The sequence below is a fragment of the Globicephala melas genome, chromosome 19 (genome assembly GCF_963455315.2).
Source record: "Globicephala melas chromosome 19, mGloMel1.2, whole genome shotgun sequence".
Classification (NCBI taxonomy): Eukaryota; Metazoa; Chordata; class Mammalia; order Artiodactyla; family Delphinidae; genus Globicephala; species Globicephala melas.
In genome coordinates this window covers 3157209-3217189 of record NC_083332.1, presented here as the reverse complement: position 1 = coordinate 3217189, position 59981 = coordinate 3157209, and the positions used below count along the sequence as shown (strand labels likewise).

Here is a 59981-nt window from a genome sequence, read left to right as displayed (position 1 = left end):
GCTCCCTTTGGATATCCACTTGCTCTTCTGTCTCCTCCAATCACATTCCTGCTTCGCCTCCAGGGTCGGCTCCTGAGCAATCCATCTCGGCTTTTCTCTCCAACCCCGGCCAGGAGCTTTTTGTCCCGCTGCGATCTTTCTCGACGCCTTCCTCCTCTGTGCCTTGGGCTGACTTCAGTCCCACTTCTAGGCCTTTGCCCAGGCCGTGTCTTTACTGTTGCCAGCCGCTGCACCAAGTATCCTCTAACAACATCGACTGGAAGGGTTCTCCTAGACTTTGTGTCCATGTTCTTTAAGGTCCCATCTTGCTCTGATCCTCAGTTTCCTCAATTTTCATACCCCTCTCTTGCCATGTTACAGGCCTTCTGTAAGAATCAGCGCTGTAAGTGCGTGTAAGGAATCGGCATTTAAAAATTTTTTTAACTCGCAGATTTACCTTTTCCATTTCAGGGACATTTTCACTGAATCCTATTTTAGTTGTTTGTTCTCTATTTCAAGGATGTCAGTTATGCATTTGTGCTTAACATCTGTTAGCTTCTCTGTAATTGCTTTAATCTTTGTCATTTCTACCTGCATCTGCTGATTACCACATGTCAATAATTTCATTTTACAGCTGTGTCTCTTCTGCTCCTTGCTATTTCCAGTGTATTTGTTGCATGTGATGTTCTTAGCTACTGCTGAGTGACAGGCAACCACAACCTATCATGCTCACAGCTTAGAGCTGCAGGTGTGAAGGTTGGTGAGGCTGGTTCTGTTCCTCATGTCTCTCGTATTCTGGGCACCGATGGACATCCCAGGGCACCATCTCATAAGAAAAGACAGAGGCGCCTCAGATCAAGCCAAACGGTGTTAGCACATTTCAAGTCTCAGGTTGCCTCACATGTGCCACCATCCATTGGTCAAAGCAAGTCACGTGGTCAAGCCCAAAGTCATGGGGCGGGCACCTACGCCCCACCCACCATGGGTGAGGAAATGTACTTCTCTCATGGAGGTGCAATGAGAGGGAGCAGATATTTGTTGAATCATCTAATTTATTAATTACCACAGTCCTCGATTTGTTTCCTTAGGTTTGCCAAGCTTACCTTCTCATCTTTGAGGTCTTGTTTAAAAATGGACACAGGTTACTATTGTTATACAGCTTGAAGCATCTGTGAGGCATTTCCTTCTGTTCCTTGAATCATCTTCTACATCAGCTTCTTTTGTCGTTTGCACAGCATTTTGCTTGCTTTTTCCCCAATACGATTGCATAGTTGCCACACTGTTTTAACGCATAAGCTCAGGAACTGAGGCGCAGGGGGTTGGCCATATTAAATCACCAAATGGAACCTGAGAAGCTGACAAAGTCCATCTCCAAGAACCTGGGAAGCTGCAGGGGCTTAGGACTGAAGTTGGGTCTCCACCTTGTCAGAACTCACAGCTCGACAATGCTGTTCTTTGCATTAGAATTGGAAGGAGCTTCTTAAAGTGTTTGGGGGGGGGGCTTCCCTGGTGGTGCAGTGGCTAAGAATCTGCCTGCCAATGCAGGGGACACGGGTTCGAGCGCTGGTCCGGGAAGATCCCACATGCCACGGAGCAACTAAGCCCATGCGCCACAACTACTGAGCCCACGTGCCACAACTACTGAAGCCCGCGTGCCTAGAGCCCGTGCTCCGCAACAAGAGGAGCCACCGCGATGAGAAGCCCGTGCACTGCAACGAAGAGTAGCCCACACTCGCCTCAACCAGAGAAAGCCCGCGCGCAGCAATGAAGACCCAACACAGTCAAAAATAAATAAATTAAATAAATAAATTTATTTTTAAAAAAGTGTTTGGTGGGAACACTCATTCCCCATTGCTCACATTTCCACATGGAGAAACTTCTATTGCTGTCTCTTTCCTTGCCTCTTCACCCCTTCCAAAGGCTGAGGAATGATTTACTGGATTGGATAGGCATCACGGCTCAGCCCTCCAGCTTCCCTCCTCTTGGAGCCAGCTTGCCCAGTGTTCTGACCTGCTGCCCGCACCCAAGGGGAAGGACTACACTGCCTATGACCAGACAGACAACCACATCCAATGCTGGGTGAAGTGGCAGCAAGACCAATGCCGCTTTCTCGTATCTGCTCTAAAAGTGATACAGGTTATATGTTATCTCCAATTCTCGGATCCTGTAGCTACCTTTCGATTTATCCTGAATTTGGGAAGGGGAGTGAAAAAATAACCATTCCCTCCCGTACAAGTAAATTCCACAGGAGAGGAATTAGTCTGGCATTAAATGGGTCTAGGAAACCAGGATACAGGGAGGAGGGGCACAGCTTTGGAATTGGCCCAGGACTAAATTTTGGCTATGAACTTGGCCACGGAACAACCACCCTGGGCTCAGCTTCCTCGTCTGAAATATACCACCGGTCAGGACTCTTGGTTGTAAAGGAAAGCTCCTTTGACTAAACTGAAAAGCAATTTATTAAAGGAGGCGAGGCAGTTTCCCTCTGTCCCGGCTCACCCCCCAATCTCGGAGAAGGCTGGAGAAAAGGCTTAGCGCTTTCCTATCGGAACAAAGCCCACGCCCAACCACGGCCTGCCCCAGGTACCCAGAGTGACCACTAGCCCTGGCGCGGGCAGTACAGCGGGACCTCCGCAACGTGCTCCCCGTTCTCCGGCCGCGGCTCGCGAGCGGGTGCGCGGCGAGCTCTGATTGGCAGAGCTGAAGCGACGTGATTTCCATCCACCACCACCACCACCACCACCACCCCCCCCGCACGTCCTGCCGGGAAAGAACTTGGCTTCCGCCTTGGGGTCCGCAGCACGGGTGCATAACGTTGAGAGTCCTAAAACAGAGGAGTAGTTGCAGAGATGGTAGGGGCCAAAGAGGAGGACTATGCCACACATTCCTTCTCCAGAGAGGCCAGGAGGATGAAAGAAGACAATGGCTCTGGACTTTAGATAGCAACACTTTTATTATTCCCAGGTTCCACCCGCTGCTGTTCCCTCCATGGCTCCCCATGTCCCCTAAGATCGTGCCCCTCCTCCCCAACCAAGGCACTCTCCAGGGGAGGTGACAAAGGTGGCAGTGAAGGAGGTGGTGAAGGAGAAACACCTTTACTGGAAGACCAGTGTAGACACGAGAAGGGGGAATGGAGTGAGGGTGCACGAGAGGTGGGGTCCAAGGAGCCAGTGCCTTTTTCAGCGCCCCTTCTGAGGGCTGAGAAGAGACGGGCTGACACGCCCCGGCACCATCAAGGCCCTGCTCTCCTTTGGGAGAGGGCCTCGTGGGTGAGGGGGAGTCAGGAGGCCTGGGGTTCCCACAAAGAGAGGGAGAGAAGCCACCGGGTTTCACCGATCCATGCTGTCGTCCGTCGGGGTGGAGAAACAGGTCTGTAGCAACTTTTCGCAGAACTCCAGCTCCTCCTGGATTGGGGTGTGAAATTGGGAGCCCTGAGTGCAGAGGCCACCCCTTGCCTTCACCAGCTTTGCCTGCAGAAACGGCTCCTCTTCCCTCCCACCCACCACCCCAGAAGCTTCCTGTCTCACCCCACTGGTCTGTCCTCACATCAGCCCCCGCCAGCTTGTCCTAACTCCCAGAAATGACCAACCTCGATTAATCCCTACTTAAAATCCCTTCCATGGATACAAACTCCAGAGACCAAGAAAGAAGCACTGATAGATTGGACCACATAAACATAAAAGGTATCTGCATAGCAGAAAAATGCCAGAAACAAAAGTGAAAGAAAAACAACAATTTGAGGTGAAAAATATTTGCAACTCATCACAAACGTCTAACATACTTAATACTTCAAGAGCTTTAATGGGGGCTTCCCTGGTGACGCAGTGGTTAAGAATCTGCCTGCCAACGCAGGGGATACGGGTTCGAGCCCTGGTCCGGGAAGATCCCACATACCACGGAGCAACTAAGCCCGTGCGCCACAACTACTGAGACTGCGCTCTAGAGCCCGTGAGCCACAACTACTGAAGCCCGCGTGCCACAGCTACTGAAGCCTGCACGCCTAGAGCCGGTGCTCTGCAACAAGAGAAGCCACCGCAATGAGGAGCCCGCGCACTGCAACGAAGAGTAGCCCCCGCTCGCCACAACTAGAGAAAGCCCGCAGGCAGCAACGAAGACCCAATGCAGCAATCAATCAATCAATCAAATTTTTTTAAAAAAATAAAGCTTTAATAAATCAGTTGCAAAACCACCACCCATTAGATAAATGGGCAAAGGATATGAATGAGTAGTTCACAAAAAAAGGAAAAAGATGCCCAACTTCACTCACGGGAGAAATGCAAACATAAACTGGACTGGAATACTGCTTTTCACCAATAAGCTTGAAGAAAGGTCAAATGGCTTGAGGAAAAGCTTGAAGAAAGGTCAAATGTCTTGAGGCACCCTATCCTGGCCAGGATGTGGGAAAGTTGAGTACCCTCATGGCTGCAGTGTCGACTGGTTCAACTTCTATGGAGAACAACCTGGCAACAGCTAAGGACATGGCGCTTAAACCCTGTAACTTCATCTTTAACCTACCTTAACCCAGCCTTTCCCTTTCTAGAAATTGTTCTATAGACATACTCCTAAAGTTACATGTGTAAAAGGTTATTCTTTTAGCAGAGTTGATAGTAGTGAAAGAGTGGAAACAAACTCCAAGAGGATAGAGCCATAGGCACCGACAGGAAACACACTCGTGGATATGTTATGAAAGGGAATATGGCAAGAGCAGAACAGTGGTCAGAATAGGCTGAGTTTACACAAAATGAAGAGAGGAAGAGGAAAAGAACTGATAAGTACATTTCCTTGTACGTGCACAGACTATCTTAGGAAGGCCACAGGAAGAACTGGGTGGATAGGAATAGGGGTAGGAGGGAGACTTTTCACTGTTTATCCTCTCATGCATCTTGAATTTTGAACCACATGACTGTGGGGCCTATTCAAAAAGCACCAATGTAATTTAATTTAACCCTACACAGGGCCCACAAAAATACCTACAAAAGAGGACTGGCTAAATCATGATGTAATCACTTCAGAGAATACTATGCAATTATAATATTGAATTACACTGAAATTAAAGCACACCTCTATTTACATATCTGGAAAGAGTTCTAAGACAGACACATAGGGGAGAAAGAAGGCCATGTGAAAACAGAGGCAGAAATCGGAGTGACGGATGTATCCATAAGCCAAGGAACGTCAAGGACTGCCAGCAACTACTAGAAGCTGGAAGAGGCAAGGGAAGATTCTTCCCTAGAACCTTCAGAGGGAGCACGGTCTTGCTGACACCTTGACTTCAGACTTCTGTTCCCCAGAACTGTGAAACAATACATTTCTGTGTTAAGCCACCCAGTGTGTGGTACTCTGTTACAGCAGCTCTAGGAAACAAATGCACCACCTTACCTAAAATATCACAGCCCACCATTCTCTAACCCCTCACTGGTTTAATTTTTCCTCACTGTAGTTCTAACTTCCTCGTGTCATATTATACACGACAGTATATGTTAAATTATATAGATTACGTATTACACGTGTGTGTATAGATAGATATGTATCTGTAAATATGTATTTGTGTGTGCGTTTGTCTACATTTTTATCTGTTACCCCATGAGCCCCATGAGAACCAAGGCTGTATCCCTTTGCTCCAAATCTCCAGTGCTCAGGTTGGGACCTGGCACATGGGTGACCTGCCCCTGATGGAAAAATGAAGGTTTCCACAGCTGTATACGTATGTAAAACTTCTCACATTGCACACTTTCAATATAGGTAAATTATACCTCAATAAAGCTGTTAAAATTTGTTTTGAAAACAAAAAACAAGGCACGTTGGCCGGTTCACACGAGGCTTCCCTCACCGGGTTGGTCTCACGGTCTGGTACCAGGATCTGGCACACCAGAGGCTCAGGGGACAAACACATGGATGCATCAAGCAAGGACGGCTAAAACCACAGGCCGGACGAGGGCCGGGGCTGCCCCTGCCCCCCATGGGCACAAATCTCCACGGGTTCCCGTGACGAGGTCAGGGGGCGAGCCCCTGGGGGCGGGCACTGTGCCTCTCCCAGTCACCCCCGCTCCTCACACCCAGTGCCCAGCACCCTTCTGTAAACACCTGATGGTGTCCACAGAGGAATGATCTCAGCACAATGGAAGTCCCAAGAAGCTGGCACGTTTGCTGTGTCCAGCTTTGCTGAAGCACCAGCGTCTGGGCGGTACTATAACGGCTGGATAAATTACTTAAGTAAAGTTAACTAAATCACTTAATCCTTTAAATAATTAAATAACTACTGAATATGTAATTAGTTGTTCTTTATCACTTATTTGTTACTTATCTATTTAAATACCTGAGTTGTTACTTATCACTTGTTACTCAATATCTATATAATTAATATCTAATGAGTTATCACTTATTTGTTACTTATCTATTTAACTATTTAGTGAGTTATTTATTGCTTGTTATTTATCACTTGTTACCCTTTATGTAATTAAATAGCTAATGAGTTGTTATTTATCACATATTAGTTACTTACCTATTTAATCAAATATTTAATTTGTTGCTATTTATCATTTACTTATCTATCAATCTAAAAATACTTAAATATTTGAATGATATGATGTAAACAACAATATTAAATAATTTGGATAATAATTAGATGAGTTTGGGGGAATTCCCTGGCGGTCCAGTGGTTAGGACCCAATGCTTCCACTGCAGGGGTTACAGGTTCTATCCCCACTTGGGGAACTAAGATCCCGCAAGCTGTGAGTCATGGCCAAAAAAAAAAAAAAAAAATTAAATGAATTCGTTAACTCTTTAACTCTCAAAACCCCGAGCTTCTGGTTCTCCGTGCAATCCCCCTGGTGTTAACACAGCACGAGTCACATGGTGGGGGGGGGCAATAAATGTTTGCTGAATGATGACTAGAGAAACACATGAATTGCAAAGAGGATGTAAACAAAAGCGTGGGCGAAGAGACCACAGAGACCCAGAAGGCAGGCACCAGGCTGGCCCCTCCCACAAAACGGCCGGGTCCCCTGGGCCAGCGCCCCGCCCCCCCCCCATCAGCAGTACCTGGTACTCCTCGTGCTGCTGCAGCAGCTGGCACCGGTGCCGCAGAAGCTCCTCCAGGCCCAGCTCGGGCTCCCGGCACTCCCGCACACCCTGGGGGAAGTCCGTCACCAAGCTGCGGGGACAGGAGAGCAGCCCTTGGGACTCGCTCTGCACAGCACCCGGAACCACGGGAGCCTCGGCAAGCTGCTCCCCCACACTGGGCCTCGGTTTCCCCACCTGCAACGTGGACTTGACTCCTGTCCCCGCCCCAGCCCAGGGACTTCGATGAGACTTGTACAAAACAGGGCACACAGCACAGTGCCCGGCCTGGAGCTGACTCCACACGTGAGAGCTGCTGCCTGCTTGTCCAGCTGCTCCGTTCCATGTGTTTTAAGACTCTAATCTGCTTGTACTTTGTGCGGGGGATGGGGGAGTATGAGTGTGAGAAAGACCCTCCCCCTCCTCCCCAGGCTGCTGCGGCAGCCCCCAAAGGTGAGAAAACTGAGGCTCAGGGAGGGCCAGCGCCGTGGTTCCTGCTCCCCTCTGACCCTAAACCCTTCAGCCCCCACAGGGGGGCCGGTCCTTTTGGGCCCCAGCGCACCTGCACAGGGCTCCAAGCACGTGCTCATGGAAGGGGCTGTGTTCTGTCCGGACGAGGGCCACCAGCTGCTGGACCATGCCCATGGAGCACAGGGTCCCTGCAGAAGGGCAACGGGGTCAGAGGGGCAGTCCCTTCCCCTGTGCACTCCCCGCTAGGAACCATCCCAGCTCCCTGCCCTGGCCACCCCACCTTTGTGTTCAGGGTGGCCCACCAGCAGGTTCTGCAGCAGGAACGCCGACTTGACCTTGAGCTTTTGCACCTGCTGCTGCATGGCCCGCATCAACACAGAGAAGCCGTCCAGGCGGAGGAACTGCAGCAGCCCAGCCTCCTGCTCCCGGACCAGGCCTGGGGAGGGGGGAAGGCGGGGCCTTGAGGTGACAGTCACCACTGCCACCATTATCGTCCCCATTATCTCACCATCACCATCATCACCACCATCATTACTGTCATCACCCACCACCATCACCACCAATATCATCATTACCATCATCACCACTACCATCACCACCATCAACACCACACTCATCACCATCACCATCATCACCATGACCACCACCATCCCCAATAATCACCATCAGTATCATCACCATTATCACCACTACCATCATCACCCACCATCATCATTACCATCACCACCATCATCACCAGTATCATCATCATTACCATCATTACCACTACCATCACCACCATAAACACCACAATCATTACCATCAAGACCATCACCCTCATCACCATCACCAATATCACCATCAGTATCATCACCTCACCGTCACCACCATCATCACCCACCACCATCACCATGATCATCATCACCCACCATCATCATCACCATCATCACCAATATATCATCATTACCATCATTACCACTACCATCACCACCATAAACACCACAATCATCACCATCAAGACCATCACCTTTATCACTATCATCATCACCAATATCGTCATCAGTATCATCACCATCCTCATCATCGATTTCTACGGGTCCGTGCTTCGCAAGCATTACTTTAAGTATTTTTAATTTAGGGACTTCCCTGGTGGTACAGTGGTTAAGAATCCGTCTGCCAACGCAGGGGACACGGGTTTGAGCCCTGGTCCAGGAAGATCCCACATGCCACGGAGCAACTAAGCCCATGCACCACAACTACTGAGCCTGCGCTCTACAGCCCGCAACACAACTACTGAGCCCGTGTGCCACAACTACTGAAGCCCGCGCGCCTAGAGCCCGTGCTCCACAACAAGAGAAGCCCGCGCACCGCAACGAAGAGTAGCCCCCGCTCGCCACAACTAGAAAAAGCCCGCGTGCAGCAACGAAGACCCAAGGCAGCCAAAAATAAATAAATAAATTTATTTTTTTTAAAAAAGAGCAGAGTACTTTAAAAAATATATTTTTAATTGAGATATAATTCCACAGTCTGTACAATTTACCTTTCTAAAGTATACAATTCAGTGGTTTTTAGTATATTCACAAGGTTGGCTTACCATAACTATCTAACTCCAGAATATTTTCATCACTCCCAAGAGAAGCCCCATACCAGTTAGCAGTCCCTCCCCCCAACTGGCAACCACTAATCCGCTTTCCACATCTATGAATTTGCCTCTTCTGGACATTTCACATAAATGGAATCAAACACTATGTGGTCTTCTGTGGTTGGCTTCTTTCACTCAGCATGTTTTCTAGGCTCGTCCAGGTTACAGCATGAATCAATATTTCATTCCTTTTAATGGTTGAATAGTATCCCATTGTATGAATAAGCCACGTTTTTTTTTAATCCATCCATCCATTGGTGGGAACATTATCTCTTTTTAATCCTCAAAACCACCCTAGGAGGTGAGTGCTCTAGGAATCCCATTTTACTGATGAGGAAACTAAGACCCAGAGAGCCAGACTACTTCGTGAGGGTGACAGGCACCCTGGAAGGCCTCCGAGTATGACAGAACCAGCCTGAGGGGTGCACCTCCAAGGAGGCGCCGACTTGGGCAGGGTCTAGGCCAGGATAGATGGGAGCCCCCAGAAACCCGTGGCCAGTAAATCCCTGACACGTGGCAAGTGCCACTGAGGACCTGAGTTGTTAATCTCATTTGAGTTTAATTTATTTCAGTTTAGGGTAAAAAAGTGAAGCAGTGGTACAGCATGTTCCCATTAAGCACAACTTCGTCCCCTCACTAGAACTACACTCCATACTGACCGCTAAAAATACAGCCTGAGGTGAGATGTGCTTTATATGTAGGATGTACACCGGGTTTCAAAGACGTAGAGTGAAAAAAAAAGATGTAAAATATCTCATTAATACTCCACATAATGATGGGCCGAAATGATAATAATTTGGATATATGGGGTTAGATAAAACATTACTCAATTTAAAAAATAAAAAAAAGGACAGGCGGATGGTGAGGGGAAGACATGACAACCCTCCACGTCCGCTCTGCCTTCACGATGGATCCAGGAGCAACCACTTCCCTTCACTCCAGGGCCTCTCCACTGGGCACAGCTGACATGCGGGTACAGGCCATTCTGTGTCATGGGGGCCGCCCTGTGCACTGGAGGGTGTTGAGCGGCAGCCCTGGCCTGAGCCCACTAGCTGCCAGTGGCCTGGAGATGCATCTCCCTGGGGGCGCCCCCACCCACCTCCTCCGCAGCTCTCACACACTCCTCCACCTGACCTTCTCTTGGTCTGCGGCCAGAGGGTGAACCTCTGTGAGCCTCCACGCACCGGGCCGCAGGAGCAGTCAGGAGACCGACCAAGCAAAGGGCTCGTGGCACCAGGGCTGGCCTGTCCTAACCACTTTCCAAATGGTAGCCACCACACGATGGCATACCCTGCAGCCAAACCCACCCCCCAAAAAAGAAGACAGATGCCACGGAATTGTACACTTGGAAATAGTTATGTGCATTTTACATCAATTTTTAAAAATATAAAAGGCCTCGGGCTTCCCTGGTGGCACAGTGGTTAAGAATCCGCCTGCCAATACAGGAGACACGGGTTCGAGCTCTGGTCCGGGAAGATCCCACATGCTGCGGAGCAACTAAGTCCGTGCGCCACAGCTACTGAGCCTGCGCTCTAGAGCCTGCGAGCCACATCTACTGAAGCCTGAGCGCCTAGAGCCTGTGCTCTGCAACAAGAGAGGCCACCACAATGAGAAGTCTGCGCACCGCAAGGAAGAGTAGCCCCCACTCGCTGCAACTAGAGAAAGCCCGTGCACAGCAACAAAGACCCAACGCAGCCAAAAATAAAAATAAATAAAATAAATAAATAAAAATAAAAGGCCTCAGCCGTAAGAAAAAAATGAAATTTTGTCATTTGCAACAACATGGATGGACTTGGAGGTATTACGCTCAGTGAAATAAGTCAGAGAGAGAAAGACAAATATGGTATGTTATCACTTATATGTGGAATCTAAAAAATAAAACAAACTACTGAGGGACTTCCCTGGTGGTGCAGTGGTTAAGACTCCACGCTCCCCATTCAGGGGGCCCGGGTTCGATCCCTGGTCAGGGAACTAGATCCCACACGCATGCTGCAACTAAGAGTTCGCATGCCACAACTAAGAAGGCTGCCTGCCACAACTAAGACCCGGCACAACCAACCAAATAAATAAATAAAATATTTTTTAAAAAATAAAATAAAACAAAAATAAAAAATAAAAAAATAAAATAAAATAAAATAAAACAAACTATTGAATATAATAAAAAAGAAGCAGACTCACAGATGTAGAGAACAAACTAGTGGTTACCAGTGATGAGAGGGAAGCGGGGAGGGACAAGACAGGGGTGGGTTTTAAGAGGTACCAAAAAAGAGGAAAAAAAAAAGATAAAGGGCATTGAATTGATAGTTCCTGTAGCTCCTACCTGGCATCCTGGATTGCATTCTCTGGGAGAAGCTGACTGCCCAGCTTGAGCTGTGATGACACTCAAGCAGCCCCCGAGAGGACCCCGCCCAAGACAAGGAGTGATCGGGGCCCCAAATGTCAACAGTGCCAAGACTGAGAGCCCTGAGGGGCCTAAAAGCACTCAAGCTGGGCCTCGTCCCGTGTTGTGAGGCTCTGGCTCTCTGACCAGCGGCAGGTGTGGCAAGCTCACCGCTCTGTTCCCAGCACCCAGCAGAGCCCCGGCAGGTACTGGGGATAAACGAACACACAAGGCCCCTCTCTCTCTGCCCCAAAGCAGATCCGGAAGCTGGCACCAGCCCTAGGGACCCGAGCCCCTCCCCGGCAGCCCCCGGGACACTCACAGGAGATGGCGAAGAGGGCCTTGACGCGCACAGCATCGCAGGGGTCCCGATCCAGCAGGCGCAGCAGCTTGCGCAGTGCGCCAAGGCCCAGCACCTGCTCCTGGATGGCTGCCACGTTCTGGCTGCACGTGCCGATGAGCTGCGCCGCCCGCCACCGCAGCCCTGCAGGCCCCGCCTCCAGGTAGCGGCCCACCAGCAGGTGCATGCCGGACAGCTGGCAGAAGTCTGTGTGGAGAGAGGGGAGCAGACAGGCCAGGTGTGATGAGCTGAGCTGTGTCCCCACAGATTTACGTTGAAGCCCTAGCCCCCAAGGCCTCAAAATATGTCTCTATCTGGAGACAGGGCTTTAAAGAGATGATTAAAGTGAAACGGTGTCATGGGATGGGGCCCTAATCCAATATGACTGGGGCCCTTATAAAAAAGAGGAGATTAGGACACAGACATGCACAGTGGGATGACCACATGAGGACAGAGCAAGAAGGCCCCCATACACAAGCCAAGGACAGGGGCCTCAGAAGAAATCAACCCTCGGACTTCGAGCCTCCAGAACTGTGAGAGAAGAGCCTTCTTTTGTTTAAGTCCCCAGTCTGTGGTGCTTTGTTACGACAGCCCAACTGGACAAATACACCAGGTGAGGCTGAGGGGAGCCTGCCCCCAAGGGCAGGCTCTCCCCAAGCACCCAACTGGGGGTCTGTCCAAGGCCAGTGTGTCTCAACAATGTCAGCATTTGGAGGGTCAGGGTCCCAGGCTCCAGTCCACTAAATGCCAGTTCTGACCCCCAGTCTTTGTGACAATCAGAACATCCCCCGTGGGAGAACACACCACACCAGACGTCCGCAAACTATAGCCTACCACCTGTTTTCTGTATTGGTGAGCTTGGTGGTTCTTCAAAAAGTTAAATACAGAGTTACCCTGTGACAACTCTTACATATGTATCTAAAAGCATCGAAAGCAGAAACTTGAACACATGCTTGTACACCAGTGTTCACAGCAGCATTATTTACTATAACCAAAGGGGGAAGTGACCCAAATGCCCGTCAACTGATGAACGCATAAACATGTAGCCCATCCACACACTGGCGTCTCAGTCAGCCACAAAAAGTAATAAAGTTCTGATACAGCTACGACATGGAAGAACCTTGAAAACATCACCTTCAGTGAAGGAATCCAGTCACAAAAGGTGACATATTCTACAATTCCATGTACCTAAAATGTCCAGAACAGACAAATCCACACCACCAACGACCACACCACACCCCTCCAAGTGGAAGTGACCACTCATCCTTCTATTGGCTTCTCGGCATTTAGCATAAAACCCACAGCACCAGCCTTGGCCCGTGAGCCCCTGTATGCCCAGCGTCACTTCCTAGACCTCGCCCCTCACTCACTCTGCTCTGCTGGCTTCACTGCTGTTCCCACACAGGCCAGGCAGGTTCCCACCTCAGGGCCTTTGCACTGGTCATTCCCTCTACCTGGAATGCTTTTTCCAGAGCTAATCCCATGACTCACGCCCTCACTTCAGGTCTCTGATCAAATGCCACTCCTCGGGGAGGCCTTCTCTGACTACCCCATCCAGGACCACCTCCTGTCTCTTACTCTAGGGAGTGGCAATGGACTCCCAGCAGACTAGGGTGACATGGTCAGTCTCAGAGAGCATCAGGGAGGTGGTGGACTGAACCTGGCGCCATCTGCTCCTGATGGCAAGCAGACCAAGCAGGGAGGGACAGGGCAGTCTCACCTGGGGCCTGAGTCAGAGCCGGAATGGAGGGGTGAGGCTGGGAGGCTGGGAGGAGGCTGGTTGTGTGGTCCCTGAGACAAAGGACAAGGGCTGGGCTGCAGCAGGACCCAGGGCTTAGGAGGAGGAGGCAAGAGACAGAAGGGAGACCAGAAGGCAGAAGGGACAGGATCCTGGAGGCTGGAGGCAGGCTGGAGCGGGCCTGGCTGTACCTGCGGCGTTGTCCATGTTCTCGCACAGGTCGGCCAGCAGCTCCAGAGCCCCCTCGCGCTCTTGCTGGTCAGCAGCCAGTTCAGCCTCACCAGCTGAGGGGGTTGTGGGCTGGGACAGCACTCGGAGGCAGTTCTTCATCTGCTCCACCTCTTCCCGCTGGCCCCGGAAGGCAGCCGACATGGCCTCCTGCAGCCACTGGCGCCTCTGGGGGTTGAGGCGGAGCGGGAGGGTGGGGGAAAGAAGCAAACCTCATCAATAATCAACTCAGGAACAACAGTCATTAATAATAACAGCCAACATCTGAGAGCTGAGTGTCCTTCAGTCAGCACGTACCTACCAGGCACCTTCTCTACTCAAAGACTCGTCTCTAGACGCTAGATCTACGGAGAGACTGGCTGTGGGGCGTGAGAGGAAAAAGAGGGGTCAGGGACACCTAGGTTTTTGTCCTGAACAACTAGAAGGAGATGGGGAAGACTGCAAGAGAAGCAGCAGTGGAGTGAGAGGAGTAGAGATTAGAGCTCTTTTTTTTTTTTTTTTTTTTTTTGCGGTCTGCGGGCCTCTCACTGTTGTGGCCTCTCCCGTTGCGGAGCACAGGCTCCGGACACGCCGGCTCAGCGGCCATGGCTCACGGGTGCAGCCACTCCGCGGCATATGGGATCTTCCTGGACCGGGGCACAAACTTCTGTCCCCCGCATCAGCAGGCGGACTCTCAACCACTGCGCCACCAGGGAAGCCCTAGAGCTCATTTTTGAACTTGTTAAGTTTGAGGGATCCATGACACACCCAAGACCAGATATTGAGTACGCTGCCTGAAGTTCAGAGAGGAGGTCCAGCCTTGATCTCAACCTCGAGGATTTCTCAACCTCGACTCTGCTGACACTTTGAGCTGGATTGTTCTGCCGTGGGGGTCGTCCTGTGCACTGTAGGGTATTGAGCAGTATCCCTGGCCTCCACCCACCAGATGCTAACAGCACTGCCCCCACCTCCCACCCCCCCAACCCCACCATGGTTAAAACTGCCCCCCCAGGAGAGCACCACTGGCCTAGAGATATAAATTTAAGAATAATCAGGGCTTCCCTGGTGGCGCAGTGGTTGAGAGTCCGCCTGCCGATACAGGGGACATGGGTTCTTGTCCCGGTCTGGGAAGATCCCACATGCCGCGGAGTGGCTGGGCCCGTGAGCCATGGCCGCTGAGCCTGCGCGTCCAGAGCCTGTGCTCCGCAACGGGAGAGGCCACAGCAGTGAGAGGCCCGCGTACCACATAAAAAAAATAATAAAAAAAATTAAAAGAATCATCAGAGGAAAACGTCAACGTGAGATCACACAGGAAGTGAGGGTAGAAGAGAGAGTCCTGGTGTGCTCCATGGTTAAGAGGCTGGGGAATGAGGATGAACCAACAGAGGAGATGGGGAAGAAGAGCCAGTGAGTGGGATGAAAAGCAGAAAAGCATGTTGTTCCAGATGCCAAATGAAGAAAGAACTCAAGGGGAGGGGGTAGTAATCAAATGCTACTAGTAAGTCAAATAAGATAAGCGCTGAAAACTGGCCGCTGGTTTTTTGGTTTTTGGCCAGGCTCCGTGGTCACTGTCCTGGATAAATTTGGGCAAGATGTTAATCTTTCTGTGCCTGTTGCCTACCTCATGGTCCCAGAGGTTCAATGACATCATGGATGTAACCGAATTAGCACCATATTTTGTATACTGTAATTGTCATTGCCAACTAAACATCATGTATAACAAATATTGCTATTCATCTCCGAAACAACCTTCCATGGTTAAGGATTACTGTTATTCCCACTTCACAGATGAGAAAATGGAGGCACGGAAAAGTGCGACTTGCCCAAGGTCACATAGTCAGCCATCCACAAAGCCTTAAGTCAAATCTAAGCGGTCTGTCCACAGAGCCTGCGTTCTTAATGATAATATCCTGCTGCCTTCAGGAGCACGACCTATGTGCCAGGTTCTGTGTTGAGCCCTACTTCAACTGGAACCTCAGAACTACCCTGTGAAGTACCACTGTTATCCTTATCATCAACATCAACTTGCAACTAAAGAACTCGACGCTCAGAAACATGAAGTGATATACCCAAGGTCACACAGCTGTATGATGCTGAATCCACGACTGTCTGGCTCTGGAGAGCCCTTGCTTTTTCTTTTTAGCATAAGACTCTCTGTCTCCCAGCACAGTGCAGGGATCCAGGGATCTGACCTTCAGTCTACAATAACCCTATCGAGCACAAATACAGTCTACTATGCCTTCACAGCGGGACTCCCGCCCCTCCCCAGATATCTGTCCCCACGTCCCTCACCCCAGCTTCTCGGGTCCCCACCCTTTACCTCCTCACTCATGGGTTCTGGAGGGAGGTCTGGCTCTTCAGAGCCCGCCGTGATGGCCATCTGCAGCAGACCTTGGAGGTTTCGCGGTGGCGGGGGATTGTCGGAGCCGCCCGCGGAGGAGCCGCTCTCCCCTGACGAGCAACCCTGGGAGGCTGGGGGCAGCGCCAGGGGAAGGCGACTGCTCCCGGAGCCTTGGTTCGCCATGGGCTGTTTGCAAAGAAGGGAAGAATGTGTTGGGGTAGGGTATGGTCCCCGCTGAGGTAGCTCTGGCGTCCTGGCGGGTCGATTCCTGGGGGTCTGCTGACAAGGTGGCGTTTTAGGGAAGCTCCGCGGCCCCGCATGACCCCAAACCACTCTGCCCACACCCCCTTTAACCACAGCCCTCTTTTCTTCTCTCATACCAACAGGACGCTTCCCCGAAGTCACAAGTCCCTCCTTCCTCCCTAGCAACGGGCCCCACCTACTCTCCCTAGCAACCCCCTCCTCCATTTCCACTGCAGTCCTTCCCGTCTCTTAGCAACCCCACTGCCCAGCCTTCAGAGCAACAAGCCCACCCTGTGGTCTTCTTAGCAACAAGTCTCCTCCCTCCTCTCCGAAGAGGGGAGCCTGAGTGGGGCGGACCTCACCTTCCCGGGCCTCGTGTCGCCGCCGCTACTAAAGGCAAACCCGCCCGCACCTGACTCTGCTGGGCGCCGCCATATTGACCGGAAATACTCACGGTCTCGCCCGGAATTTCCCCGCGCAGCCACCCAACTAAGGGCCGTACCTGGGCGTGAGGCTACTTCTCCCGGTTCTTAAGTCCTTCCCACCTGGCGGGATACTTCGCTAGGCCTGGCCCCTCACCTAGGCCACGCCCCCCGCGCTCACGCTCTGGTGTAAGCCCCGCCCCCTGCCCGGATCCCGCCCCTAATGAGCCCCTCCTCCTCATTGCAAGCTCCACCCTGCCCTAGTGTAGGCCCCGCTCCCCGGTCTGGCTCCGCCTTGGTTAGACCCCTTCCACACCCACGCACCCTGTCCCAGTTCTAAACTCTGCCCCTCGCCGCCACTTAAGGCTCCGCCCCTGTTCTAGGCCTTTCGCCCTCTCCCAGCTAAACCCCGCCCCCGTGCCCGTGCACCCGCCGCTCCCCGTTAAGCCCCGCCCTCTTCCTGGCCCCGCCCCACCCCGTGGTTGCCTGTAGCGAGGGTCCCCTCACCCTCGGGGCGTTTTCCCCTGCACCTGGGCCCCGATTCCGTCTTTTACTAAAGCCCTGGGTTCTCAACACTAATACCTGACCCAGGCAGAGTTTGGCCTGTCCCACCGCCTTCTTGGCCTCAATTTCCCCTTTCGTCATAGGAGGCTGCCCGTTACCCCCACCTGCAGCACCTGTGCGGACCTCTCTTCTCCTCCAGCGTCTCCCTCGTGGAATCTTCCCTGAGTCCTGCCAGGTGCAAAGGAGGTGATTCTTGAAGCCTGGAAGTAAAATGCGCAGGCAAGGTGGTTTAGGCGGCTCGAGGCCTCCCTGCACCAGATTTGGGGCTCAGGTCCGGGAATGTGCCTGGTCTTTGGAGGTGTTTGCTTTGGGCTGGGCTTAGAGAAATCCTAGTTCTCTCTTCCATAAGAGGCCCTCCCACTCCAGGAAAAGGTTGTACTCAACTTTGGTGGAGCCCACAAGTCGCAGATATATTGAGCACACTGCTCGGTCTGGGATGTGCCGGGTGATCTTTTGGACAGAGATGGGAAGACCAAACATATAAGCCGTGTGTGTGTGTGTGTGTGTGTGTGTGTGTGTGTGTGTGTGTGTGTGTGTGTGTGTAGCACTGAGGAGGATAGCTATCAGACAGGCGTCTGGGCCCCTGGGTACCCTATTGTATCCATTTCCTGTCTCTGCTGTTAACAAATTACCAAAAACTTAAAACAACACAGATTTATAACCTTACAGTTCAGAAGCCCGGAATGGGTCTCACTGAGTTAAAATAGTTAAACTCAAGGTGTCAGCACGGTTGTGTTTCTTCTGGAGGCTCCAGGGGAGAATCTGTTTCCTGGCCTTTTCCAGCATCTAGAGGCTGCCCACTTTCTTTGGATTGTGGCTGCATCATTTTGGCTACTGTTTCTTTCCGTATCCCATCTCCTCCTCTGACTCTGATCCTCATGCCTCTCCCTCATAAGAACTCTTGTGATTACATTTAGGGCCCACCCAAATGACCAGGACAACCTCCCCACCTAAGATTTTCAGTTCAATCACATCTGCAAAGTCCATTTTGCCATGTAGGTGACATATTCACAGGTTCTGAGAATTAGGATGTGGACATCTTTGGGGGCCCGTTGTTCAGCCTAATATACCTATGTACACGTATGTACAAGTCCATCAATCTGTAATACTGTTTACATATATTATTATACATAATGCCATATAATATATACGTACATATAACACGTAACTGTATATAACATTACAAATATGAACATATGTTTAATATAATGGTAGCCTAGATGAAAATTCCTCAGGTACCCTCTAAAAGACATAGCTTTGGGCTTCCCTGGTGGCGCAGTGGTTGAGAGTCCGCCTGCCAATGCAGGGGACATGGGTTCGTGCCCCGGTCCGGGAAGATCCCACATGCCGCAGAGCGGCTGGGCCCGTGAGCCATGGCCACTGAGTCTGCGCGTCCGGAGCCTGTGCTCCGCAACGGGAGAGGCCACAACAGTGAGAGGCCCGCGTACCGCAAAAAAAAAAAAAAAAAAAAAAGACATAGCTTTTACAATGATCTGTAAGAAGGATGATCATATAATTTTCCATCCACAGCAAGACACTTGAGAGTGAAAACGGACCCTATTAATAATTACAGAATAACAGACATAAACCAGGACATGTGGTCACCCTCCTTTTTTTTTTTTTTGTGGCCACGCGGCTTACAGGATCTTAGTTCCCTGACCAGGGATCAAACCCAGTCCCCAGCAATGAAAGTGCCGAGTTCTAACCACTGAACCACCAGGGAATTCCCTGGTCACCCTGCATCTAAGGTTCTATTTGATCTGCTTCCTCACCTCATTTCCTCTCACTGTTCCCCTCCAGCTACACTGGCTCCTTCAATCTTCCCATAACACACCGGGCACACTCCTGCCACAGGGCCTTTGCACTGCTGTTTCCTCTGCCTGGAAGGCTCCTGGCACTTTATCTACATGGCTCTGACCCTCATTTTTCTTCAGTGTCCCTTCACTGAGGAGGCCTTTCTTGGCACGGTAGTGAAAACCATATAAAGGGACTTCCCTGGTGGTCTGGTGGGTAAGACTCCATGCTCCCAATGCAGGGGGCCCAGGTTCAATCCCTGGTTGGGAAACAAGATTCTGCATGCATGCTGCAACTGAGCCCACATGCATGCCAGAACTAAGAGTCCACATGCCGCAACAAAGATCCCGCGTGCCGCAACTAAGACCCAGCACAACCTAAATAAATAAATAAATATATTTTTTTAAAAATCATACAGAAAATTACTCAACAAACATTTCCTGTCCCCATTCCCTCCTTTAGTTTCCACTTCATCACTGATCACGACTCTGTAACATACCATATATTTTGTGCTTTTTTTGTTTTGTTTTCTTTGTTTTGTTTTTTGGCTGTGAGGCTTGTGGGATCCTACTTCCCCTAACAGGGATCGAACCTGTGCCCCCTGCAGTGGAAGCACGGAGTCCTAACCACTGGACCACCAGGGACTTCCCAATATACCATATATTTTGATTATCTTGTTTATCTCTGGTCTCATCCACTGCAGTGAGAGCTCCATAGGACATGGATCTTTGTTGATTTGGTTCCCTGCTGTACCCTCAACACTGGGAACAGTATCTGGCTTAGATTTGGCACTGAGTATAGATTCACGGAATGAAAGTGGTTGACTAGGAGACTTAAGGTTCATGGGTACACTCTATAGGTGATTTGGAAATTAAATGGGTGCCTAACACCTTTGGGTGTCTGATACAGGGGAATACCGGATCACGTGGCAATCTAGCTGTGCACAGGTCCATGGATGAGCTATAGTGGGACATATGATTATACTGGAGCCCACATGAAGATCTACGGGATCCAATGGTGGGCACAGAGAATAGACAGGGGCCTAAAAAAAACACAGGGACCTCAAGGGGTTCTGGAAGTTTCTCTGTAGGAGGATCGTGGATCCTAAATGGAGGTATGGATCCAAGATGATCCAAAACCCGGCACCCTGGGCTGTGGGTGGATACAGGGTCCTGATGCTAGTGGGGAACGGAGGCCTGGGTGGACAGCTTGGGGGTCTGGGGGAACAGAGATGAGCCTTGGATCAGCAATTCCCCAAATGCTTTCCCTCTCTCTGCTTCTGTCTCCCTTTTTCTCTGCCCGTCCAATCTGTCCCATATCCCCCCAGCATCTAGCCCTTCACCTGTATGTATCCTCCATCTTTTGTGGTCCCCAACTCTATCTCTCTTTGTCAGTCTCTCCTTCTACATCTCTCTGTCTCTCTCCAGTTCTCCCTCCACCTGTCTCTCTGTTTTGTTCCTCCCCCCGGTCCCTTTCCATCTCTCTCTCCCACTTTTCTCCTGACCCTCCATCCTTCCCCTGCCATCTTCCCCTGCGCCTTACCTTTACATCTTGCCCCTCTCTGCCCCCATCCCTCTATTTTTGTTAATTTCTCTCCCCCATCTCTCTGTGTCTCCACTGCTGTCTCTCTGTGGTCTCCCCTCCATTACTCTGGGTCTCTCCCCATCTCTGGCTCTGTTTTCTCTGTTCATCTCTCTTCCCATCTGTCTCTCCATATCTCTGTGCCTCTATCCCCCACCCCCTACTCCCTGTCTCTCCAACTCTCTTTCCCTTCATCTCGGTCTCTCTCCATTTCTATCTCTGGTTTCCTCCATCTCTGTCTCTCCCCATCACCTTCTCTCCTTTTCTCCATCTCCCTGTCTCTCTGACCACCCCCCATCTTTCCTGTCTCTGCCTGTCTCTGGCTGCCTGCGTGTTCCCCCATCTCCCTCTCTTGTCCCATCCCTGTTTCTGGTGGTCTCCATCTCTCTTGCCATCTGTCTCTTTCCCTGACTCCTGTCAGACTTCATCTCCCTTTGTGTGGCTCCATCTCAGCCCCTGCCTGTTTGCTCCGCATCTCCGTCCCTCCATCGTCTCTCCTGCATCCCTCCATCCCTCCCAGCATCCTCCCACTTCCTCTCCATCCCTCCAGCTCCCAGGCCCGCCCCCTGCCCCCGCTCCTCCCTCCCCCCTCCGAAAGGGTTAACTTTGGGGAAGGGCCCGGAGTCCCCGGATGGTGATGTCAGCGTGCGGGAGAGAAAGGACGAGGTGGCGGGGGGGAGGCGGAGAGGAGGAGGAGGCGGAGGAGAGAGGGCGCGTGGGGGGGCGGGGGGGACCTCGGCCTGCAGCATCCGCCGGCCCGCACCTCAGACCCCCCCGGCGGGGGGAGGCGCAGGCAGGGGGGGGCCGGCCAGGGACGGGCTGGGGAGGGGGGGCCGCGCAGCCCCCCCGGGCCATGCTGACTCCCGGGGCCTGACCCCCCCGGGCCAGCCCCCCCTCCCCCAGCTCCGCGGCCCGCCGACTGGGGGGGGCCCAGCCCAGCCCCCTGGGGACCCCCGGAGAGGTGGGGGGCAGCCGGGGGGGCCGGGACGGAGCGGTCGCCGGCCCCCACCGGAGGGACGGGGCGACCGGCCGCAAGGGGGGCGGCCGGGGGGCCGGTCGGGCCGGGACCAAGGGCATCATGTCGTCCGGGGGCAAGGAGGGGGGCGGGGGCTCCCCTGCCTACCACCTCCCGCACGCACACCCACACCCACCCCAGCACGCCCAATATGTGGGCCCCTATCGGCTGGAGAAGACGCTGGGCAAAGGACAGACAGGTGAGTCAGGGGAGGGGACACCTGGCGCGGGGGCGAGGGGAGATAGGGGGCAGAGGGTGGGACTCATGGGTATTCAAAGGGCAAGGGCTGGCCGCTCAGACCCCTGAGTCCCTCACAGAGAAGGGACTTGAGGTCCAGACTGCCGGGTGTCTAGGATGGAGGGGGGTGAGGGCTCAGACTCTGGGGTCCTGGGGAGAAGGAAGCTGGGGGCCTGGACTCCTGGGAGGAGTTACTGGGGCCCAGAGGCTCCCACCCTTTGAGGACAGAGGTTGGGGGGGTCCGAGCCACAGTGGGAAAGGGGCCTCGGCCTGCAGCCAGGGTCTGGGCCAGGAGCTGAGGTCCTTGGTGCAGTACAGCCGCAGGCCGGGGTGAGGTGCTGGGATGGGGGTGCGCCTCAGGAAGCTGCTTCTCTCTGCACTGTCCTCTGGCCTAGGAGGGCCTCTGTCGGGGTTACGGGGGACTGAAGCTGGGGCGATGAGGTCCACAGCATTCTGCCCCTCCTCCGGCATGCTGGCTCAATGTGGGGACTGGGAATGGAGAGGTGGAAAGATCGATGCAAGTGGCAAATCCCTCAGGAGTGGCTGTGGATTGGGGGGGTCATCTTTCACTGTTGCTAAACCTCTGTAACCTCTTTCCTGCCAGGTGGGAGGTGGGTGGCTGTAAGACAGGAGCTGAACACCTGTGTTCTGGGTACGAGGTTCAGGATTGGGTCCAGGATCTCTATGGAGCTGAGGGTCAGGGCTGGGAGAGGATCAGACTCCATATCCTAGTGCAAAAAGTGTGAAGGGGTTGCTGACCTGAATTCCTGAGTTATGGGGGCGGAAGGGGCCATGGGCCTGGACTTGGGGGTCTGAGGGAAGAGGGGCTGGGGGCTGGGACTCCTGGATCTGTGGCTTTGGGGCTTACCCTTGGGGAGTGGGGATACCCTTGGGGTGTGCATGCTTCCAGCTACAGCTGCTATTAAAAGAAGGTCAAAGAAGGGGATTAAGAGGTCAGGGTTTGAGAGGAGGTGGAGGAGGATGGTCTGGGAAGGGGACAATCGTAAGATTATATTCCTTGGGAGACATGGCATCTCCAGAAGAGTAAAGGGCAAAGAATTCAAGGAAGTGATGGGTTGAGAGAGAGAGAGGTTTGTTTGAAGGAGGCAGATTGGAGGAGACAAAACTACGGAGATTCAATGAGGCAAGACTATGTGGAGAGAGGAACTTAAATCGAGGGTAGCTGTGGAGGGAGGGGGAGGCAGGTAGGTGGACGGACAATCAGAAGGAACAGAATTGGGCAACAGGGAGCCGGAAGAGAATTGCGTTTGGTGGGAATGGCGGCTGTCAGCCCCCAGGCGTTCAGGTGAGAGTGATTCAGGCCACTGTTAAACAGCCAGCAGGGGAAGAAAGAGGAAACGGGGTGGCAAGGGGGGCTTAGGAGTCAGAGGTGGGGAGAATGCCCTGGGAGCGCACCCCACATTTTCAATCCCTATCCCCCAGGTCTGGTTAAACTCGGGGTCCACTGCATCACGGGCCAGAAGGTTGCCATCAAGATCGTGAACCGGGAGAAGCTGTCCGAGTCGGTGCTGATGAAGGTGTGTCTGTGTGCTGGGGGAAGAGGGGACCCTTTGGGGCTGGGGGCAGGGAGGGAGGCAAGGCTGACCTCCATTCATTTTCCCCCAGGTGGAGCGGGAGATTGCCATCCTGAAGCTCATTGAGCACCCACATGTCCTCAAGCTCCACGACGTCTACGAGAACAAGAAATATTTGTAGGTATTTATAGACACCCAGCCCCCCATGCACCCTCCCCAAGTTCCTAGTGGGGGACATTTCCAGAAACAAAGCGTGGAGGGGCCTGGGGAAACTTGAGCTCTCCTGACTGGGCCACTGAAGGCCCAGTCCCTTCCTTACTGACCAAGGACAACCCCCCCCACACACACACACTGCTAACACTCCTTGTTCCCACACTGAGCTGGCCTGAGGCTACAGGCCGATTGTGCCCCAGCAACAGGACAGCTTAGCCTGAGCCATCCCGAGTGGGGGACACAGGATGATCCTCCCCCTTCCTCTCCAGCCCCAGTCCCTCGCCCTACTGTGCTGCAGGGAACACTCGATACTGGATCATCTTGATGCCCTCAGCCAGACCCAATTTGCTAAGGGCAGATCCCTTTCCTATTTGCTAGGGCAATGGGGCCTAGCAAAGCCCCAGGCCTCTTCCCAAACCCCCTCTCTGGAGCATTGGAGGCTCCCTTCATCCCCCAGCATAACTCTGGGTGCTATGACTGGACACCCCAACAATGGTCTCCTGGGAGTTCTAAGTCTGCATCTCAAAGTTGACTACCCGCCTTAGGATGGGGGTGGGGTCCAGCTGTCCGGACTCCAGACAATAGACCTTTGTCTGGACTCTGGTGACCCAAGGGACAGCTGGACTGGGCAGCGAGAGAGGGGACAACCCCCTGCCCCCACCAGGCAGTCCCCAGGATGAACCAACTCCAGCACCCATCAGAGGCTAGGGTGGATTTCCCTAGGAAGGAGGCTGGCCAGCCCCAGGTACTCATGGGAATTGTAGTCCTCAGGCTTCCCCAGGTGTGGCGGCAGGGAGCGGCCATTGTCCCTGATTCGTGGAGCTATCACTCTCACTCCACCATCCTTGTGGGGAGGGAGGGCCCATGGGAGTTTGTGCTTCACAGAGGAACCTCAGTTTTCCAAGAGCTCATAGAAATTGAGCTTTTGTTTTCCAGGGGCTGATGGGAATTAGAGGTTTAGCCTCCCAGAGCCTGATGGGATTTGGAGTGTTTAGAATCCAGGTGGCTGATGGGAATTAGAAGCCTCTATGTCCCAGAGGCTTATGGGAGTTGGGAGTTTTTAACCTCTCAGGAGCTGAAGGGAATTGTAGTCTTTTACTTCACAGAAATTGACTTAGATTGGTGCACAAGGCAATCGTTTTTGCCTAGAGTTAATGAGAATTCAAGTTTCTTCATCCCAGAGGCTTATGGGAATAAGAGGCTTGGCTTCCCAGGGGGTAATGGGAGTAGGTAGGGGTTGGGGTGGGGGTCTTTGTTTCCCAAAGTCCTGTGAGAATTGGGGGTCTCCTCCAAGTGCTAATGGAGTTGCCTTATCTCCTGAAACAACTAGGAGTCAAAGTATTAATACTCCTGAAGTTGACATGGGAGTCTGTGCTGCCCAGGGCTGATGGGAATTGAATTTTGGCTTCCCAGAGGCTGATGGGAATTAGTGTCTCTTTCTCTCAAGGATTGATGGGAATTGGAGTCTTTACCTCCCAGGGGCTGATGGGAATTGTAGGCTTTAGCTCACAGATATTGACTGTTCATTTGGTACACACTACAAATATCATTATCCAAAAATAGATTAAAATTCCATTATCTGCATCCCAGAAACTAATAAGAATGAGAACTTTGGCTTCCCAGAGGCTGATGGAAATACAGGGCTTTATTTCCTAGGGGCCTATGAGAATTAGGATCTCTGACCTCCAGATGCTAATGGAATTGCCTTATCTCCTGAGGACAACTAGTCAAAGTGTTGACCCCTGAAACTGACATGCTGACCAGGGCTAATGGGAATTGAGTTTCTGCTTCCCAGAGGCTAATGGGAACTGGAGCCTCCTCCTCCCAGGGACTCATGAGAATTGGGATTCTCTGCCTCGAGGGGCCAATGGGATTGAGGTCTTATGCTTTTGGAAGAGGGAGACCAGGCTCTTTGGTCCTCCACATGCCCCTTCCAGCCCTCTGCCTCCTCCATGTCCCCCAGGTACCTGGTTCTGGAGCACGTGTCTGGAGGTGAGCTGTTCGACTACCTGGTAAAGAAGGGGAGACTGACCCCCAAGGAGGCCCGGAAGTTCTTCCGCCAGATCGTGTCGGCGCTGGACTTCTGCCACAGCTACTCCATCTGGTGAGGGGGCTGGGATGTAACTCTCACATCATAGGGAATTCCCTGGCGGTCCATTGGTTAGGACTGTGTGCTTCCACTGCAGGGGGCATGGGTTCGATCCCTGGTTGGGGAACTAAGATCCCACAAGCCCCACGGCACGGCCAAAAAACAAAACAAAAAAAACCTCACACATCATAAAATTCACCCCTTTAAAGCGTACAATTCAGTAGTTTTTAATATGTTCACAATGTTGTGCATCACTACTACCTAATTTTAGAACATTTTCATCACCCCAAAAATCACTACGCTATATCCACTAAGCAGTCACCTTGCCCCACCCCCAGCCCTAGGTAACCACTAATCTACTTTCTGTCTCTGCAGATTTACCTATTCTGGACATTTCCTATCAATGGAATCATACTATATGTAGTCTTTTTGTGGCTGGCTTCTTTCACTTAGCAAAATGTTTTCAAGGTTCATCCACGTTGTAGTATGTATCAACACCTCATTCCTTTTCACGACTGAGTAATATTCCATTGTATGGATATGCCATGTTTTATTTATCCATTCACCAGTTGATGGACATTTTGGTTGTTTCTTCTTTCTGGCTATTATGAATAATATGGACATATGAACATTCACATACAAGTTTTGGCGTGTGCCTATGTTTTCAATTCTCTTGGGTATATACCTAGGATTCGAATTGCTGGGTCACATGGGAACTCTTTATTTTATTTTTGTATTTTTTGGCCACACCTTGTGGCTTGTGGGATTTTAGTTCCCCAACCAGAGATTGAACACAGACCCTCAGCAGTGAGAGCACGGAATCCTAACCACTGGACCGCCAGGGAATTATGAGAACTCTATGTTTAGCCTTTTAAAGAAGTGCCAGTCCATTTTTCAAAGCAACTGTATCATCCAACATCCCTACCAGCAGTCTCTGAGGGCTCCAATCTCTTGCCAACACTTGTTATTATCTGACTTTTTGATTATACCTATCCTAGTGGGTGTGAAGTGGTATCTCATTGTGGTTTTGATGTGCATTTCCGTGATGGCTAATGATGTAGAACATCTTTTCATGTGCTTATCGGCCACTTGTATATCTTCCTAGGAGAAACATCTGTTCATATCCTTTGCCCATTTTTAATTGAGTTATTTGTCTTTCTGTTCCTGAGTTGTAAGAGTTCTTTATTCCAGGACAAGGGACAATTCTAGGAATAACTCCTAAGAGTTACTTATTCTAAGAACAAATCTTTTATCAAATGTATATTTTTCAAGTAATTTCTCCCAGTTTGTGACATGCTTTACATTTTTATAACAATATCCTGTGAAAAGCAAAAGTGTTACATTTTGATGAATTCCAGTTTGTTGATTTTTTTCCTTTTACAATTCATGCTTTTGCTTTCCTATTTAAGGAATATTTGCCCAGGGACTTCCCTGGCGGTCCAGTGATTAAGACTCCACACTTCCACTGCTGAGGGCACAGGTTCAATCCCTGGCAGGGAACTAAGATCCCGCCTGTTGTGTGGTGCAGCCAAAAAAAAAAAAAAAAAATTCGCCCAGCTCAAGGTCACAAAGGTTTCCTCCTGTGTTTTCTTCTAGAAGTTGTATAGTTTTAGCTCTTGCATTTAGGCCTGAGATCCATTTTTTTTTCTGAGATCCATTTTGAATTAATTTTTGTATATGGTATGGGGTAAAGGTTGAGGGTCATTTTTTTTTGCATATAAACGTCCATATAAGGGCTTCCCTGGTGGCGCAGTGGTTGAGAGTCCGCCTGCCGATGCAGGGGACACGGGTTCGTGCCCCAGTCCGGGAAGATCCCACATGCCGCAGAGTGGCTAGGCCCGTGAGCCATGGCTGCTGAGCCTGCGCGTCCGGAGCCTGTGCTCCGCAGCGGGAGAGGCCACAACAGTGAGAGACCCGCGCGTACCGCAAAAGAAAAAAAAAAAATGTCCATATGAAAAGATATTCCTTTCCTCATTGAATTGCTTTCAGCTCTCAAAACAAGATATTCAATATGCAACATTTTAATGATTAATTAAGGTGCAAAATAGATGCCTCCAGTTCATCTTTCAGCCTCATCTGTTTGCACACCTCCCTCTCTGGTATGGGGATCAGGGTGGAGGGGCTGAGACCTGGGAGTAAAGCTTGGTGATGAAAAAGCAGCCCATTTAACTTGTCAACACCTTAAGTGTCTAGACTCTGACATTAAAAACACTGGCCTCCAGGGGGCGATAGTCAACAGATTTAACAAGTATGACCCAGTTAAGGACCACTTCCAAGAGAAACTGTAGAATCTTCCACCCCACCTCCCCCAGACATTAACCCTTACATCCTGAGGAGTTTGTCCCCGGGGTGGGTTGGGGGGGACCAGTGATGGGCTTGCGGTGGCAGTATTTTTTTTTATTATTCGGTATTGAAATATTTGAATGTTTTAAGAACCGGCTCAGTATCATCTGCCTGCTTACCTCAAAATATCTCACTTCACACATATTCGAATATTTGTGGATAAAATGGTATGCTGTGTGGGGTCTCTTACAAAATCGTCCAGTGGGGGAAGGAGAGCATATGTAGGGATAGACATAAGAGAAGATTTGCCCCGAATTGATAATGGGTGAAGCTAGTGGGTGGGTACATGGGGCTTCCTATATTCTCGTTCCAACCTCGGGGCATGCTTGAAAACGTCCCTAATTAGAAGTTTCCAGACATGTCCCCCTCTGAGAATAGTGAATGGGGCCTTAGCTTCCGGGAAGAGGGCAGAGGCCTGAGTCCCACCGTCCTGTCTCAGCCACAGAGACCTGAAGCCTGAGAACCTGCTTCTGGACGAGAAAAACAACATTCGCATCGCGGACTTCGGCATGGCGTCCCTGCAGGTGGGGGACAGCCTCCTGGAGACCAGCTGTGGGTGAGTGGGGGCCCGGCCTCCTACGCCCCAGGGAGGGTGTCAGAAGCCGGCCAGAAGCTCATACCACCTCTCTCTCTCTCAGGTCCCCTCACTATGCATGCCCAGAGGTGATTAAGGTGAGTGAGGGGCAGGTGGAGGGGAGAGAGGAGCTGAGGGAGCCTGGGAGAGATGAACGTCATGGCTGGCCCTTCTCCCTTCCAGGGGGAAAAGTACGATGGCCGCCGGGCGGACATGTGGAGCTGTGGAGTCATCCTGTTCGCCCTGCTTGTGGTAAGGCGCTCCTCACCTCTCCTGCCCCGTTTCTAGAACAGTCCTGCCTGGTGGAAGCACAGAACATTTACTTCCATCCTCACCTCAGGGGTTGTTTCCCAAATATTTAACTGGTACCAGGAAGGTGGGGGTATTCACCAACAGAGCAAAATCCTGGGGCACCCCTCTCTGTGCCTGGAGCTAACTGTTCAGTCACAGAACTGAGAGATAGCCCAGGCGGGTCCCCCGGAAAGGGATGGGGCAGCCAGGAGGACTTGGAGCGCTTGGGAAAGTGGCTGTTTACTAACTGATCCTGATTACAGTACTGTAATGATTAATAGAACCAGACTGGGGAATATCAGCCCAGCTCCTACCACAGGGCCTTTGCACCTGCTTTTCCATCCATGCCAGCCCAGCTACTCACCTAGTTAATACTAGACTTCTTTTAGCTCTCAGCTCAATTGTCGCCCTTCCAGGAAGGCTACCCTGGCCCCCTTCACTCCCTCCATATGGTCAGATTTCCTTGTGGTAGGCTATCTCCTTCCTGGCAGCTAACAGAGTTGTCATTGTATGTGTAACTCCTTGAGGGATATCTCTCTGTGATTTCCCCTCCTCTTCAAGGCATTGGATTTAGGGCCCACCCTAATGCCTGGACGATTTCACCTCCAGATCCTCAATGAATTATACCTACAGAGACCCTATTTGTAAACAGGGTCATATTCTGAGGTTCTGGTAGACATGAATTTTTGGGGCACACCACTCAACTTGCTACACTCCCAGATTCCCATAGGCCTCTCTCATCCTAGTCTGTGCTCCAGTGTCACCTCAATCACTCCATCACTATATAGGTCCCTCACCAGCCTCTCCCACTCTGGGGTGTAAACTGTAGGAGGGCAAGGGCTTGCTTTGTTCACTCCTAGATCCTTGACCTGTAATGGACGCTCACTTTTTTTAAATGAATGAAGATTACGCCTCCTGAAACTAGGGAGAAGCATGTTTTCATTTTTTTTAATTTATTTATTTATTTTATTTATTTATTTTTTTTGCTGTACGCGGGCCACTGTTGTGGCCTCTCCCGTTGCGGAGCACAGGCTCCAGACGCGCAGGCTCAGCGGCCATGGCTCACGGGCCCAGCCGCTCCGCGGCATGTGGGATCTTCCCAGACCGGGGCACGAACCCGTGTCCCCTGCATCGGCAGGCGGACTCTCAACCACTGCACCACCAGGGAAGCCCTTTTATTTTTTTATTTATTTATTTATTTTTGTTTTGTAAATTTATTTATTTACTTTGCCACAACTTGTGGGATCTTAGTTCCCAGACCAGGGATTGAACCTGGGCCATGTCAGTGAAAGCCTAGAATTCTAACCACTAGGCCACCAGGGAACTCCCTGGGAGAAGCATGTTTTTTTTTTTTGTTTTTGAGAAGCATGTTTTTAAAGGACAGCCTCCAAGCTGCGGCCCCAGCCTCTTAGGCGCTGGAGCCAGACTGCCCATTGTCAAATCCCTGCTCCGCCACTCAGAGCTAGATGGTCTTGGGCAAATTGCTGAATGACTCCGTGCCTCAGCCTCCCCACCTGCAAAGTGGAGATAGTAATAGCTCCCTACCTCTTGGGGCTTGCGGTGAGGACTAAATGTGGCAATGCGTGTGAGGCGCTTAGGCATTCGCCTGGAATAAGCTCTCGTAAGCTCTGTGTGTGAGGGGTCTGTTATTCCTCACACAGGGGGCTCTGCCCTTCGACGATGACAACCTCCGCCAGCTGCTGGAGAAGGTGAAACGAGGCGTCTTCCACATGCCCCACTTCATTCCTCCAGACTGCCAGAGCCTCCTGAGGGGGATGATCGAAGTGGAGCCGGAGAAAAGGCTCAGCGTGAGTGGGGGGGCGGGGATGGAGGGACAGTTGGTGGTGGGGACAGAATCCCTAGGGGTGTCATGAGGATGGATTTCTAGACCTGCCCGTCAGTCCCTGGGGTGACGGCTGGGAGGGGCATCGCTGGCTGAGCCCTGGCCCTGAGGTCCTGCCCACCTGCGCCGACACACACACACACACACACACACACACACACACACACACACACACACACACACACACACACACACACACACACACACACACACACACACACACACACACACACACACACACACACACACACACACACACACACACACCCCCCCCCCCCCCCCCCCCGGGAGTGCGCATGCGCTCACCGGCCCTTCCGAGGCGGAGCGGGGCGGGGCGGGACCTGTAGCCCAGCGGGTCCGGAGTAGTCAGAATGCGCCGCACAGCTGCCACTAGGGGGAGACGAGCTGTCGTGCTGTCGTATTGCCCTTGGTTGGGGGGAGGGGAGGGGAGGGGGCACGTTAGGGACCCCCAACATCACCCAGTCTACTTTCACTGCGTGCCTACTGTGTTCAAATGATCTCACTTCTGCTTCTCTACGACCCACGCCCCTCACAGCTGGAGCAAATTCAGAAACATCCCTGGTACCTGTGAGTATGGGGGAACTGGACAGCTGGGTCCCTGGCGGAGGGAGAGGACCCCAAATATCGTGGGTTCCAAAGCAGGAGAGCCGGCTAGGGGGCGGAATGCCGAGGGTCTTGAATAAGGAGGGGCTAGGGACTCGAACTTCTGGGTCCTAGGGGAGGAAGACATGTAGAGAAGAGGTTGGGGCCAAACTCCTGGGCCTGGACTCCTGGGTGTGAGGGGGGAGAGACCGGGGCCCGGACTCCTGGGTTCCCAAGAAAGGAGCAGGCTGGGACCCGGGACCCCTGAGTCTCCGCTGAAGGAGATGCCCGATTCGCTATAATTCTTCTCCTCCCCAGGGGCGGGAAACACGAACCAGACCCGTGCCTGGAGCCAACCCCAGGCCGCCGGGTGGCCATGCGGAGCCTGCCATCAAACGGAGAGCTGGACCCTGATGTCCTGGAGAGCATGGCTTCACTGGGTTGCTTCAGGGACCGCGAACGGCTGCATCGCGAGCTCCGCAGCGAGGAGTAAGACCCCCTCACTCTAGCACATAACACCCTGGCCACATGGGGTGAACTGCTGCAGCTCTCCCGACAGCCGGCAGGAGGCGTGCCGGAGCCTTGCACACTTGCAGACTCCCCTGATGGGGAGGTCCAGGCCACTAGAAAGGGTGTGGCTCAAAGCTCCCCCGAGGAGCTATTCTAGGGGGAACCTGGAGGGGGTGGTAGGACCAGTGGGAAAAAGAAACGATGCTGAAAAGTATTAATAGATGCTGAGGCCAACTTAGTGCCTCACATAGTGCTTACATATAGTAAGTGCTCAGGTGTTAGCATAATTATTATTAACGTTGAGTAAAATGAGGCTGAGATGTACACAGACAAAGGGACCAATCCTATTGATACCTAGGAGAATGGAACCATAGACAGAGAAACTGAGTGGACTGAGCCCCACAGAGCCACAGACATAGGGAGGGGATGAGACCATCTCTGGGGCCTGACCTTTGACCCCAGTGCTTTCCTACCCACCCGTCCCCCCCCTGCCCCCATAGGGAGAACCAAGAAAAGATGATATATTATCTGCTTTTGGATCGGAAGGAGCGGTATCCCAGCTGTGAGGACCAGGACCTACCTCCTCGGAATGATGTTGGTGAGAAGGGCAAGGCTCGGAGTCCAGACCCCAGATTCCTGAGGGAAGAAAGGGCTGCAGGCCTTGAGCTTCTGCGTTTAGACTTCCTGACTTGCTCTGTGACCTTTGTCAAAACCCCTCTCCACTCTGAGCCTCAGTTTCCCCATGTGTACGAGTGCCATGTACAGCTGGACCAGTGTATCTTTTGATTGTGTTGAAACTCTCGGCCCTCAGACCCACCCCGGAAGCGTGTGGATTCCCCCATGCTGAGCCGTCATGGGAAGCGGCGGCCAGAGCGGAAGTCCATGGAAGTCCTGAGCATCACGGATGCCGGGGGTGGTGGCTCCCCGGTGCCCACCCGACGGGCCCTGGAGATGGCCCAGCACAGCCAGAGGTGGGAACCCCTGCCCCTCCAGTGGGATCCACAGCCCTGGGTGGAGAGGGAGTTCAGGGCTCTAACCCCATACCCACCTCAAAGGTGCTGTGTGATTGGGACAAGTCTCCTTCCCTCTCTGGGCCTCATTTCCTCATCTCAAAGGACTGTGGAAGGGAGAGGACATCTGAGCCTTCTGAAACCCACCCACCTGATTTTTTTTTTCTTAATGTGTCCTGAAAACAGATCCCGTAGTGTCAGTGGAGCCTCCACTGGTCTGTCATCCAGCCCTCTGAGCAGCCCAAGGGTAAGGCCAGGTCCCAAATGGATTAAGAAGGGGTAAGGGGGTGAAGACACTGTGGAGCAAAGATGAAACAGCAGAAATTACAACTCCCATGAAGTCTTGGGACGATGCCTCCTTGCCCCTAAAGGGCCAAAGACCCAAGGCCTCATTACTATTTTAGTCCATTGGCCATTTCCCACCTTAAAAGGATTGCGTTTTCAGTGTGTCTGAAGGGTTCCATTTATTCAGTTATCAAAAGCTAGTTGAGCGCCTACTGGGTACTAGTCACTGCTGGGTTTACAGTCAGCATGATAGAAAAAGTCCCTGCCCTCCCCCGCAACAATGGGGTTGGGGGAAATAATTGGACTACAAGTTCCAGCATGCTTTGGGGTGCACCTCTGTGAGTGTGTGCTAGTGGGCCTAGAGCCTCCTGAGAGTTGAGTCCACCCTCTCACCCGACTCCACCACTCTGCAGAGTCCGGTCTTTTCCTTCTCACCGGAGCCCGCTGGAGATGAGGCCCGGGGTGGGGGCTCACCGACTTCCAAAACGCAGACGCTGCCTTCTCGGGGCCCCAGGGGTGGGGGCGCCGGGGAGCAGCCCCCTCCCCCCAGTGCCCGCTCCACACCCCTGCCCGGCCCCCCAGGCTCCCCACGCTCCTCCGGGGGGACCCCCTTGCACTCGCCCCTGCACACGCCCCGGGCCAGCCCCACTGGGACCCCAGGGACAACGCCGCCCCCCAGCCCCGGCGGTGGCGTCGGGGGAGCCGCCTGGAGGAGTCGTCTCAACTCCATACGCAACAGCTTCCTGGGCTCCCCACGCTTTCACCGGCGCAAGATGCAGGGTATGGAGGTCCTTCGGGGGTGAAGGGGTTGGGAATGCGGACTCCTGAGTCCTAATGTGGGGGTGGGAGCTGGGGTCTAACATCTGGGTCCCTGGGAAGGAAGAGGCTGGCGGCCTGGACTCACACATCCTAGACGAAGATGCTGTTGTGAGCAGAGATTCAGGTGTTGGGGAGAGAAGAGGCGGTGCCTCCAACTCTGGAGGAGGAGCTCGTATGAAAGGCACGCCCCCTTCAGTGCTCTGGCTTACCTTCCCATTGGCTCATAGCTAGCAAGCCTCACCTCGGGAGGCGTGGCCTAACCAGGGGCCCATCCCTAGAGGGAACATCATGCCTGTGCCATTTGGGGTTTAGCTGCTGGGAAGTGAATAGACTCTGGGGTCTGGAACCTCTGGTTGGAGGATACTGCTGGCCTGTGTGCTGGACACCAGGATGATGGACATGTGTTGACCATGCTCTCCCCTCCCCAGTCCCCACTGCCGAGGAGATGTCCAGTTTGACGCCAGAGTCCTCTCCAGAGTGAGTCTGACAAGGAAGGGAAGAGGGGCCGGAGGGGGAATTTCATTCCCTTAGCCCCCTCCCGACCCACCTCCAACCATCCCCTCCCACTCAGGCTGGCAAAACGCTCCTGGTTCGGGAACTTCATATCCTTGGACAAAGAAGAACAAATATTCCTCGTGCTAAAGGATAAACCTCTCAGCAGCATCAAAGCGGACATTGTCCATGCCTTCCTGTCGGTGAGGGGCCTGGGTCACCGTGCAACCTCGCCGCCACAGAACTACAAATCCCAGCAGCCTCTGGGGTTCACCACCTTAGCACTGGCCTGAGTTCCACCTGGGGCTCATGAGATTTGTAGTTTTCCAGCCCGAGTTGGGTTTGGTCGTTGTGGGGGCATGGAGGCAGGAGAGGTTTATCGCGCCCTGGGGCTTGGAATTGGTGAAACAGGATCCTGAATTACAATTTCCCACATATTAGCATCCACCGAGGACTAGTGATTAGCCATTTCCCTACCACCAGGTCTGAGATTGGCAAAAGGAACTACTTTTTCCAGTGAACTCTAGGGCTGTCCACTGGGTCCTGTGGTTTTGTGCTTTAGGGGCTCATGGGACTTAAAGTTTCTGAGACAGATGTGACTTTAGCCAGTGTTTGTGGAGGAAGGAAGAAGTTTGTTTCATGTGGTACTGGAGCCTGGGGTTGGCACCAGATATGAGAGTCCTTATTACCTCGGGATTCAGTTGCTCAATCATTCCTCTGATGCCCTGTTTATAAGGTAGAGAAAACTACAAATCCCAGCAGACAGTGGGGCCTCCCAATGCCTTTCCTGTTATTCTTTCTCCCTGGTGGCTGAGGGGACTGGTAGTTCCTTGGGCATAGCTGGTCATAGGGCTGCTCATCTGTCCCCTGGAGTCAGGTCGCTGAAATCACCCCCTCCTTTTGTCCCCCACCTCTCTCAGATCCCCAGCCTGAGTCATAGTGTGCTGTCACAGACCAGCTTCAGGGCTGAGTATAAGGCCAGTGGTGGCCCCTCCGTCTTCCAGAAGCCTGTCCGCTTCCAGGTGGACATCAGCTCCTCTGAGGGTCCAGAGCCCTCCCCCCGGCGGGACGGCAGCGGTGGTGGTGGCATCTACTCTGTCACCTTTACTCTCATCTCCGGTAAGTTTCCCTTGATGCAGCTGACCCCAGCCTGGTGTGTGGGATACTCAAAAGAGCTGAGATAGGGTAGCAGCCCAGGAGGGCAGCAAGCAGGAGGAGGAGATGGTGCTGACTCTGTGAGCCCCGTCCTCTCCCAGACCCCCCACATCTTCTCCTTCACAACATGCCAAGTGCTTTATGTGCACTACTTCCTTGAAGCTTCCCAGCAGCCTTTGAGGTTTCACAGAGAAGAAAACTGCATCCCAGAGAGGTAAATTGACTTGGCCAGAGTCACACTGCAGACCGTGACGGAGCTGGGGCTCAGCCAAGGACTCCTGACCTCAAAGCACTGGACTTTTCCTAGGTTAAGACTGTGGTGCTCTGCTGTCAAAACTCATTTCTACACCCAGAGCAGACATCAGCAATTGATCACAACACTTCTGCTGAGCTCTGCTGCAGGCAGCCACAACCAATCAAGAGTTGGCACAAGAAAAAAAAAAAAAAAAGAGTTGACACAAGAGATGAAAACCACAGAAGTTCCTTGCTTCCAATTCTACTTGGTCGCTGAGTCCTGATAACAAGAGTTTGGATAATGAGGAATACCTCTGTTTGTTGTCCTTGCCACCAATCTTAACATGGCACATCTGGGAGATGAGCTTGTTCCTAGAGTTTTTAACCAAGCTGCTCTGGGGCACTGGGGAATTACATCACCAAAATGAACTATGGCTTTTTTTTTTTTTTCTTCTTTAAAGACTAACGTGCAGAACTTTCTCAATGTTAAGATTTTTTTTCCCTCCCATTTATTTTTCTTACGTTTCTGGGTCTTCATGGCCTCAACTAGAACCCGTTTAAATAGAAAACAGCGCACATCATTATTTTAAGTCAAATCTTTCTTAGTCCCACTTGCAAACCATGGATTTATGCCCAGCCCCAATAGGGGGATTTTGAGGCAAGGAAGAAGAGTCATTTGCTGAGTGGAGGGACTGGTTCCACAGGGTGGGAGCGCCTTCCCTGTCCCCAGCCCCAAGTCAGTCTTACTGATGAAAAAATAAATCAGTCCATCTAAAAAAAGAGAAAATTTTATTCAAGGCAAACTGAGGATTATAACTGGGCAACAGCCTTTCAGAAAGCCTTAGGTGATCAAATATTTGGTCGCTCGATGCAAAGGTGGTTGCTTACTTGCCCTGAGTCCATCCTGTCCCTTGATGTTGAGTTTTAATAGCCAAGTTATTTCTTTCCCTTTAGGGGGTTGTACTAGTAAGATGTCTGGCATGGACTAAAGGGCAATTCCAAGTTGTCCACTAGGACTTATGCCACTTTTATCTTGCACTTGCATTGTGCATGTTCATTATTAGGCAGTAAATACAGGCCTCAATTAACAAAACTAGAATTTAATATCCACTGAAATGTAATCTTTTTCTTTCTAAAATTACTCTCATTTCTACCAAATATAGCCAAATTAAGACTAATTTGTTTGCAAAATAAGTCTGGTTAATTGACCACATAAACTGTTTTATTTATTTATGTATTTTTCTAAATTTATTTTATTTATTTATTTTTGGCTGCATTGGGTCTTGATTGCTGCACTTGGGCTTTTTCTAGTTGCGGCCGGCAGGGCCTACTCTTCATTGTGGTGTGTGGGCTTCTCACTGCAGTGGCTTCTCTTGTGGAGCATGGTCTCTAGGCACACGGGCTTCAGTAGTTGTGGCATGCCAGCTCAGTAGTTGTGGCACGCAGGCTCAGTAGTTGTGGCGCACAGGCTTAGTTGCTCTGCAGCATGTGGGATCTTCCCGGACCAGGGCTTACACCCGTGTCCCCTGCATTGGCAGGCGGATTCTTAACCACTGTGCCACCCGGGAAGCCCCTATTTATTTATTTATTTTCTGGCCTCACCACACAGCTTGTGGGATCTTAGTTCCCTGACCAGGGATCGAACCCGAGTCCACAGCAGTGAAAGCTCACATCCTAACCACTGGACCGCCAGGGAATTCCAAACATAAGCTGTTTTAAATTGGCTGTGCTGGAACTTTTCATAAAGGATCTCAGATTGAATTTTTTTTTTTAAGAGTATAGTTGATTTACAATGTCATGCTAGTTTCAGGTATACAGCAAAGTGATTGAGTTTTACATATACATATATTCATTCTCAAATGGAACTTTTTTTAAAGATTGATTTATTTTTATTTTTATTTTTTTTAAATTTTTGGCTGCATCGGCCTTAGTTGCAGCAAGCGGGATCTTTGTTAAGGCATGCAGGATCCTTCATTGTGGTGCGTGGGCTCTTCGTTGCAGAGCGCGGGCTTCTCTGTAGTTGTGGCATGTGGGTTTTCTCTTCTCTAGATGTGGCGCCCGGGGTTCTGGAGTGCGTGGGTTCTGTAGTTGGTGGCACGCGGGCTCTCTCGTTGAGGCTCACAAGCTCAGTAGTTGTGGCACGAGGGCTTAGTTGCCCCTCAGCATGTGGGATCTTAGTTCCCTGACCAGGGATTGAACCTGCATCCTCTGCATTGTAAGGCGGATTCTTTACCACTGGACCACCAGGGAAGTCCCTCAGATTGAACTTTTAAAAAACCTCTTGAGGCCAGGAAATCCATGCCAAAGATGTGTCACAGATTCCACCTGAGATATCTATGTATTTGGATGAATTCCTCGTTTTTTGAGGTCCCTAAAATACTTTGGGCTTCTTGCACCTGTCAGGAGGTGGCTTTCCTTATCTACCTGAGAAAACTGCTGGGAACCTAAGAGTTTCCAAAATCTAGAGACAACAGGTAAAGAGAAAAGATACATGTTTCAATTCTGCTTATAAAGGAATAATTTACCAAATTGCCGCAAGTCAAGTCATAACTAGGTTGAGGGGAAGGGTTTCCTTATGTCTGGAAAACACAGAGTAAAAACCAGCAATATTTCAGACAAAACCCCAAAATTATAAGGATATTCATCAGTTCTCTCAGTCCCATGTGACTAATTCTTGATCTTAATCTTCATAACAGTTTTATGAAGCCACCAAGTTTTCCATTAGTATGCTTTAATTTCTTACACATTCAGCAGTATGATCTGAAAGTTATCAGAAACCTGTACTTGTCAAAAAGTCCTTTCTATGAATCTTCTTGACAGTTAAGCATTTTTTTTGGCAAAAGCATCAGAGTACAACAATAACTGTCTATAAATGACAAAAGACTTTAACAGTCAAGGTTAAAGACCTGATTCCAATGCGATTGACAAATGAACTTTGTTACTGCTGTGACATACGTTTTAAAATAATTACTAGAATTATGATTGATAACATTTTATCAGGACATACCAGATTTTTAGGAATTCCATATAATTTCTAGAATATATATATTAATGACATTTGTCTGTGTGATACAATCTAAGAAATTTTATAACCTCTCATTTGACAATGCTTTCCGTGTGATTTAACCTACAAAATAAACTTAATTAGTTTAATATTTCTCTCTGAGATGCTCCAGGGGCCCTCTCTGAAGCATCCCAAAGTTAGCTAGAGGTCAAAAGAACTTCGATTAGAATTTGATATTTGGAAAGTTCATCAAAATATCAAAAAGAGAACTTCCCTGGTGGCGCAGTGGTTAAGAATCCGCCTGCCAATGCAGGGGACACAGGTTCGAGCCCTGGGCCAGGAAGATCCCATATGCTGCGGAGCAACTAAGCCTGTGCGCCACAACTACTGAGGCTGTGCTCTAGAGCCCGCAAGCCACAGCTGCTGAGCCCGTGTGCCACAACTACTGAAGCCTGCTCACCTAGAGCCCGTGCTCTGCAACAAAGAGAAGCCACCACAATGAGAAGCCCGCGCGCCACAAGGAAGAGTAGCTCCCGCTCGCAGCAACTAGAGAAAGCCTGTGCACAGCAACGAAGACCCAACGCAGCCAAAGATTAATTAATTAATTATTAAAAAATCAAAAAGATTTCAAAACAATTGGTCAAATAGGACATAGGTCACTGTATTCACTTAACCAAAGTCACAAAGAAGATTTCAAAAGCAAATACTGAAAGTTGTAACAGATTACCACTAAAGAAACTTTACAATCTGTTTTCAAAAGCAGATCAATATTTTCAGAAAACTTTGTCCTCTTAATAGAGAGAAAACCAGATTCAGGTTTTGTAACACTTTAATACTAAAATTCATTTACGGGAATCCCCTGGCAGTCCAGTGGTTAGGACTCGGTGCTTCCACTGCCGAGGGCCTGGGTTTGATCCCTAGCCAGGGAACTGAGATCCCACAAACTGCACGGTGTGGCCATAAATAATAATACAAAATTCATTTACTTAATTAAAGTCAATTTAATCTTAGCCGATCCTGAACATGCACAAAACTTTTTCCTCGGGGTTTCTTTTCCCTTAACAAAAGGTATTTCCATTCTTTATACTGTCTTTTACTGAAAACATACCTTCCATTTTTCTTGCATACTGAAACGTTTATTTTGGTAGCTTTAGTTACATATGCATAATTCTTAACCTTAAAACGTAGTTTCTAGCACAAACTAAGTGGTAAGCAAGTATGAACTTTTACATTAGCATCCCATAGGTTAGCAAACTTATAAATACTGTTTATAGTTTCTAGAAAAAGTATTTTTTTTTCCCACAGAAAATGTCTTAGTGTGGCATCCACCGTATTTATTAATAGTCCTAATTACCTTTAGTTTCTCTGTAGAAGGAAGCGTATATTCAGTAATTACTGTTCCAGTATCTTATTTGGAAAGGATTTGGATATTCAATGGATTTCTGTAGTTTAACTTAATTTAGCAAAACTCCATGAAGTTTCAAGTTATCAAAATCTGGAGACACTACTTTAGATAGACATTCCCAAAACATAATTTTTCCTAAAAAGTTTACCTAAAAGTGCTTATCTCATTTACGTCTATTTTATTTACTGAAAAGTTTCATCACATCTCGTTATTTTTCTTGCTGACAAACTTTGTAACAGGAATAATATCTCATTTATTTCATTTCTAGTAAACCTAGGTACAATAAAAATATTACACTTAACGCTGATGACTCTAAAGACATGTCTGTATTAATTAATGCAACAAGCTTCAGCTAAATTTAGTACCAGATATTAATGCTATACTCAATATTTCCCAGTTCACGCAAATCTGAAAGTCATTGGGGTTAGTTTTTTTCTATTTCTGAGAATCTATATAAGTGCCTCATTTCCTTTCCTTGTAAGTGTAATTTCCACTTACAAACTAATTTTGGCAATAACACGTTTTCAACACACATATGCAGATACATACAAACACACAGACAGACACATACAAACACACAGACACCCCACAGTTTCCATTCCAAAATGTCAGCCATGAATCAGTTACAATAATGTAAAACCCATCCGTTACAAAACAGGTTGGATTCAAATTCCCTGTCTCCCTTTTGTTCTTTCTTTTTATAAGAGTTACCTTTGCTGAAATTTGCATTTTAAAAAGATGGTGGAATTAAGAGTTCCTGGAGGAGACCAGGTGGAATATATGCATATCAAAGGCATAGGAGGAGAAAGGCAAGTTCTCCTAGAAGGACTTTGTTCTCTTAAGGCCAGAATTTTTTTTTCCAATACTTAACAAGCCTCTTAGCATAAAGAGGGAAGGTTTTGGGAGTGGTAAAAGGATGGGTGGGTTTCGGATTGTTTCTGGAGCCGCACCTCTGGTCCTGTAAAGACTAGATTTGTAAAACAAGGACAGTTCTTAATTCCTAAAGAATTGGGTGGCCACCTCAGTGTCTGATCAAAGGACTGACATACCCATTCAACCTATGTTGGAATGTTTTACTTTCCCTCGTTTAGCTTAGGTGAGAAGACACCCCCCCACCCGCCGTATTCCTATCAGGCTCCTAATTTCAGCTGTGGTCGGTTTAGTCATACCGGTGGCCTCCCATCTTGGTAATCCATTTACTAACACTTTTGAGCACCCTCCCTGGGTTTTAAGAAATCCTTTAACTGTGGCCAGTCAGTTAGGCCTTTGACCTGAAGAGGCTCACCTACAGCCTCAGGTGGTCCCATTTCTAAAGGTAACCATTTAATGGCATCGTCAGAGTGGACTGGCACTTCAGACAGGATTATTAAAATAAGTACTCAAATGAAGGAGGATAGATGGGAGCAGTAAAGTTTTAGGTACCTTTTAGTTATCTTTTATATCACTGATCTTTCATTAGCCTTCTGCAACATATCTTTCAATGAGACCTTTTTTTTTGGCCACATCACACAGCTTGCGGGATCCCCGACCAGGGATGACCAGGGATCGAACCCCGGGCCCCTGCAGTGAAGGTGCTGAGTCCTCACCACTGGACCACCAGAGAAGCCTGTCAATGAGGCTGTTTTGGAATTTTGAAGACTTTCAAAATTCTAAATATGAATAAAAATAGGAAAATAAGATGAGAGGTCTCTAAAATTTTACAGTTTAGAAGTTTTCCCAATTCAAAAGCTCCTAGAAGCTAGCGCTACAAATATTTTCCCCTGCTAACCTAATTTTAAAAAAGAGAAAAACTCTTAACTACTGTTGTTTCCAGTAGACCCTGTGGACAGAGGTCCAGGAGACTGCAGGGTTTTACTGCGCATGAAAAATCAGTTTTGGGGTGCTTAAAGGAACCCATCTTGGGAACTTCCCTGGTGGTCTAGTGGCTAAGACTCTGTGCTCCCATGCACGGGACCCGGGTTTGATCCTTGGTCAGAGAACTAGATCCCACATGCCGCAACTAAGAGTCCGCATGCCACAACTAAAAGATCCCACGTGTTGCAACTAACACCCAGTGCAGCCAAATAAATAAATAAATATTTTTTTAAAAAAACGAAAAGAAGCCTATCTTGGCCATTTCAGGACAGATTTCCTTTAATTCCAATTAAGTAGTTGCAAACATACATAAGCCCAGCTGGTATTCCCATTGGTGGCTGTCTGAACGGGAGCTGTTTGGCCTTTGAGGCACAATTTCCCATTATTAATGTCTAATTCAGCCTAATGTCTAATAGCCTAATTCAGATATGAAATATGATCTAAACAACTTTCTGAGGGCAGTGTGGTGGATTGCATGTGCACTGCATCTGAGTCTAGCTCCCCAAAGAGTTGCCTGTGGGTTACTTCGACTCTTTTACCTGTCTCGGTTTCTCCCTGCGACAGCCTAAAACCATCACAGGTGCTTGGAGTTCTAGGTTATCAGCCTCTGTTGCCCATTCCCCCTCACACCTCCACCAGCAGTATTTACTTAATGGTTATGGTGGGTCTCCCTTTTTCTTAAGAGCTGAATAATTCAGTCTCTCATTCCACTAGCAACAGTTTTGTTCAGACCGTATAGCAACTTTTTTTTTTCAATTCAAGCCAAATTTATTTATTTTATTTTATTTTTTACTTTTTGGCCTCACCGGGGGCCATGCGGGATCTTAGTTCCCCGACCAGGGATCGAACCCACGCCCCCTTGCAGTGGAAGCCAAGGAGTCCTAACCACTGGACTACCAGGGAAGTCTTCCATTCAAGCCAAATTTAACAAAAACCCAGCCACCTATGTTTCCCTGGGCCTCTTGCCCAGAACCCCAGGTCCTGCCTAGGGAATACACCAGTGCCCCCTTAAAACTCCAAGTCTTAAGTGAAAACAGCTCGAATAAAATTTTCAGGATCATCACTCAAACAACAAGATCCAGCTATCAGGAGAACTCGTCAGAACCCCTGAGAAGAACACCCGAGGAGTACCGAGAAGCTGGGGGGGCCCAATGGGCCCATGCTGGTACTTAGTGTTGGTTCCGGTAGACTCCAGGTGCCCTCTGGTGGGTGTCTCTCATATCCTGCCGGCTACACCATGCAAGGCAACGAAAAAGTTAATCGGTCAATCTAAGAAAAAAGTGGAAAACTTTATTCAAGCCAAAGTGAGAATTATAACCCAGGAATGGCCGCTCAGAAAGCTCCGAGACTGTTCCGCCATTAGAGGTCAAACCACAGTCATATAAATTTTTGAGACAGAGGGCTGTACGTTAAATGACGTGTTATTGACAGTTTACACAATCCAGGTACAAGGCGAGTAGTGGGTCATGGGTCTTCGTGGCCCCTGACAAGATTAAGAAGGTTACCTCCTAAGCAGGTGTGGTTAATGCAGGTGCACAGGACACACTAAAGGGGAGGGAGGAGGCCCAAACCGGCAGAGAAAATTGTTGTGTTTGAAGTTTCTCGTCTTGTAAAATATGGATTTTGTTTCATCAGTTTCCCTGCCCCTTCCAGGTCCCAGCCGTCGGTTCAAGCGGGTTGTAGAGACCATCCAGGCTCAGCTGCTGAGCACTCATGACCAGCCCTCCGTGCAGGCCCTGGCAGGTGGGAGACACCTTGGGGCACCCGTGGGGCGGAGGGGAGACTTCCTGGTGGCCAGGTGCTGCGGGGGGGGGGGTGTTGCTGGCGAGGCTTCAGCTGTGGGGCAGCAGGGCCCACCTGCTGTCGCCCTTAGGTCCTACCTGCAATGCTGGGAGCAGGTTCCCAGAGAGGCTGGGGCCTGAGCTCCAAGGGAACCAGGCCATCCTGAGCCTGAGAAGGCCTCACCAGGGAGGGGACCTCCAGGGACCCCTAAGGGGATGACCCGTCTCTGTCTCGGAGGTAGCGGAGCTTTCCGCTAACAGAGGCTCCTGAACTGTTTTCTGGAGGAAGGTGGCCGGCCATCCTGGTTTGCTCAGGATGGAGAGGTCCCTGGGATGCAGGAGTTTCAGTGCTAAAACCGGGACAAGCTGGTCATCCTCTCTGCAGATGCTCAGACTCTTCTGACCCCGCTGGGCCTGGCTTTCAAGGACTTGGGCGTCCCCCCGGGCGCGGGCGAGGTCTGTGCTCCAGGGGGAAGGGGCTTCCCTTCACCCAACAGCCCCGGTCTTCGGGAGCAGAATTCCCTATCAGCCAGGGATCAGTGAGGCCAGGGTCACAAACAACAAACTCCATAGTTCAAACAACATCAATTTATTATCATACAGTCCTGGAGATCAGAGGTCCCGCACAGGCTAAGCAGGCTAACACCAAGGCACCTGGAGGGAGGGCCTCAGTAGTAGGGAGCTGGAGAAACTCTGCCTTCTGTTAGTCTGGTTCCCCAGGGCAACCAGAAGTGAGGAAGGCCCCCTGAACCTCTCCAGACCCGGTTGCCAAGGAAAGCTGGCCTTGACAACCAGAGTTCCTAAAAGGGCATGCATTCATGTAGGACCCACAGACACCCAGGGCCCGAGCCACATGCCTTATAAGGGGAATGGGGCAATGGGGGACCTCCATTGGTTGCTATGGCAACAAGGCCTCCAGCAATCAGTGTCTCTTAAGGGGCTGGCCTCTGCTACAGGTACTATTTTGGGCCCTAAAGAAACTACTGCATGGCTGCTGGCAACCAGCACTGCCACCGCAGTCCCCTAATCTGGGGCAGTGAGGCCCTACAGAAAGATAACCGCAGTCATGCAGGCCCAGCTGGGAGGGCCCGAGACCCCCAAACCATCTGCTGTGGGCTCCGCTGGGCCCCATTAACAACCAGTGGAAAGTAATGGGGCCCTTTGGCCATGATCGGGGAACTCAGACGGTGCTGTAACCAGAGTCTCTGAGGATGTCTCCTGAGCTGGGCCAGCCAGGTCTCACTGGGGCATGGCCTGGCTTCCAAAGCCTTAGGTTTGGGGGTGCCTGGGACACGTGCCTTGTTGGTCTAGGGAAGCCAGGCCTAGTTGCTGGCGTGTGTGACCCCTGGCAGCCACCTCCCCTGCTGGAGCACATCCCTGGGCTCGGTACCCCTGGGGTTCCTGAAGCCAGATCGCTTCCTCCCCCACAGACGAGAAGAATGGCGCCCAGACCCGGCCTGCCGGGACCCCGCCCCGAAGCCTGCAGCCCCCGCCCGGCCGCCCAGACCCAGAGCTGACCAGCTCTCCCCGCCGAGGCCCCCCTAAGGACAAGAAGCTCCTGGCCACCAACGGGACCCCCCTACCCTGACCCCAGGGGGCCGGGAAAGGAGGGGCGCCCCCTCCACCCCCCTTCCCTGCCCCCCAACTGTGAATCTGTAAATAGGGCCCAAGGAGTACGTAGGGAGGGGGGAGACAAAACAAACCCGGCCTTGCCCTGCAGGGATAGGGCTCAGGGGGCCGTGCCCAACGGGGGTGGTTCTGGGGGGACTGGGGGGGAGCTGTTTCTATTTTATTTATTGATTAATTTATTATTTTATTTATTGATCAATCTCTCTGTGGGGTGGGGTGGGGGAGGGATGGGGTCTGGTTGGGGTGGCTTAGCAGATCCGGACGGACAGGGCCATCTGTCCTTGTGTCCCCAACTCCCCCTTCCTGGGCCCCCCTCCCCTGGTCTTCTCCCTTCCCCACGACCTTCTGTACGGATTTGCTCTCTGGAAGGAATTCTGATTTCGCGTGATCCTGCCTGCGTCCGTGTCTCTGATTCCGCCAGCGGCAAAAAAAAAAAAAATTAATAATAATAATAATAAATATCCTTGATCAGGGATGGCTGGCTGGCCTTGGCCTCTCACTTCCTGGGTGGCCTTGGTTGCAGGGGCGGAACCAGATGGCAGAGACAGGAGGTGCGAAGATGCTACGCTGACCAGGTGTTCAGTGCTGGACCTTCAGGGAGATGGGGGAGGCCGGCGGGGGGCTCAGGCTGCCAGGGCCCGGCTGGAGACACAGGGTGCAGCCGTCCAGGCTGGAGAAGTCCACCGCAAAGAGGCCAAAGAGGATGAACAGCAGCATGGCGACGACCCATTCACAGGCGGCAGAGGCTGAGCGCAGTGACCAGGTGTGGAGGACGACCACTGTACACCAGGGTCAAGGGCACAGCGCCACGGGGAGGATCCGCAAGCCCGGCTAGGTTGCTGAGTGACCTTGGGCAGGCTGAGACCATCCATCTCTGGGTACCCTCTCGTGACATGTCCGCCCTGCCCTGGCTGGAATGGCCCCTCTGGCTGGACACCCTCCTTGGCAACGCCCAGACACTCTCAGATGGATGCCCTCCAGTTCCCGCCTCTGTCTCAAGCTGTTTTCTAAACGTTTGCCCTTGCATGTTTCTCCGGTTTGCACTGCATTCCCAATATCCCAGAACAAGGCTCCTATCTTCCTGTCGGCCTTCCCTGACCCCATGAAGGCTCTGCCATCTCCCCACTTGCCAGGGCCAACTGGCCGCCGTTGCTTCTACCTCCAAAAATGCAGGGCTTCCTAAAGATGCCTCCACCCCACCCGCCAGCCTCAGGCTGTGCTTGCAACTTTCTCCCCCGACCCAGGGCCCACAGGCCCTTCCTACTCACTCCCAAACAGAATCCCCCTTTCTCCCTAAAAGCTCTTCCTCTTTCTGGGTGCCCTGACCTCCATAACCACACCGTCCACTCCTGTCCCCTAGCAGACCCATGGGAATCGCCTTCGTCCCCTCCCCGCTCATCCCCATGGCCAGCTGGACACCCCAAGTCTTGTCCTCTCTTTCTGGCCTGGCATCTCTACTGGTTGGCCCTGTCCCTCCTCTGGCTCCACAGTCCCAGCTCTTTAAAACTCTTCTGTAACCACTGGTCAACACATACTCTGAGCTCCCACCTTGCAGAGATGCCTCTCGTTTTCTGGGAGCACCCCCCTCACTGGAGCACTCCTCATCCCCCCTAGATCAGATTAGACATCATTTCATTCGTTCAAGGATTTCTAGACAGTGAATAAGGCCAACACCATCCCCAAGCCCCACCAATCCTAGAACAAAGAAGTGCTTACCCCAGAACTGACTTTGTAACTCCCCCACTCACAAGCTTTCTGTGGCTCCCTATTGCACTTGTACAGAAGCACAAGCCTGTAATCCCTCACTTTAGTGCTGGAGATGCTCATCTCTGGCCCTGCCAGCAGCCTCATCTCCTCCCCTGGGCTGGTTTTCCCACCCTCCGCATGTACCCGCGGTGTCCCTCCCTCCCTCCCCCAACCCAGGCCAAAAGCAGCTGGTTCTGCAAGACCAGCTCAAATGCCAGGTCTCAGACCTCTCTTTGCAGCCTTCCAGCCCTTACGACACTCAGCTGACCATTTTATGGTCCTGTCCCCCACTTTCCGCATCCAAGGGATATCAGAGCCCCACAGAATGAGAACCCTGTGGCCAAACTGATCAGCACAGGCAGGATTTTGAAAGGGGCCGCCTAGACCTCATCGTTAACTGCACCTGCTGCTGCACAGGATGGATGCTGGTTCTGCAGCTGCAGAAGGCTGAGCTCGGGAGCCAGCCCTTCCTATCCATTTCACTGGATTCAATTTGCTGCTCTGGGAAACGAGATCGCCACCTCCATTTTGCTGGGAAAATGGATCCAATTTTCCAAAGGGATCCTCTGAATGCAGCCGGCCCGGGGTCTCAGCTGGGTTCCCTCCAGCCTCTTCTGGATGCCAAGGACCTCTGGCCTCCCCTTCCATCATCCCCACACGGGGCCGCAGTCCCCAAGGCTTAGCATGCAGCCCCTCCTCTCTCTCAGAGCACTCTGCTTCTCAGTAATCCTCATTATTCGGATAAAAGCAACTCCATTCTACAGATAGGGAATCTGAGGCTCAGAGAGTGGTTTGGCTCACCTGGAGGTGTGCTGAGCTCGTGGGTTCTGGGGTGACTCAGAAGTGGGCTGGAATCAAGGCTCCACCCACAGGCATGCTGGTAAATGTGTAACAACTGGCTCTGATTTGTAGCATTTGTCAGTTTCTTGGCCGTTTCAAGCTATTACTAACGTGACATCACTGCACATGGAGCTGGGAAGAGATACATACAGACAGCTCAGGAGACCCTGTACCAGCCACCTCCAGCCTACCACCAGCTCTGCCATTGAACTTCCTGACGGTTCTTGGCCATCTGAACCTCCGTTTCCGGTCTTAGCCAGCACGATGCCCAGCACAGAGCGGTACCCCAGACAGACTGCTGTCATCGGTTTATCGATCTCCCAACATGTATTGGTTACTCACTATGTGCCAAGCACCATTCTAAGCACCTCACATGTGTCATCTCCTGCATTCCTCACATTCCTTTTTATTATCCACATTTGATAGATGAGGAAACTGAGGCACTGAGAAGTTAAGAAACCAGAAGAGTTCCCCCTCCTCCCCCAACTAGCATGTGGAGGCAGCGTGACCCCAGAGCCGGGACTCGGTGACAACACCACTATAATCCTGCACGGAGACCGAGGCTGAGAAAGGAAGGGGCACCCTCCATAGCACACAGCAGACCCACCCCAATGAAGACGTACCCCCAACACCTGTCCCCGGCCCCAGGAAGGATACTGGCCACCGTGAGGATGGTGCAAATGCTGCAGAGGAGCAGACGGAGTGGCCCGATCCAGGGAGCCCCGGGCTGGGGCAGGCTCTTCACCCTCCAGAAGACAAGGAGCTGCAGCCAGAAGTAGAATATTCCCACAAAGAAGGCGAGGAAGGCCCCCATTAGGTGCGTGGCCCGCTGGTTCTTTTCCTGGGAGAGGAAGGGAGCAGAGTTGAGGGGCAGACCTGTGGGAGGGAGAGGGCCACGATGCCCTGGTGCGGGGTGCGGGGTGGCACCCACGATGCCCTGGTGCGGGGAGGCACCAGGACCAACTCCACGGACTGTGCTTGAAAGCTGCCATACCCGGCGAATGGCTGATTGATTAGGTGCATTGGCTATTGACAGCTCCATGAGGCCAGGCATTTATTTAAACCTGCTGTTCACTGCTGGGGCCTCCATCCCTAAAGCAAGGCCTGGCACATAGTAGAGCCTGGTAAAAAAATTTTTTTAAATTATTTTATTTATCTATTTTTGGCTGCATTGGGTTTCGTTGCTGCGCACGGGCTTTCTCTAGTTGCAGTGAGCAGGGGCTACTCTTCATGTGGCACGTGGGCTTCTCATTGCGGTGGCTTCTCTTGTTGTGGAGCGCAGGCTCTAGGCGCGCGGGCTTCAGTAGTTGTGGCACGCAGGCTCAGTAGTTTTGGCTCACGGGCTCTAGAGCGCAGGCGTGGGTTGTGGCGCATGGGCTTAGTTGCTCCGCTACATGTGGGATCTTCCTGGACCAGGGCTTGAACCTGTGTCCCCTGCATTGGCAGGCAGATTCTTAACCACTGCGCCACCAGGGAAGCCCAAGCCTCATAAAATATTAGTGGAATAAATCCTTCATTCTCAACCTGGGTGGAAGAGAGCAGATTGTTGCCACCAAGGGGGTAAAAATTGGTTCTTGGAGGGTGAAAAAATATTAAATGTTACAATGGTTTCTGGCTTACAGATATAGTATGTATTATATTAAAATGTTTTCATATTAAAAACTCCATGGCGGGGTGGGGTGGGGTGGGGGGACCTTCCCTGGTGGCGCAGTGGATAAGACTCTGTGCTCCCAATGCAAAGGGCCTGGGTTCAGTTCCTGGTCAGGGAACTAGATCCCACATGCATGCCGCCACAAAGAGTTTGCATGCCACAGCTAAGGAGCCGGCAAGCCACGACTAAGGAGGCCACAGCCCACAACTAAGGAGCCCGCGTGCTGCAACTAAGGAGTCTCCCTGTTGCAACTAAGACCCCACGCAACCAAATAAATAAATATTAGGGAAAAAATAAAATCTTCATGGAGGGAAAGGATGATTAGGAGAAAATGTCTAAAAAAGTCTTCTGGGGACTTCCCTGGCAGTCCATTGGTGAGGACTCCAGGCTTCCACCGCAGGGTGCTCGGGTTGGATCCCTGATCCGGAACTAAGATCCCACATGAGGCAGGGAGCAGCAAAAAAAAAAAAAAAAAAAAAAAGCTTCTGCGGGGGGGATATAATAATTAAAGGAAAAAATTAAAGAAAAAAGGTTAATGAACACAGGAATACATGATAAGTGAATGATTTGCTATGCAAATGTCATGGGGAATTTTTGTTAAGTTGGAGGCAGCCTCTTGTCTAAACACCCTGAGGCTTCCACGGCCTTTTGGCGGGAGAGGTTTGGAATCAGACATCATACTGAAAAACAAATAGATAAAAAATAAAATGATAAAATAAATCAATAAGATTTCTCCTATTACTAATTCATTTATTTATTCTACAAATATCTACTGAGCTTTGTGGCTAAGAATGTGGGCTTCTAGAGTCTACGAATCTGGGTTCATCTCTGACCACCAGGAACCGGCTGATAAAGAAATATCTCCGTGGGATTTGACCAAGAAGGACCTCCCTGGAGTTCTTGTGGAGATGGGTTAAAATAACCCTGCACAACGTATAAAGCTAGTGCCTTCTACAGAGAGAATACTCCATCGATATGGCAAACATTAAGAATAAGTGGGGAATTCCCCCGCGGTCCAGTAATTAGGACTCCACGCTTTCACTCCCCAGGGCCCCGGTTCGATCCCTAGTTGGGGAAATAGGATCCAGCCAAGCTGCGCGGTGCGGGGTGGGGGGCGGGAGGGGAAGTGAACTGAGAAAGTTTTTTTTTTTTTTTTTTTTTTGCGGTACGCGGGCCTCTCACTGTTGTGGCCTCTCCCGTTGCGGAGCACAGGCTCCCGACGCGCAGGCTCAGCTGCCATGGCTCACGGGCCCAGCCGCTCTGCGGCACGTGCGATCTTGCCGGACCGGGGCACGAACCCGTGTCCCCTGTATCGGCAGGCGGACTCTCAACCACTGCGCCACCAGGGAAGCCCATGAACTGAGAAATTTTATTATTAAATGGGGCTATGGCAGTGAATTACCCCAAACTCCTAGGGGTTAACGGAATGATTACAAAGAGCCTCCCACGAGGCCTCTATCTAGAGACCAGAACGCCCTCCCTCCACGGCCCGAGAGCCACAAGAGAAATACAAGTCCCAGGAGCCCGTGCGGGGACCAGCCCCCCAAACCAGAAGCCAGCGTCCCAGAGATGCTGGGAGTTGTAGTCCCAGACTCGGGCGGGCAAGAACCTGGGCTGGCCTGCTGCGTCTCACCTGAAAATTGCCCACTATGGAGGTGCCCAAGGTGCAGAGGAGCCCCGTCCACAGGATCAGCTGGTTAGGCCACTTTCCGACCCCCCAGTCCCGAAGCTGGTGGTAACGGAGAATGCAGGTCCAGGCGGCTGGGAGGAGAGGGAAGTGGGCGGGAGGCCCGAGTCCCAGACTCCTGGGTAGGGGGTGGGGGGTGGGGTGGAAGAGACTGTGGGTCCTGGAGTGAGTGCCCAGCTCCTGGATTTGGGGGAGGAGGAGGCTGGGTGCCGGGGCCCTCTTGGCTGGGTGGGGCTAGCACCGAACGAAGTGTGCGCGGGAGTATTTACCCAAAGCAGCTCCCAAGTTGAGCACCTGGCTGAAGATGCAGCTCTGAGGGGGGCTATTTCCACATCGACTGGGGGAGATAAAGGGTCATCCTGTAGCTCCTCAGAACCAGGACCCCCTTCATTCCTCCCTCCAGACCCCCCCCAACCCCAAGCACCATAACTACCTGATATAGGGGAAGCCTTCAGTGAGGTTCACAGCCTTGTTGGCCACAGCAAGCGAAAAACTGAAGTCGAGGAGACATCAAAGAGAGTACATGGAGTTCGACGAAACTTTTCTTTCTGTTACGCGCAGAAACCGGACTTCTAGCTCCCCCTCCCTCAGACCCAGGGGCCCAGGGCCCCAGCCCCTCCCCCCTCAGACCCAGGGGTCCGGGCCCCAAGCCCCTCCCCCCTCAGACCCAGGGGTCCGGGCCCCCAGCCCCTCCCCCCTCAGACCCAGGGGTCCGGGCCCCAAGCCCCTCCCCCCTCAGACCCAGGGGCCCAGGGCCCCAGCCCCTCCCCCCTCAGACCCAGGGGTCCAGGCCCCCAGCCCCTCCCCCCTCAGACCCAGGGGCCCAGGGCCCCAGCCCCTCCCCCTCAGACCCAGGGGCCCACGCCCCCAGCCCCTCCCCCCTCAGACCCAGGGGTCCAGGCCCCCAGCCCCTCCCCCCTCAGACCCAGGGGTCTGGGCCCCCAGCCCCTCCCCCCTCAGACCCAGGGGTCCGGGCCCCCAGCCCCTCCCCCCTCAGACCCAGGGGTCCGGGCCCCCAGCCCCTCCCCCCTCAGACCCAGGAGTCCAGGCCCCCAGCCCCTCCTCCCTCAGACCCAGGGGTCCAACCTGCCTCTAACACTCACACGGTCCAGATGCCAGCAGTAGCCCAGAATGCCAGGAAGGCAGGCAGCAGGGACAGGTATCCCCACATGCTGGGGTCTGCAGGGAGAGAGGGGCAGGGACTGAGGTCACGACTTTATCTCTGTCTCGAGACTTTATCTCTCTGTCTCTCTCGGGTGAGCAACCAGCCCTAAGGGTACAGGTGTGTCATATTGTGGCCACCGCCCCTGAGGCCTCCATTGGCTCCCAGGCATAAGTAATGGGCAAAGGTCCGCTCTAATGAGCCAGCTGTCTGCTTGGGAAACATTCCCTACATTTTGCGCAGTCCTTTGTCCTGATCTCCTAGTTTCTCTTAGCTGTCCTGCTCCCACCCAGATTCTGAGACTCTCCCAGCCCCTCCCTGCACTTCCAGCTTCTGGACTCCCCCCGATGCTCTCCTGTCCGGGCTCCCTCTGCCTCTCTCCACCCTGGGACTGGCGCTGCGTGAGAGGTTTGGGGAACATGGCTGGGTTGTGGGGTGGGACTGTCGGCGTTCCAGCAGAGCCAAAGACACTGTCAGGCCAAGAATATGACCTCCACACTCTTCAGGACCTCAACCCCAAACTGCCACTTCCGGTCTCAGAACCGAGCAGGCAGCACCTTAGCTTCCAGGGACCCCTAGCTTCCTTCCTCCCACTTTATAGCTTCAATGTTCAAACTCCCAGCCCTTGTCCTCCTCAAGACCCAGAAATCTGAGCCTCTAGCTCTCTCCACCCTTCCTCCCTTGGGGACCCAGAAGTCCAGGCCTCCAGTCCCTTCCAGAACTCATGCAATTGTTTCTAGCCCCTGAGGTCCATCCTCCCAGCTGTTACCTCCTTGGGGACGGAGAATCCAGACCTGCAGGTGCCTGCCCTTCTGAGTGTAGTTTCTGTCCTGAGGCAGTCGGGTGTGGGACCCTGGTGACCCTTCCTCCTCCCCCCACTGGCTTTCCCCTCTCTCTTCCTCTCTATCAAGCTGGAGTTCCTCACAGGCCGGGCCTGAGTGGGAAGGGCGATCTTAGTGATGACATCTCCATCGGAGAAACCTCCCTCCCAGAAAGCGACTGCTTCCTCTACCTGGACCGTTTTCTTCTCTCTCCGGCAGAACAAGCCTCAACTTCCTGGCTTCCTCCCCTCTTGGTACTCAGGTGTTTGTGTCCTAGGCCCCCTCCTGCTGCCCCAGGACCCAGGAGTCCAGGCCCCAGCCCCTCCTCCCTCAGACCCGGAAGTTCCAGCCCCTCCTCCCTCAGCTCCCCACCTCTTTTTTTTATAAATTTATTTATCTATCTATCTATCTATTTATTTATTTGGCTGCATTGGGTCCACGTTGCTGTGTGCGGGCTTTCTCTAGTTGCAGTGAGCAGGGGCTACCCTTCATTGCGGAGCACGGGCTCTAGGCGTGCGGGCTTCAGTAGTTGTGGCTTGCGGGCTCTAGAGCTCAGGCTCAGTAGTTGTGGTGCACGGGCTTAGTTGCTCCGCAGCATGTGGGATCTTCCCGGACCAGGGCTCGAACCCGTGTCCCCTGCATTGGCAGGCGGATTGTTAACCACTGCGCCACCAGGGAATCCCCCTCTTTTTTTGTAATTGAAGTAAAATTCACATAACATAAGATTAACCATTTAATTTTATTATTTTATTTTATTTTATTTATTTTTTGCTGTGCCACGTGGCTTGTGGGATCCTAGTTCCCCAACCAGGGGAGTGAACCCCGGGCCCCTGCAGTGAGAGCGCGAGTCCTAACCACTGGACCACCAGGGAAGTCCCTAACCATTTAAAATTATACAATTCAGGGGCATTTAACATATTCACAATGTTGTGCAACCACCACCTCTATCTAAGTTCCAGAGCTTTTTCATCACCCCAGAAGGAAACCTCGTACCTATTAAGCAGGCACTCCCAATTCCCTCCTCCCCCAGCCCCTGGCCACAACCAAACTGCTTTCTCCATATATAGATTTTCCTATTCTGGACATTTCATATCAATGGAATCATACAATATGTGCCTTTTCATGTCTGGCTTCTCTCACTGAGCATGATGTTTTTGAGGTTCATCCGTGTTGTAGTAGGCAGTGCTTCCTGCCTTTTCATGACTAAATAATATTCCATCAATGCCAGCTATCTGGGGGCTCAAGGGTCTGAGACCCACTTTTCTCCTCTGTGCTGCAGGATTTCCAGTGCCCCAGCAACTAGGACCTTCAGCTCTCAGGTTCCTTGTGAGTTAAAAAAAAAAAAAAAAGCAGAGAAACAGACAGACAGACACTATGAATATTTCTTGAAGGAGGAGGCCCAGCGATCAATCAGGAATAAGATCTCTGCCTTCAGTGGGTTCCCAGCCTGGCGGGCAGACACACACGGATCCATAATGAGAAAACAAGATGTTCCAGTGAAGGTAGCACAGTGCATGGGGGGCCCCAGAAGAGGAAGTGGCTAAGTAGCAATGGTGGCCAGTGTGCGTTTGGTTGCGGGGGACGTTTAGGAAAGTCTGATGAGCCACACTTAGAGGATACATGCAGGCTGCAGCAAGGCCTTCTCAGCAGAGTCCAGACGGTTCCTGAAACCAGGCACCTGAGGGCTGAGTGCCTTCTCAGCAGAGTCCAGACGGTCCCTGAAACCAGGCACCTGAGGGTTGAGTGCCTTTGTTTTGTCGACTAAAATAGAAATGCACAACCTGAGAGCTGTGAGTTTCAGTTTTATTTGGGGACATACTGAGGACTGTGGCCCACCAAACAGCCTCTCAGAGAGCTCTGAGGAACTGCTCCGATATCAGCATCTATGTGATTTTGGGGAAGGCGTACATGCCGTCAAGCACACATCTCTGTAGAAAGTTGCTGCTACTCACGAGGAACAGATACCTTAGTTAATGACTTTAGTGCTTTTCTAAGTACGAGAAGATGTAAGAAATTGGGTTCATAAAATCTTCTCCTGAAAATATCTAACTCTCTGAAGGCCTGTTCTGCCAGCTTTCCCAGAGCACAGAGTGCCTCATTCCAGATCCCTGCCTTGAACACCCTTCAGGGTGTGTCGAAAGTGAGTAACTCCAGTGACTAATGACTCAATCCTTGTAGAGCCAAGTGGAGAGCGACATTCCTTAGTAGGCAGTCTGCTGGGTTACAGACTGTGGGGTCCACTAGGAGAAATGAGCCGGGACCCAAAGCTCTCAACTGCCATAAAGGTCTTGGATGTTATCCTGAGGGTACTGGGGAGCCATGGAAGGTTCTTGAGCAGAGAAGACTGAGAGGAGCTGATGCTGGTGGTGTGTAGACATGAAAAAGATATAATGATAGTAACTGTTACCCCATCTTACATGTCAGGCACTGCCCTATGTGCTCCATATGGGTTAACTCACTAATTCTCATGGCAGCCCTAAGGTGTCATTGCCGTAATTATGGACCAGATTCTCTAATCCTCATGAAAGTAGAATTCCTGGTTTCGTTTTCTTTCTTTCTTTCTTTTTCTTTTCTTTTTTTGGCCACATGCTTGTAGGGTCTTAGTTCCCCGACCAGGGATCGAACCCGTGCCCTTGGTAGTGGAAGCTCGGAGTCCTAACCACTGGACCACCAGGGAATTCCCAAATTCCTGGTTTCTTGACTCACTCCTACATGCTCCCCACCCCACCCCAACACACACACACACACACACACAGAGACACACAGAGACACACAGAGCCCGGCGATCCTGAGGAAAAAGCATCTGGAATAATTCCAAACTTCACACATCTAAGTGATACCCGAGAAGATCCAGAGCTTTCAACTTGGCAAGACTTGAGTTCGAATCCCGCCTCTGCCATTTAAGAGCTGGGTGCCTGTAGGGTGTCCTACAGCTGCTGTAACAAAGTACTACAGACTTAGTGGTTTAAGACAACACAAATTTATTAGCTTCTGTTTCTGGCGGTTAGAAGTCCAAAATGGGTCTTACGTGCTGAAATCAAGGTGTGGGCAGGGCTGCGGTCCTTCTGGAGGCTCCATGGGAGAATCCATTTCCTCCTCGTCTTTTCCAGCTTCTAGAGGTGCCTGCATCCCTTGGCTCATGGCCTCTACCTCCCTTTGCATGGTGGGAGGTGCTTCTGTCATGACACCCCCTTCTCTGCTTCTCTGATTCTGATAGTGACCCCTCCTTCGTTTGTAAGAGCTCTGCGATTACGTTGGGCTCACCCACATAATCCAGGAGAATCTCCCCATCTCAAGACCCTTAATTTAATCTGCAAAGTCCCTTTCACCATGTAACTACCGCCAACACATGTCCTGGAGATGAAGATATAGATATCTTGGGCGGGGGTGTTATTCTGCTCCCACAGGGCCCTTGGGTGGGTGGGTGGGGAGTGTCTCAGTTTCCTCAGTCTGTAAAATGGGGCACATCGTACCATTTGAGAGTCTGACTGCCTGGGTTTGGGTCTCCGCCTCTGCCTCTTGCTGGCGATGTGACCTGCCCCAAGGGCTTCCTCATCTGTGAAATGGAGATAAGAATAACTAGCAGTGTGTAATTGCGGAGCCAACCCGCCTAAAGCGCTCAGAGCATGTCTGACACGTGTGCGTTTCTTTTTTTTTTTTTGGCCGCGCCGTGCGGCTTGTGGGATCTTAGCTCCCCAACCGAGGATTGAACCCGGGCCCTCAGCAGTGAGAGCACAGAGTCCTAATCACTGGACCGCCAGAAAATTCCCTGACACCTGTGTGTTTCCAAGAGGTAGCTGCTGTTCCTGTTGCCTTTATCTGAATGTTCATGCTCAGAATCGAGTGAAAACAGAAAGCGTGGTCCGCCTTTGATGGGTGCCTGGCACGTGGCTATAGCTCAATGCAGGACGCTTCCTTAGTTTAGCTGCCAGTGGCAGGAGGGGGAATCAGAGCTCCTGGAATTTTGTTTTGTTTTGTTTGCCATTTAGCAGATATTGACTGAGAACCCACTGTGTGCCGGGCACTGTTCTAGACGCTGGAGATACAGCCGTGAGCAAGCAGACGAAAACTGCCCTGGTGGAGTGGAGCTCTAGCAAGTTCTCACCCCTCTCCCCCACCCACCAGTGCCCTCCTTCTGTTTCTTAGAGACCCCTGTCTCAGCCATGGCTCAGCATCTTCCTCCCGAATCCTTCCTTCCTTCATTCAGTAAACATTTCCCCGAGGTACCTGGGTTCCCAGGACTGCTCTGACCCAGCCGCTGTCCTCGAAGGGTGTCCGTGTGTACAGGGGATGTGTGCCCTAGAGCCCTGAAGGAGCCCAGGGGAGGGAGGGCTGGATGCTACCTGCTGCTCACTCTGCCAGGGAAAGTGTGTCCCCCACCTTGCCCCAGCTGTGCTTATGCCTGTCTGATTCCTGCTCCTCTTTCAAAAGGAAGTAAAGATGCCAACTCCCAGGTGCCCCGAGGCAAGACTTCCCCCTGCCCTGCCCTGGGCCTTGGTACCCACCTTCCTGCATTGGTACAAAGGCTAGGCTTACTGGTGTCCCTCTGGTGGCTGTTTGATATCCTCAGGACATCCCTGAGAGGACTGGGGGAAGGGGAACTCCAACCTGGTGGGCTACGTTCAATTTGGGAATCAGGCTCCTCCCACTGTCCACTTGCAGGCTGGGGGCCTGGAATCTTCCGGATCCTTCCAGAAACAGGCTGCTATCCTGGCTCAGCTGAGGGGAAGAGGCCATGGTCTTCCTCTGGGTGAGATGATATTGCAGTTTCACTCTTAGGAAACTGCTTCTGCTTGGTGGTGGGAATCGTTTTCCCCAGAAAAGGGAACCTGCCCGGGTAGGGGATGAAGGCCTCTAGGGATCTCTGTTTTCTCAGCTGTAAAAGCAAGGATCATGATGGTGCCTGTGTCATGGGGTTCAGGAGTGAGTCCACGCAAGGACTTAAAACAGTGCCTTAGTGTTCACTGGCACATAGTGAATGCTGCATAAAGGTAGGTATTCACTGGCACATAGTGAATGCTGCATAAAGGTAGGTATTCACGTTGTGGGGTCCTCCAGGTTGTGTTCAGAACTTCTGCAGAGCGGGACTTCCCTGGTGGCACAGTGGTTAAGAATCCACCTGCCAATGCAGGGGACAGGGGTTTGATCCCTGGTGTGGGAAGATCCCACATGCCGTGGAGCCACTAAGCCCGTGCGCCACAACTACTGAGCCCGCGAGCCACAACTACTGAAGCCCACGCACCTAGAGCCCATGCTCAGCAACAAGAGAAGCCACCGCAATGAGAAGCCCGTGCACCACGTCGAAGCGTAGCCCCTGCTCGCCGCAACTAGAGAAAGCCCGTGCGCCGCAGCAAAGATGCAAAGCAGCCGGAAATAAATAAATATAAATAAATGTATAAGATAAAGATACAAATAAATAAATAAATTTATTTTTTTTAAAAAAAGAACTTCTGCAGAGCCTCCTGCAACCCTGAGAAGTTGTGCAGCTCTGTAGGGTCGGGAGCTCGAGCTCAGAGCAAGAGGCTTGCTGTGTCCCTGGGTCCTCCAGAAGGCAAATGCTGCTGTGGCGTTAGCAATGTAAGAGATTTATTGGGGGGGGGGACACCAGTGAAAGGTAGAGGGGAGGGAGAAGAGGAGTAGGCGGGGGAGTCGGTCTGCCACCTGTAAAAGGAAAGGGGGGAAGGAAGGTATACTTAGGAAGAGCTTGAGACCATGCAACTCAGAGAGCTCAGCCCAACGGGGAGATGCAGAGCGAAGATGCACGGCGGACAAATCCATAGGAACAGAAAGTAGGTTGGTGGTTGCCAGACGGGTGGGGAGTGATTGCTTAATCACTTCCTTTCTGGATGGTGAAAATGTTTTGGAACTTGGTAGGGGTGATGGTGGCACAAGAGTGCAGCGGTACCAAATGCCACTGAATTATACACCTCAAAATGGTTAAAGTGACGAATTCTGTGTTACTTGAATTTTATCTCAATTTAAAGGAAAAAAACAAACAAACAGATTGCCATTAGATGAGTCCCACATTGGGTGGAGGTGGTCAGGCCCCAGCACGGCCCCCACCCCTATGCTAAGTCATTGGTTGGGGGCTGCCCAAAAAGAATCTCGATCCAAAAAAAATAATAGTTGCAGGTACTGCAGCTGGGAGCTGTCAGCCAAATGCAGTCCTCACAGTTGGGTAAGTTCTTTATTGAAGGGGGATCCATTTTGGCTGCCATACTTCCCAACGTCACTGTGGGCAGCTGGGGTCAGAGCTAAGGTTTGTCTGGTTCTAAAATCTGGTTCTTCCTCCTACACAGTTGGTGGGAATGTAAGTTGGTGCAGCCACTATGGAGAACAGTATGGAGGTTCCTTCAAAAACTAAAAATAGAGCTATCATATTATCCTGCAATCCCACTCCTGGCTATATATCT

At 51.4% G+C, this 59981-nt stretch overlaps 3 protein-coding genes across 10 annotated transcripts; 1 reads left to right on the top strand and 2 right to left on the bottom strand.

Annotated features, from left to right (window-relative positions):
• Window positions 1–2900: 2900 nt before the first annotated feature.
• HSPBP1 (HSPA (Hsp70) binding protein 1) lies at window positions 2901–17186 on the bottom strand. 6 transcript variants are annotated; one of them, XM_030851328.2, is made up of 8 exons: window positions 17126–17186; window positions 16116–16322; window positions 13780–13984; window positions 11833–12057; window positions 7790–7945; window positions 7601–7697; window positions 7021–7132; window positions 2901–3383 (listed from the first exon to the last, which is right to left on the bottom strand). In XM_030851328.2, exons 2-8 carry the CDS (start codon window positions 16317–16319, stop codon window positions 3309–3311), a joined length of 1074 nt encoding a protein of 357 aa, XP_030707188.1. In that variant the 5' UTR covers window positions 16320–16322; window positions 17126–17186; the 3' UTR covers window positions 2901–3308. The 6 variants fall into 6 exon arrangements, 5 of the variants coding, with proteins under 5 accessions (XP_030707188.1, XP_030707185.1, XP_060145330.1 ...); XM_030851325.2 differs by lacking the exon at window positions 17126–17186 and adding an exon at window positions 16882–16997; XM_060289347.1 differs by lacking the exon at window positions 17126–17186 and adding an exon at window positions 16882–16954 and having other exon boundaries at window positions 16116–16412.
• Window positions 17187–21514: 4328 nt separating this feature from the next.
• Window positions 21515–46120, top strand: BRSK1 (BR serine/threonine kinase 1). Of its 3 annotated transcripts, none has more exons than XM_060288475.1 (19): window positions 21515–21954; window positions 23436–23530; window positions 23619–23704; window positions 25704–25844; window positions 28612–28728; window positions 28811–28844; window positions 28930–28998; window positions 30699–30845; window positions 31437–31468; window positions 31802–31972; window positions 32494–32591; window positions 32805–32964; window positions 33190–33250; window positions 33702–34068; window positions 34536–34584; window positions 34679–34802; window positions 35520–35718; window positions 43905–43994; window positions 44418–45432. In XM_060288475.1, the coding sequence occupies exons 1-19, from the start codon at window positions 21819–21821 to the stop codon at window positions 44573–44575; spliced, it is 2334 nt and encodes a 777-aa protein (XP_060144458.1). In that variant the 5' UTR covers window positions 21515–21818; the 3' UTR covers window positions 44576–45432. The 3 variants fall into 3 exon arrangements, with proteins under 3 accessions (XP_060144458.1, XP_030707194.1, XP_030707195.1); XM_030851334.2 differs by lacking the exon at window positions 44418–45432 and adding an exon at window positions 45463–46120 and having other exon boundaries at window positions 21519–21954; XM_030851335.2 differs by lacking the exons at window positions 21515–21954; window positions 44418–45432 and adding an exon at window positions 45463–46120 and having other exon boundaries at window positions 23431–23530; window positions 23619–23708.
• TMEM150B (transmembrane protein 150B) lies at window positions 45913–53684 on the bottom strand. The gene is made up of 7 exons (XM_060288476.1): window positions 53517–53684; window positions 52689–52764; window positions 52019–52078; window positions 51855–51922; window positions 51532–51659; window positions 48905–49088; window positions 45913–46440 (listed from the first exon to the last, which is right to left on the bottom strand). The coding sequence occupies exons 2-7, from the start codon at window positions 52754–52756 to the stop codon at window positions 46241–46243; spliced, it is 708 nt and encodes a 235-aa protein (XP_060144459.1). The 5' UTR covers window positions 52757–52764; window positions 53517–53684; the 3' UTR covers window positions 45913–46240.
• Window positions 53685–59981: the final 6297 nt, after the last annotated feature.

Excerpts from the sequence above, each read along its gene's own strand:
- TMEM150B (XM_060288476.1), bottom strand. The coding sequence starts at position 52,756 with ATGTGGGGATACCTGTCCCTGCTGCCTGCCTTCCTGGCATTCTGGGCT. Across the intron at positions 51,923-52,018 it reads GAAGGCTTCCCCTATATCAG|TCGATGTGGAAATAGCCCCC; the intron begins GTAGTTATGGTG and ends TATCTCCCCCAG. Across the intron at positions 46,441-48,904 it reads CACCATCCTCACGGTGGCCA|TGGTCGTCCTCCACACCTGG; the intron begins GTATCCTTCCTG and ends CCTGGTGTACAG.
- BRSK1 (XM_030851334.2), top strand. The coding sequence starts at position 21,819 with ATGTCGTCCGGGGGCAAGGAGGGGGGCGGGGGCTCCCCTGCCTACCAC. Across the intron at positions 33,251-33,701 it reads GCCCTCTGAGCAGCCCAAGG|AGTCCGGTCTTTTCCTTCTC; the intron begins GTAAGGCCAGGT and ends ACCACTCTGCAG. Across the intron at positions 35,719-43,904 it reads CACCTTTACTCTCATCTCCG|GTCCCAGCCGTCGGTTCAAG; the intron begins GTAAGTTTCCCT and ends TGCCCCTTCCAG.
- HSPBP1 (XM_030851328.2), bottom strand. The coding sequence starts at position 16,319 with ATGGCGAACCAAGGCTCCGGGAGCAGTCGCCTTCCCCTGGCGCTGCCC. Across the intron at positions 13,985-16,115 it reads CAGAACCCATGAGTGAGGAG|AGGCGCCAGTGGCTGCAGGA; the intron begins GTAAAGGGTGGG and ends CTCAACCCCCAG. Across the intron at positions 7,946-11,832 it reads GGCCCTCTTCGCCATCTCCT|GCCTGGTCCGGGAGCAGGAG; the intron begins GTGAGTGTCCCG and ends CCCCCTCCCCAG.